Here is a 72,089-nt window from a genome sequence, read left to right on the forward strand (position 1 = left end):
CAAGATTAATATTTTATTAAAAATAACATTAATGATATGCAAGTTGTTATTTAATATGTAAAAATGCTAAATTTAATTTCCAGTGTTTTGCATCATACACACAGACGCTAAAGCGCCCTCTAGTGCTTTTTCCTCTGGCGTCAAACTAAATGACATTGATTAATTTTCATTCATTAAATTACTATTATTATTTGTACATTTATATTTTAACCTAAACATTAAATTTCTAAACCTTATAGCCTCTTGTTTAGCGCTCTAACATGGTCGAGTTCCCGCTTGTGGTCTCAATCCCGTCATTTTGCTTTTTACTCTGTTTTATGTGAATAAACGATCTAAATTACTGACTTTGTCTGGCTCTGTTAGGTGTTTTACATAGTTTTATATTGACAAATTGTTTGGGATTAGGAGTCACTTTATAGTCTCTATGCTGTTCAAATTGAAAATATACCAACATTTGTTATGACAAAATTATACCCGAATATGTGATTTCGTGAAGACAAAATTCTCATGCCCTTTGCCTCAGTGGAGGTCTGACATGAAATATTTCTCATTTCTCATTGAAAGCAATGCGTTACGGTCAAGTCGCTGGACATTACGCTTTACGTGGCTTAATCCTACTAAAACAACAACCAGGGAGAAACTACATTTTCTCACACATTTTCTTGTCATCACTAGCATCTGCTATAACTGCAACGTAAACAAAATGGAGGGACAATATAAAGTTATGCGTTTAACGGTTTTCTACAAGTGGAAAACGCTGAACATTGAAAGCACGTTCTGACCAGGTGCTGACCTGCTTGTCTGCACATCTTCATTGGTAATTTAATATCAGTGTCTTAATGCATTAGCATTTTCTTCATCACTGTGTTTTATTTTATAGGAAAATGCTTAACGTGTTATTAATTGTGTTCATAGTGGGCTGCTTATAAGGTGTTGTGAATTTGCTCCTCCAATATCACCATTAATCCACATTAATATTAGGTTTTCCCTCTGATGACAACTGAATGGACAGCGCAAAGAGCAGGCCTCATCAAAGTCGGTAAACACAACTACAACAACAAGGATTTCATCTCACATACTGGATAAGAACCTCAAGAACTGCTCAAAGCTGCCCAAAACGATTAAAGTGTGTAATCATCCATCCTGATTTTAAATATTTCCAACGCACGGCGGCGATCAAGCGCCACACACGGAAATGGTCGAGCACCTACAGAAAAACGAGATATTCTCCATTTGTTTTAACCAATAGAAAATTGCGAAATTCAGACACGACATTCTTCACACGTTAATAGTTCATTTAATGCGGGTTTTATGGCGTTATTATAATGAAAAATGTCGAGAGCTCATTATTGTATCACGAGAGCGCAACAAATAGGCGAGCAGGAATCTCTCCACTCACAGGCGGATTCCCTTGCACAAAACTGGACTTGCACGCGCTGTCACTCAGATATTACATCTGCGCGCTCAGACTTTGTCCTCCTGCATGCAGCCGTGAATCTATCTTCTCTCCAGGATTTAATGTTGCCATAAGCGCAACATTATAGGCACCTACCGGCAGAAATTAATCGGCGCATATGCCAAGTTTGCCAACAAATGTAAATCAATATTTACATAGCGTAATAGTTGTAAATGTATCTGTCTCATGTGTCTCGCAAAATCACATCTGTCCTGCAACAGATCAATAGACAGGTGGTCACCCTAAGTCATGTATTATCATGTTTCAGAGACATGGCTCTCGAAAGTGTGGGTCAAACAACAATTTTACAAAAGAAAACTTGTAAATTGACATTTTTTTTACTTTAATCTGTCCTTTTTTAATTTTGGTTTATAAAGATGCAAAACGTAATAAACAAAAATCTGAAAATAAGTCAATATTTATTTTGTGCACATGAAATTTGTGTATTCGGTTTTAATTTAAATTTTGGTATTCACCATAGCATTTAAAAAACAACAACCATTCGTTTTTTGTTTTTCTTGACGTGGTTAAAAAACGAAAAAGGAATGGACGCAAAAGTACACGGACCATGATCTTACGTTATATTTTTGTTTTTCCATTTTTTTTGTTTTTTGTTTTTGCCACCATCACCTTTCTTTGCAGGTCATGCTCCACCACAAAGCTCTGCAGCATAACTCTGTTTAAATTACAATAATTAAATTAAACTTAAGATTTAAATAGACTTTGTATTAATTTATGTAGTATACTCATTCAAAGCCTTTGATAGCACCAATCCTTCATCAGTCCTCTGTCTGATACAATGTCCTCTGGTATCCCGAAATACCTGAACACGTGGTTGAAGAGCATTTCTGCGGTTTCCATGGCAGTGGGAAATCCTCGTAGTGGAATGAGACAACAAGATTTGGAGAAACGGTCTATGATGACTAAGATGCAGGTATTTCCATCTGAAACAGGGAGATCAGTTATGAAGTCCACTCCTAGGTGTGACCATGGTCGGTTGGGAACGGGCAGAGGAAGGAGTTTCCCAGCTGGCAGATGACGAGGACTTTTGGAGATGGCGCACTCCCGACAGCCCTGCACGTACCTTCTGACATCAGATGCCATCCCTGGCCACCAGAAGCATTCTTTTAGCAACGAGAGGGTTTCATTGACCCCCGGGTGACCAGTGCCTAGTGACGTGTGAGCTGAGTGGATGGTTGGAGTGCGTCGTGTCCGGGTGATGTAGAGCAAGCCAGGTGGACAGCCCGGCGGAGGGTTCGTGGAGGCATTGGAGGAGGGAATGTCTCCTCTGACCAAGTGATGGGGCTTACGATGAGTGAGCTCAGGATGATAGGCTTGGGTTCCTCTATCTTTTCTTCTGGAGCATGGAGACGGGAGAGAGCGTCAGCTTTGGTGTTCTTCGAGCCTGGACGGTAGGAGATGGTGTAGTTGAATCGGGAGAAGAACATGGCCCAACGGGCTTGTCTTGGGTTTAACCTTTTGGCAGAATGAAGATATTCCAGGTTTTTGTGGTCTGCTAGCACCAGGAACGCTTGTTTGGCTCCCTCCAGCCAATGCCTCCACTCTTCCAAGGCAAGCTTTACAGCAAGGAGTTCCCTGTCACCGATGGAGTAGTTGACTTCCGCCAGGCTGAGCTTGCGGGAGAAGAAGGCGCATGGATGGAGTTTACTTGGCGTCCCCTGCTGCTGCGACAACACCTTTCCCACTCCGGTGGTAGAGGCGTCCACCTCCATGATGAAGGGCTGTTCTGGATCGGGGTGAACGAGTAAAGGAGTGGTGATGAAGACTTTCTTGAGGCAGTTAAAGGCGTTGGTGGCTGCTGGGTTCCAGGACAGAGACTTGGGCTTGTTTCGGAGAAGGCTGGTGAGTGGATGGGTGAGCTGTAGTCTTTGATGAATTGGCGGTAGAAGATTGAGAATCCAAGGAAGCATTGCAACTCTTTGATGGTAGTGGGTTCTGGCCAGTTGGTGATGGACTCCACCTTCCTCTCGTCCATCCGGTTGCCACTGTGGTCTATGATGTATCCGAGGAATGAGACGGTGGGTTGATGGAATGAACATTTTTCTGCTTTGAGGAATAGATGGAACTGGCGTAGATGGGTGAGGACCTCCGCAACGTGTCGGCGATGTTTGGCCTGGCTCCGGGAGTAGATGAGTATATTGTCGATGTAGACTAGGACGAAGCGGTTGAGAAACTCCCGGAGCACCTCGTGTATGAAGTCCTGGAATACGGAGGGGGCGTTGACCAGGCCATACGGCATGACAAGGTACTCATAGTGGCCAGTAGGGGTGATGAAGGCGGTCTTCCACTCGTCCCCCTCACGTATCCGGATGTACACGCAGCGGAGGTCCAGCTTCATGAACACAGTGGCACCACGGAGATGTTCCAGGGTCGCTGGGACGAGAGGAAGGGGATACCTGAATTTGACTCTTGATGGACATAGCACAGAGGGAGAGATCAGGTGAAGATGGAGAAGATGCAGGTAAGATGGAGAAGGTGGCACAGGAAGTTCAGTTAGACAGCGAGAGAAACAGGTGTCGCCCTACTTCAGGATTTCGCCCGTCTTCCAGGAGATGGTCAGGTTGTGCTGCTCCAACCAGGGGTGCCCTAGAACCACGTCAGCGGTGGAATCCTCCAGAACCAGCAGATGTAATTCCTCTTGATGGAGTAGACCGACTTGAAGATTGAGGGGTCCTGCCACTCTGCGGACATGCTTACGGCTGAGAGGCTTGCCAGTTATGGAGTTGATCTGGTAGACCGTTGGAGACAGAGAGGTCTTGAAACGTAGCTGCTGGCAGAGGGTGCCAGAGAAGAAGTTGCCGGCTGACCCTGAGTCGAGGAGCGCAACCACTGTAAGGGAGATATCAGCAGCAGTAAGATTGACGACAGTGGTGAGTGGTTTCATCTTTTGAGTAGAAGGAATGATGGCACTCACCATGGGTTGTGGAGGTCATGTGGGGCACGCTGCAATAGCATGCCCAAGAGCGCCACAGTATAAACATAAGTTCAGGGCCAGCCGACGGCGGTGCTCAGCAGGTGATAGATGGGAATTCTCAACATCCATGGATTTGTTGGCTGGTTCTGGAGAGCTGATGGGTTTGGACCGGCAGAGGAGCATGTTGGAAAGTGACTGGTCCTGGTGCGCTGGGTGCATGTGAGGTGGCACAGCGGATGGAGAGCTGGATGAACTTCTCGAGGCCGATGGAGTCCTCGCATGCAGCGAGATGCAGCCGTACCAGAGGTTCCAATCCTTGGCGATATGTGGTAATCAGAGCTTGTTCGTTCCATCCGCTAACTGCAGCAAGCGTTCTGAATTGCAAAGCATAGTCGTAAATAGACAGTGATGCTTGTTTTAAATTATAGAGTTTCTCACCAGCAGACAAATCCGTAATTAGTTTTCCGAACACCTCCCGAAAGTGGGAAATAAACGCTGGATAGGACTGTGTCACTGCACCACGTTGTGACCAGATGGAATCAGCCCACTTAAATGCTTTGCCGCTTAACTGAGAGATGATAAAGGTGATCTTGGATGTTTCGCTTGAGTACAGGTGCGGCTGCATCTCCAGGACCAGTTCGCATTGCAGCAGGAATCCGCTGCAATCCTCCGCCGATCCTGAGTAGGGTGCCAGTCTGGCCATGGGACTGGCGTACGGGGGCGAAGAAGAAGATCCTGAGGTGCTGGCTGTGGTGTTCGCTGGTGCAGGTGAGGGAGAAGTGACTGGAGATGGTGGCGGTGGATTGGCGGTGAGGGTTCGCCGAAGCGCATCCACCAGGGCCTGAAATGGATCCGGTTGGCTCATACTGTGTGGAAACAGGTAAATTGCGTTTATTGACACCAGTAGAGCATAGAGCATGAAACAGGTAAGCAGAGTAGAGTCAATTGATGATTAGATGATAATGATGGAGATAGTTACTGTCCTTTTCCTTTCAGATATGTACACGCTGGAGCTTGGAGATCGCTGGAGGTGACTGGGGCTGACTGGAGCACACCCACACAGAAGACGAGGCACACAGAGGGAAGGAGTCACGCTGGAGACAGGTAGGTATGGAATGAGGAGTCCTTCAGGTAAGCATTAACAGAAGTATATGCGAACAAGACCGGACATGGAGTGCTGTGTGAGTGTGCTCTTTATAGTGCTGCTGATGAGTGTGGTGATGAGGTGCAGGTGGCGGTGATCAGTACTCTGGGGATGGTGTGCGCTGTGATTGGTGAATGTTGGAACCTGACGTGTCTGTGACATTGAGGTAGTTGATGTGTTAATTCACTTTTTATTTAATACAAATGTTCTTTATTTTATTAACATTACTAAAATACAAATAAAATAGATAACTTATGTCTAGTTAATTGTACATTTATTTATTTACAATTATTTACAATTATTATTATTATTTTTTTGTGCATGCGAGCCTGTTTCTTTAATGATTATAGTACATACTGAACATTGAAGCATTGCTGTCCACATCTTCTGCTTCTTTTTTTATTACCATCATCTCTGCCAAGTTTTTGCTGTTGTTCATTGTATTCAATAACTGTTATTAAAACATTATCCTTATCAAACCTGCTCTTTGGTATTCTTGTTATTCCTGACAGAAATTTTAACATCAAAACAAACACATACACTTCACACACTTGAAATCAGATGGATTAATTCATAAATAAATAAACATTTCACTGCTATTAACCAACACATACATCTAATTTGTCCACTCTACATCTAGCACACTGAATTTATTTTCTGTTTGTACACTTTTATTTTCCAATTAATGGATCTAAAAATATCCATAAAATACACATTGTTGTAATTTTAGATTTTAACATAGATATTAACATTTAATTCACAGTGATTGAAGATCACATAGACGATCATTACAGTCATTTTGAAACATTCGCTCTAATTGGTGCAGATCTGTTTTTAAACATTTTTCGGATTAAGTCTTTGATTTTAGCTGTGGTTAAAACATAAATGATGGGATTTAGCATTGGTGGAAGAGTTAATGAAAGAGTTCCGCTAATGATCTTGGCATTAGCAGTAGATGCAACAACAATATTAGATATTATGGGAAGATAAAATGATAGAACTACCAAAAGGTGAGATACACAGGTCTTCAGTGCTTTAAAACGTCCTTCCCAAGTTGTAATTTTACATAAAGCAAGAAAAATGCCCACGTATGACAGAAGTATAATAAATGGTGGTGCTACAAGGAAAAAAGCTTCAATGATGAATACCATAATCTGATGAATGCTACTGTCATTGCATGGCATCCTCATCAATCTGTCATAGTCACAATACCAACTGTCTATCACATTGGTTTTACAGAATGAAAGAGTGGTTATCATAGATGTAGTCATTGTTACCATACAGGTGTTAAATACCCATATTACTGAAAACACTATAGCCATGAACTTATTATTCACTATGGCATTATATCTTAGTGGCAAACAGATTGCAATGAAACGATCAAATGCCAGAACAACAAGAGTGTAAGTCTGCACAGTAACAAAGAAGCTCACAAAAAACATGTTTGCCAAACAAGCATTGTATGAGATGTACTGTGAGTCAAAAACAAAATGCTTCATCATGTTAGGGATCAGTGCATTAGTTTCACCAATATCAGCCAAGGCCAAGTTAAACACACAAATGTACATTGGACTGTGCAGGCTCCGGTGAAGAGCTATAATGAGAAGGACTATTAAGTTCCCAATTACAGAAATAAAATATATGATAAATAAGAATATATAGAAATAAGTGCTGTACGGTGCATCTGTAAGCCCAGTAACGAAAAAGTATTCTGGATGAACAATTGAGATATTCTGGGAAAAACTCATGGCAGCTTAGCGTTTGTTGTTTTGCACAGGCTGAAAATATAAATTACTATGAAGAAATAACCAAAATATTGACCTTACTCCACTGACATCTCACACATTTAATATCTATTTTCAAATGTTGAAAATATATTGTTATTTAAACTTTCTGCATAATATTTGAATCACAAACTTGTCTAAATAATCTAAAAGTTTTAGAGCCAGAGCAAACAATGACAGTGTCTGAACGCTTGTGAGCTGCTTTGAATTAAAGTCCATATTTAATTTATATTCATATTTATAAATGCTTAAGTCCTTATTCTCTCATGTCGCAAAGATCATTAGACATCTCTGTCATTGAGTCTAAATATATCTACTGATTCGTCTCTTGAGAGCTTTTAGACAATACAATGATGTAATACTTGTACTTGTTGAAGTAAATGTTCTGGCCACAGCTTTAGTTTTGATAGATTTTTTTGTTCACTGGCCACCCAATTCCTCTTTGTGTTTTTATTAGTGCACATTATTTTACAGTAACTCAAGGATATATTTAATGTTAAGTCTATGGGACAGCAACTGCAGCTGTCACATACAACCTATGTCCATGCCTTAACATCAAGTGTAAATTGTTGAGATCCTCTGGGAGGAGTTCTATTAAATTATATCTTTATAATATACAACAACTATAATAGATAACAACCTCTATAATATGTAATATTTATAATTATTGTATCCAAAAAATCAGGGGTTTTCAAACTGAGGTTCAGTGTAGAGGTCTTCACGGGTCCAAAAGTTCATACCCGAACCCGAAGAGACCCGTAAATGTGCTACACGGAACCGACCCGGCCCGACTATTATTCTGAAAGTTGGACCCGAACCCGTGCAGAACCGAGAAATGCCATAAATGTACTACCCAGACCCGTCTAAGCTGGACCCGAACCCGACCGGACCCGTCTGGACCCGATCGGCACATATGTCTATTCCTCAGCAAATTGCTATTAATAGGTCAATAAACAAGTTGCGAAAATAAAACGTGTTGTCTTACCTAATAGGCTATAGCTTTCTCTCTTGTTACCTGACTGTGATGCACTTGCCAAGAAAGTTCATCCGTTATTCCTCTCTTGCCGATTGAAATGCTTAATCCACTCATTATTCCAGCTTTAAAAGTGACCAATGCGACTTTGCAGTTTTGCATTATTTCGTTGTATCTCGAGACTCGATTCAACTCACATAATAAAATAACTTTGACTGTTTGCCCTTTTGAACTATAATAACGATTGCTTGTTCAGTGACATGGCCGCTGACGTTAGCATTACTTATTTGCGGTCATTTCTGTGCTTTCTGAGCCGAGTCTGACCAAAACTTTAGATATAACAAGACGGCATAATGTTATTATAAAAATAGGAGAAAGAAAGTGTGCTCGCATGAGACATGCGCGTTAGCTGGAGCAACCTGAAACATACGCTTTAAGCGTCACAGATTCGACATTCGTGTGATAGTTCATATTTTGTTAATGATTTGAAATAGGCTATGTTATTTAAATGTTATTTTTTTTGCGAATGTGCAAGGCTACAAGCAGTTCTTGAGATTTGAAGTTTGTTTGCATTACTGTTGCACACGATAGGAATAGGAAAACTCAATGATCACCGTTCGCTTGCATTAACTCCGCCCGCTCTGCTTCTGATGGCTGGGGTCACTCGTGTTTTTTCACCTTATTTCCCGGCTCATACTTTGCAAGTTACAAAACACGCACAGCGCTGACTGACTCCCAATACGGCCGGGTGATCTCTGAATCAAATCGGCTCGGGTATACACACAATGTTAATCAGACCCGGGAACCGAAGTAATAGATTAGGACCCGACCCGGACCCGGCTGACCATTTAAAATATAGTCCCGAACCCGTACGGGTCCCGGGTCGGGTCCCGGGTCCTCGGGTCTCGGGTCTTCTTTGTAGACCTCTAGTTCAGTGTTTACCACTTGTGGACATTATTTATTGTGAAACACTCTAAATAGTATGACAACATAAAATGCAAATCATTGAGGTAAACTTTATTATCCCCAGGGGGCATTTTGTTACACAGCCAGCAGTAAAAATATACAGTCAATAAAACAAACACACACAGTTGGTACAAATTACAGTATGGCAGCTGGTACAAAATAATTTTTAAATCTATTCGTCCGACAAAAAGGCAGATAATATATATGAGTAGAAGGAAGCAACCTAAAAACCTTCTGCAAGGGATGGCTTGAATCTCTCATAATTAACTCGGCATTCCTCAGACTCCTAGCTTTATACAAATTATTCAAATCATTCAAAGTGGTGCTAACAGCACACAAATGAAAACGAATTCAATAAAACACAAATAAATTTTTTCATAAAAGTACTTTCCATGTTAAAACCACAAAGCTTCTGTAGAAAATATAAGTGCTGGTTGGCTTTTCTTACACACAGCATCCACCTGGGACACTTTTCATCAATTACAAAGAATCGGGTATTCAATACGATGTGCGCATTTCAATTGTGTTTATCAATTCCTGACTTAAACTAAACAAAAAAAAAAAAAAAACAATAAAATAACAGCACAATTTGCTTGCCTCAAACAACTCAGTAGGTATTATTAGTATTATATTTTTATTTTTATATTTAATTTATTGCCACACTTTAATATGTGAATTATATTATAAGAAAATTAAACACATTTAGGCTTTTGTTTGTGCTAAATGGATAAAACAACGGAGCTGTGCACTGAGGTTTATGGCTGCTGTAAATTTTACTTGCCACAAGATGGCACCGTTTTCGACACTCTTGATGCTTTGGAACTTTTCCCGAAACATTTAGAGAAAAGCTTTAAAGATTTAAGAGGCTTCATTACTCCATCCCTACTCAATAGTTTTTGGCCTTTATGCACATGTTTCAATTGAATTTAGCTGTTTTAGAGACCATTTACTCATTTTGAGCCTGTTTTTAAATGCTAACTATCTGTAATGTCATTTGTCATGTGAAAAAAGCGACAAAACTAAACAAGCCAATCAGTTCCCTTTCGTGCACTATCGACGCTGCGTGGAAACGCATTGGGAACCTTCTGTGTGATGTCGTCATTGAAGCACTCATGTATCTAACCAATCGCGTAGCGAGACGTCAGAGGCGGGTGACGTCGCGGACCAGGTTGGCGTTCCCCGTGGATCGGGTCCCGCTGTTGCCGAGGCACAGCGCCGACTTCATTCGTGGGGTTCGCAAATGCAGCTGGCAGAGGGGGTTGAGATGGGCCCAGCCTTATCTCGCCCTTTACCTGCCAGCCCCAGTGTCTCTTCTCAGGCGGCGGAAGTACGGTTTCTTCCCCCCAGAGAGAGGCACCGACGCTTCACCTCTCTTCCTCCGAGGAGGGTTGATATGGTGAGTGTCGAGACTGGGGAAGAGGACCCGCCATCCTCTTCCCCAGCATACGAGGAGCTCCTGGAGGTAGTGATCAGGGCTGTTGCCAAATTAAAAATCGATTGGCCAGCAGAGCAGGCAGAGACAAAACCAAAGAGTAACCTGGATTAGCGCTTTCTGCCCACTCGGTCACTACCCCAGCGTTCATGGAGAAGGCAAGTGCAATATAGCGTGTTCAGCCTCCAGACTTCTGTCTATAGCAACATTGTGGGGATGAAGCAGCACGGATATGCGGCGATGCCCCGGGTTGAAGAGATGCTTGCGGGCTATCTCTCACCCAAGGCAGCATTGTCGCTGAAGACCCCAACGTTGCCCACCAAGCCCCTGAAAACCACATCTAGCTTGGTGGGCAAAGCTTATGCGGCAGCAGGTCAGGCAGCGGCATGCTTACACACCATGCCGCTGCTCCAAGCATACCAGGCTGACCTGCTGGGGGAAATTGATGAAAGCGGGGAGGCCACTTTTGAGTGCATCCAGGAGATCAGGATGGCAACTGATCTGGCTCTCTGTGCCACCAAAGAGACGGCCAAAGAAATAGGCCGGTCTATGGCAGCCTTGGTGGCCACAGAGAGGCACTTGTGGCTGAACCTCTCAGACATAATGAAGCGAGATAAAGCTGCCCTTATGGACGCGCTGCTGTCTCCTGCGGGCCTCTTCGGCGGCGCTTTTACATCAGTCGTCGAGAGGTTCTAGGAGGCTAAAAAGCAATCTGCGGCATTTCAGAGGTTCCTCCCCTGCCGGTCAAAAATTCCCCCCGAGGTTTATGAGCGGGAGCAGCCTCAGCCGTCTACGAGCTCCTCGGCGCACCACAAAAAGTGAGCGTGGCCGCCCGTGCTCCCCCGCAGAGAGCCTGGGGATCTGGTCAGTCCGCTCAAAAGAAGCCTTCCAAGGGTAAGACGGACCTGCGGGCCATCATTATCGCGAGGAAGGCTTCGAAGTGGTCCTGACATCTGTGGGTCAGGAACCGATGAGGGTGGCCCCCAGCGAAGGGAGTCAGGAAAAATATATCTGTCCCCCGCTACCCTTCGGCGCCCTCATGGGACCGGTCTGTCAACCCTGCCACCCAGTGTGCGTCAGGGCACAGCGGTCTCCGCCGACCCTCCGAGGACGGCCGGTCACTTGATTCGATTGTCTTCTGCCAGCACGCCGCTTCAGAGCATCGAATCAAGTGCTCAAAAAACACCAGAGGCCAGTCTCGAGAGACTGGTTCCCTTAGTTGATTTTATGGCAGAATGGAAACTTCTACTGGGTATATCGAAATGGGTGCTGCTCATCATAGAAAAGGGTTACAGAATTCAGTTCGGGTCTCGCCCGCCCAGATTCAATGGGGTTCTTCCCACAGTGGTGACCCCCGAGCAGGTTAAGGAACAGAAGGTTATGACACTCTTGCAAAAAGGAGCTATAGAAAGGGTTCCTCCTCCCAGCAAGCTGTCAGGTTTTTACAGCCGCTACTTCATTGTTCCAAAGAAGGATGGGGAACTACGTCCTATCATAGATTTACGTGTGTTAAATCGTTCAATACAAAAGCTCAAGTTCAAGATGCTTACACTCAAACAGATTATCCCACAGATCAGGTCCGAGGACTGGTTTGTGGCAATAGACCTGAAAGATGCGTACTTTCATCTGTCCATCCATCCTTCTGTCAGGAAGTTCCTCAGGTTTGCTTTTGGGGGCAAAGCTTACCAGTACAAGGTTCTTCCGTTTGGCCTATCATTATAACCCCGCACATTCACGAAGTGCGTGGATGTAGCTCTGGCTCTGTTGAGACTCCAGGGCATCCGCGTACTGAATTACATCGACGATTGGTTGATTCTAACTCAATCAGAGCAAATAGCAGTTCAACATCGAGATGTTGTTCTGTCTCACATGAAGAGGCTTGGGCTGAGGCTCAATGCCAAAAAGAATGTGCTAGTTCCGGCTCAGACTACCAATTATCTAGGTGTAGTCTGGGACTCCACCGTGATGCAGGCACATCTGTCTCCTGCTCGTGTGAGTTCCATACTCACGGCCGTGAAAGGGGTGAAGTTAGGCCAGTCACTCACTGTAAAGCAGTTCCAGAAACTGCTGGGTCTGATGGCAGCTGAGTCCAACATCATACCTTTTGGCCTTCTGCACATGAGACCCTTACAGTGGTGGCTCAGGACCAGGGGGTTTTCTCAGAGGGGAAATCCCTTTTGCATGATCAAAGTCACGCGGCGATGCCTTCGTGCTCTGGTCATGTGGAAAGATCCCTAGTTCCTGTCCCAGGGACCCCTGCTGGGGACTTCTGGTCGTTGTGTAATGCTTACGACAGATGCTTCCCTCACGGGCTGGGGGGCGATCATGAGTGGTAATTCAGCTCAGGGTTTATGGGAGGACCATCAGCACATAAATCGGCTGGAGATGATGGCGGTGTTTCTAGCATTAAAACACTTTCTCTGCCTTAGGGAAGTGACTTTCCTCGGGGGTGTCGCAACGGCCTATTTTGCACGCCGTGTACCACCGTTTGTGGACACTCCGCACTGCCCCCTAGCGCTCGCAATCCGTACAGGAACATACTATCTGTCCCCTTTCGGCCTATTTTGCTCTCCGTGTACGGCTGTTCGTGGACACTCAACGTAGCCCCCTAGCGTCGGTGCCCCGTACAGGAACGTCCTTTCTGTCCCCTTTCTGGCGCGTAAAAAATCATTCAGGGGGGCGGCACGCAGCGTCCTGGAACGGCCGTCCGCCGAGTGCAAAATAGGCCATTCCTGGATGCAAGGGTAAGGGAATGCCCTAAATAAGGTTAGAGACATTAGTCAGTTGGTGTAAATTTCACCATAGGTTTAAGTGACCACTGTACCAGGAGGATGTGTGAGAACAGGGTGACTGTCTTTGTACACCCACTTGCCACTTATTTTGATGTCTATTGTCAGTTTTTCCCTTTCTCCCAGGGTAAGGGAATTTTTGGGGTGATAGTCAGTGTGTGTACACCAGCAGGGGCATTGTTGAGTCGGGGTGTCCAGGGAAGGCCTATTCATCCCCTTCTGACCTAAATGGTGGGAAACGGCCCGAAACGGCCTGGTGGGTCCCGCATGGCATGCATCCCCAAACATCCTACGGATCCTGGTCGGATAGGCCGAACGTGTATGCACAGGCCAATTCCGAGTAATTTTGTGGCCCTACTGGAAAGTGCAGGCGGGGGGAAGAAGGAGGGGGTCCATTTCGGAGTAAGTCTGTGCACCGGGCAGGCGAAGAAAGCAGGCTTACTGGGAAATGCACCAGCGCCGCCCCCGGTGCATTTCCCAGTAAGAACGCATGCGCTTCCAGCACGGTTCCTCGAAATTGCAGCCGGAGGGTCCTGGTCCATTTGCGAGTAATTTTGCCTGCGACTTACTGGAAAGTGTAAGTCAGAAGGTCTCAGGGACTGGTCAAAACCTGACGGGTGAGACAGTTAGGTTTAGGGTGCAGTGGGAGATGGATGAGAGTGGGGTGGCAGACCCAGCTCTAGCTTTGCTCTGTTCCGTCCCATATGTGTATTGTCCACGGTCAAACTCCCTACGGTGAGCCCGTGTTTTTTTCCTTAGCAGAGCCAGCTCTGCTGTCACCTGTCAGATGAGTCTCCCTCTTCCCAGGTGGAGCCATCCCAAGGGACTCCATATGTGTACTGCCCAGCTGGCCAGTCCATATGTGTATTCTCCACGTAAACTCCTCCCCCACAGGGTAGGCAGTGGCCTCCGCAGCATCCCCTACGGGTTCGCTTCCCCAGTGTAGTCTGGTTTACTTAGTGGGTATGTCGGTAACAGCAGTAGACTCTCTCGGCATAAAGCTCGCCTCCTTCACCATCCCAATTGGTGCGACTGGTGGCTGAGCTTTATGCAAATATCGCATGCCAATTCCATTGGCCTGTTTTAGTTCACTCGAAGCTGATAAGGCTCTCTAGCGATATCCCAATTCGTCGGTCACTACTGATGTACGTCTCCATTCCATCCTTCAGGGAACGAGGGTTACATACTGAGACGTTTTGTTTTGCTTTTTGGTATTCTTGTTATTTCTGACAGAAATTTTAACAAAATAATTCAAATTGCCTGCTTAAATATTTTGCCATTTCAGTTTGTTTTGTCTTGGGGTCAGTAACTAAGAACAAACACACACACTTCACACACCTGAAATCAGATGGATTCATTCATAAATAAATAAATAAACATTTCACTGCTGTTAACCAACACATACTTCTAATGTGTCCACTCTACATCTAGCACACTGAATTTATTTTCTGTTTGTACACTTTTATTTTCCACTTAATGGATCTAAAAATAACCATAAAGTACATATTGTTGTAATTTTAGATCATTTAATTCACAGTGATTGAAGATCACATAGACAATCATTACAGCCATTTTGAAACATTTGCTCTAATTGGTGCAGATCTGTTGTTAAGCATTTTTCGGATTAAGTCTTTGATTTTAGCTGTGGTTAAAACATAAATGATGGGATTTAGCATTGGTGGAAGAGTTAATGAAAGAGTTCCGTTAATGACCCTGGAATTAGCAGAAGTTTCAGTAGTAATATTGGATATTATGGGAAGAAAGAATGATCCAACTACCAAAAGGTGAGAAACACAGGTCTTCAGTGCTTTAAAACGTCCTTCCCAAGTTGTAATTTTACATAAAGCAATAAAAATGCCCAGATATGACAGGACTATAATGAAGGGTGGTGCTACAAGGAAAAAAGCTTCAACGACAAATGCTATATACATATTAATGCTACTGTCATTGCATGGCAACCTCATCATTCTGTCATAGTCACAAAACCAACTGTCTATCACATTGGATTTACAGAATGAAAGTCTGGTCATCATAGATGTAGACATTGTTACCATACAGATGTTAAATACCCATATTACTGAAAACACTATAGCCATGAACTTATTATTCACTATGGCATTATATCTTAGTGGCAAACAGATTGCAATGAAACGATCAAATGCCAGAACAACAAGAGTGTAAGTCTGCACAGTAATAAAGAAGTTCACAAAAAACATGTTTGCCATGCAATCATTGTATGAGATGTAATGTGAGTCAAAAACAAAAAGCTTGATCATGTTAGGGATCAGTGCATTAGTTTCACCAATATCAGCCAAGGCCAAGTTAAACACACCAATGTACATTGGACTGTGCAGGCTCCGGTGAAGAGCTATAATGAGAAGGACTATCGAGTTCCCAATTACAGAAATAAAATATATGATAAATAAGAATATATAGAAATAAGTGCTGTTCGGTGCATCTGTAAGCCCAGTAACGAAAAAGTGTTCTGGATGAACAATTGAGATATTCTGGGATAAACTCATGGCAGCTTAGCATTTGTTGTTTTGCACAGGCTGAAAATATAAATTACTATTAAGAAATAACCAAAATTGGACCTTACTATACTGTAATCTCACACATTTAATATCTATTTTCAAATGTTGAAAATATATTATTATTTAAACTTTCTGCATAATATTTGAATCACAAACTTGTCTAAATAATTAAAAAATTTTAGAGCCAGAGCAAACAATGACAGTGTCTGAACGCTTGTGAGCTGTTTTGAATTAAACTAGTCTGTAATAAATGCTTAAGTCCTTATTCTCTCATGACGCAAAGATCATTAGACATCTGCATCTTTAAGTCTAAATATATCTATTGATTCGTCTCTTGAGAGCTTTCAGACAAAACAATGTAATACTTGTACTTGTTGAAGTAAATGTTCTGGCCACAGCTTTAGTTTTGATAGATTTTTTTGTTCACTGGCCACCCAATTCCTCTTTGTGTTCTCATTAGTGCACATTAATTTACAGTAACTCAAGGATATATTTAATGTTAAGTCTATGGGACAGCAACTGCAGCTGTCACATACAACCTATGTCCATGCCTTAACATCAAGTGTAAATTGTTGAGATCCTTCTATTAAATTATATCTTTATAATATACAACAACTATAATAGATAACAACCTTTATATTATGTAATATATTACATAATTTTTACATATTTTTACATATATTAAATATGTAATATTTATAATTATTGTATCCAAAAAATCAGGGGTTTTCAAACTGAGGTTCAGTGTTCACCACTTGTGGACATTATTTATTGTGAAACACTCTAAATAGTATGACAACATAAAATGCAAATCATTGAGGTAAACTTTATTATCCCCAGGGGGCATTTTGTTACACAGCCAGCAGTAAAAACATACAGTCAATAAAACAAACACGCACACAGTTGGTACAAATTACAGTATGGCAGCTGGTACAAAAGAATTTTTAAATCTATTCGTCCGACAAAAAGGCAGATAATATATATGAGTAGAAGGAAGCAACCTAAAAACCTTCTGCAAGGGATGGCTAGATCCTCTCATAATTAACTCTGCATTCCTCAGACTCCTAGCTTTATACAAATTATTCAAATCATTCAAAGTGGTGCTAACAGCACACAAATAAAAACAAATTCAATAAAACACAAATAAATTTTTTCATAAAAGTACTTTCCATGTTAAAACCACAAAGCTTCTGTAGAAAATATAAGTGCTGGTTGGCTTTTCTTACACACAGCATCCACCTGGGCCACTTTTCATCAATTACAAAGAATCGGGTATTCAATACGACGTGCGCATTTCAATTGTGTTTATCAATTCCTGACTTAAACTAAAAAAAATAAAAAAAATAAAATAAAATAAAATAACAGCACAATTTGCTTGCCTCAAACAGGTATTATTATTATTATATTTTTATTTTTATATTTAATTTATTGCCACACTTTAATATGTGAATTATATTATAAGAAAATGATGCACATCATGCCTTTATGCACATGTTTCAATTGAATTAAGCTGTTTTAGAGACCATTTACTCATTTTGAGCCTGTTTTTAAATGCTAACTATCTGTAATGTCATTTGTCATGCGAAAAAAGCGACAAAACTAAACAAGCCAATCAGTTCGCTGCGTGGAAACGCATTGGGAACCTTCTGCGTGATGTCGTCACTGAAGCACTCATGTATCTAAAAGCATATAAAGCATACCCGGATACAGAGAACGCCAGCTTCTGTGTCTTCAGCAAGCACTCTATGTTATCTTGTGTGTCTTATTTGGTGTTGTTTGCCTCGCTATATTGCTTCACAAAGACAAGATCTCTTCGTCTGAGGACAAGAGTTTAAGTGCACCACACAAACATATATATATATTTTGTGAAATAAGACACGTTAAAAATGGCGGAAGGCAGATGATTTAAGCAGTGTGTTCATCCCTGTATTAGATACATTCCAGACGGGGATACACACGAAATGTGTGTCGTTTGCCTGGGGTTTGAGCATGCACAGGCAGCTCTCGAGGGAGCTGTCTGTGTTCAATGTGAAAAGCTCACCCTCAGAGTTTTGAGATCACGCCGGGCACTCTTTAATAATAAAGAGGGTGCTCCGGTTGGCGTTCCCCGTGGATCGGGTCCCGCTGTAGCCGAGGCACAGCGCCGACTTCATTCGTGGAGTTCGCAAATGCAGCTGGCAGAGGGGGTTGAGATGGGCCCAGCCTTATCTCGCCCTTTACCTGCCAGCCCCAGTGTCTCTTCTCAGGCGGCGGAAGCACGGTTTCTTCCCCCCAGAGAGAGGCACCGACGCTTCACCTCTCTTCCTCCGAGGAGGTTGATATGGTGAGTGTCGAGACTGGGGAAGAGGACCCGCCATCCTCTTCCCCAGCATACGAGGAGCTCCTGGAGGTAGTGACCAGGGCTGTTGCCAAATTAAAAATCGATTGGCCAGCAGAGCAGGCAGAGACAAAACCAAAGAGTAAGCTGGATGAGCGCTTTCTGCCCACTCAGTCACTACCCCAGCGTCGGCGTCTGCCTTTCTTCCCCGATCTCCACACCGAGGTGTTGAGATCGTGGAGAAGGCAAGTGCAATATCGCGTGTTCAGCCCCCAGACTTCTGTCTATAGCAACATTGTGGGGATGAAGCAGCACGGAAATGCGGCGATGCCCCGGGTTGAAGAGATGCTTGCGGGCTATCTCTCACCCGAGGCAGCATTGTCGCTGAAGACCCCAACGTTGCCCACCAAGCCCCTGAAAACCACATCTAGCTTGGTGGGCAAAGCTTATGCGGCAGCAGGTTAGGCAGCGGCATGCTTACACACCATGTCGCTGCTCCAAGCATACCAGGCTGACCTGCAGGGGGAAATTGATGAAAGCGGGGAGGCCACTTTTGAGTGCCTCCAGGAGATCAGGATGGCAACTGATCTGGCTCTCCGTGCCACCAAAGAGACGGCCAAAGAAATAGGCCGGTCTATGGCAGCCTTGGTGGCCACGGAGAGGCACTTGTGGCTGAACCTCTCAGACATAATGGAGCGAGATAAAGCTGCCCTTATGGACGCGCCGCTATCTCCTGCGGGCCTCTTCGGCGACGCTTTTACATCAGTCGTCAAGAGGTTCTAGGAGGCTAAAAAGCAATCTGCGGCATTTCAGAGGTTCCTCCCCTGCCAGTCAAAAATCCCCCCCGAGGTTTATGAGCGGGAGCAGCCTCAGCCGTCTACGAGCTCCTCGGCACACCACAAAAACAAAAGTGAGCGTGGCCGCCCATGCTCCCCCGCAGAGAGCCTGGGGATCTGGTCAGTCCGCTCAAAAGAAGCCTTCAAAGGGTAAGACGGACTTGCGGGCCATCATTATCGCGAGGAAGGCTTCGAAGTGGTCCTGACATCTGTAGGTCAGGAACCGATGAGGGTGGCCCCCTCCGAAGGGAGTCGGGAAAAAATATCTGTCCTATAAATAATATCTGTCCCCTGCTCCCCTTCGGCGCCCTCAGGGGACCGGTCTGTCAACCCTGCCACCCAGTGTGCGTCAGGGCACAGTGGTCTCCGCCGACCCTCCCCTTCAATGGGGTTCTTCCCACAGTGGTGACCCCCGAGCAGGTTATGGAACAGGAGGTTATGACACTCTTGCAAAAAGGAGCTATAGAAAGGGTTCCTCCTCCCAGCAAGCTGTCAGGTTTTTACAGCCGCTACTTCATTGTTCCAAAGAAGGATGGGGAACTATGTCCTATCATAGATTTACGTGTGTTAAATCATTCAATACAAAAGCTCAAGTTCAAGATGCTTACACTCAAACAGATTATCCCACAGATCAGGTCCGAGGACTGGTTTGTGGCAATAGACCTGAAAGATGCGTACTTTCATCTGTCCATCCATCCTTCTGACAGGAAGTTCCTCAGGTTTGCTTTTGGGGGCGAAGCTTACCAGTACAGGGTTCTTCCGTTTGGCCTATCATTATAACCCCGCACATTCACAAAGTGCGTGGATGTAGCTCTGGCTCTGTTGAGACTCCAGGGCATCCGCGTACTGAATTACATCGACGATTGGTTGATTCTAAGAGCAAATCAGAGCAAATAGCAGTTCAACATTGAGATGTTGTTCTGTCTCACATGAAGAGGCTTGGGCTGAGGCTCAATGCCAAAAAGAGTGTGCTAGTTCCGGCTCAGACTACCAATTATCTAGGTGTAGTCTGGGACTCCACCATGATGCAGGCACATCTGTCTCCTGCTCGTGTGAGTTCCATACTCACGGCCGTGAAAGGGGTGAAGTTAGGCCAGTCACTCACTGTAAAGCAGTTCCAGAAACTGCTGGGTCTGATGGCAGCTGCGTCCAACATCATACCTTTTGGCCTTCTTCACATGAGACCCTTACAGTGGTGGCTCAGGACCAGGGGGTTTTCTCAGAGGGGAAATCCCTTTTGCATGATCAAAGTCACGCGGCGATGCCTTCGTGCTCTGGTCATGTGGAAAGATCCCTGGTTCCTGTCCCAGGGACCCCTGCTGAGGACTTCTGGTCGTCGTGTAATGCTTACGACAGATGCTTCCCTCACGGGCTGGGGGGCGATCATGAGTGGTAATTCAGCTCAGGGTTTATGGGAGGACCATCTGCTCTCCTGGCACATAAATCGGCTGGAGATGATGGCGGTGTTTCTAGCATTAAAACACTTTCTCTGCCTTAGGGAAGTGACCTTCCTCGAGGGTGTCGCAACGGCCTATTTTGCACGCCGTGTACCGCCGTTTTTGGACACTCCGCACTGCCCCCTAGCGCTCGCAATCCGTACAGGAACATACTATCTGTCCCCATCCTGGAACGGCCGTCCGCCGAGTGCAAAATAGGCCATTCCTGGATGCAAGGGTAAGGGAATGCCCTAAATAAGGTTAGGGACATTAGTCAGTTGGTGTAAATTTCACCATAGGTTTAAGTGGCCACTGTACCAGGAGGATGTGTGAGAACAGGGTGATTGTCTTTGTACACCCACTTGCCACTTATTTTGATGTCTATTGTCAGTTTTTCCCTTACTCCCGGGGTAAGGGAATTTTTGGGGTGATAGTCAGTGTGTGTACACCAGCAGGGGTATTGTTGAGTCGGGGTGTCCAGGGAAGGCCTATTCATCCCCTTCCGACCTAAATGGTGGGAAATGGTGGGAAACGGCCCGCAACGGCCTGCGGCGCCCCGCGGAGGCCCCGGTCGGGCGGACTGGGATGCGGGCGGGGCGCGGGTCCTGCCTGGCGTGCATCCCCAAACATCCTACGGATGGGCCGAACGTGTATGCACAGGCCAATTCCGAGTAATTTTGTGGCCTTACTGGAAAGTGCAGGCGGGGGGAAGAAGGAGGGGGTCCATTTCGGAGTAAGTCTGTGCACCGGGCAGGCGAAGAAAGCAGGCTTACTGGGAAATGCACCAGCGCCGCCCCCGGTGCATTTCCGAGTAAGAACGCATGCGCTTCCAGCACGGTTCCTCGAAATTGCAGCCGGAGGGTCCTGGTCCATTTGCGAGTAATTTTACCTGCGACTTACTGGAAAGTGTAAGTCAGAAGGTCTCAGGGACGCGCTCTGCGTGTGTTCGTAGACAGAACGCAAAGCTTCAGGACCTCAGATCAGCTCTTTGTCTGTTACAGAGGCCAGGAGAAGGGAAAGGCTGTCTCCAAGCAGAGGATGGCCCACTGGATAGTACCAGAGGAGTGGCCTCTTCCTGGGCGCTGGCTCATGGCGCCTCACTTACAGATATCTGTAGAGCTGCGGGCTGGGCGACACCCAACACGTTCGCTAGATTCTATATCCCACGTGTAGAGCCGGTATCTTCCCGTGTACTCACTTCCACCAGCTGGTAGACGCGTTGAACCCACTCTAAGTGTCGGCTTGCAATGCCACTCCCGCCCCCTGGGCCAGATACGTGCATCTTTGACTCCAGTCGCATTCCCCGCTTGGCGAACCCTGTCGAGATCCTCCGCCTCCCCCTTCGGCTCGGACATTGCAGAGTGTCTGATGCCAGGCCAACATCCGTCACTAACGTTGTCTGTTGGCTGGGTTCCATATGTTGCGATCCCTCTACATGAGCGGTCACATATGTGTATTGTCCACGGTCAAACTCCCTACGGTGAGCCCATGTTTTTCCCTTAGCAGAGCCAGCTCTGCTGTCACCTGTCAGATGAGTCTCCCTCTTCCCAGGTGGAGCCATCCCAAGGGACTCCATATGTGTACTGCCCAGCTGGCCAGTCCATATGTGTATTCTCCACGTAAACTCCTCCCCCACAGGGTAGGCAGTGGCCTCCGCAGCATCCCCTACGGGTTCGCTTCCCCAGTGTAGTCTGGTTTACTTAGTGGGTATGTCGGTAACAGCAGTAGACTCTCTCGGCGTAAAGCTTGCCTCCTTCACCATCCCAATTGGTGCGAGGGGTGGCTGAGCTTTATGCAAATATCGCATGCCAATTCCATTGGCCTGTTTTAGTTCACTCGAAGCTGATAGGGCTCTCTAGCGATATCACAATTCGTCGGTCACTACTGACGTACGTCTCCATGCCATCCTTCAGGGAACGAGGGTTACATACTGAGACGTTTTGTTTTGCTTTTTGGTATTCTTGTTATTTCTGACAGAAATTTTAACAAAATAATTCAAATTGCCTGCTTAAATATTTTGCCATTTCAGTTTGTTTTGTCTTGGGGTCAGTAACTAAGAACAAACACACACACTTCACACACCTGAAATCAGATGGATTCATTCATAAATAAATAAATAAACATTTCACTGCTGTTAACCAACACATACTTCTAATGTGTCCACTCTACATCTAGCACACTGAATTTATTTTCTGTTTGTACACTTTTATTTTCCACTTAATGGATCTAAAAATAACCATAAAGTACATATTGTTGTAATTTTAGATCATTTAATTCACAGTGATTGAAGATCACATAGACAATCATTACAGCCATTTTGAAACATTTGCTCTAATTGGTGCAGATCTGTTGTTAAGCATTTTTCGGATTAAGTCTTTGATTTTAGCTGTGGTTAAAACATAAATGATGGGATTTAGCATTGGTGGAAGAGTTAATGAAAGAGTTCCGTTAATGACCCTGGAATTAGCAGAAGTTTCAGTAGTAATATTGGATATTATGGGAAGAAAGAATGATCCAACTACCAAAAGGTGAGAAACACAGGTCTTCAGTGCTTTAAAACGTCCTTCCCAAGTTGCAATTTTACATAAAGCAATAAAAATGCCCAGATATGACAGGAGTATAATGAATGGTGGTGCTACAAGGAAAAAAGCTTCAAGGATGAATACCATAATCTTATGAATGGTACTGTCATTGCATGGCATATTCATCAATCTCTCATAGTCACAATACCAACTCTCTATCACATTGGATTTACAGAATGAAAGTCTGGTCATCATAGATGTAGTCATTGTTACCATACAGATGTTAAATACCCATATTACTGAAAACACTATAGCCATGAACTTATTATTCACTATGGCATTATATCTTAGTGGCAAACAGATTGCAATGAAACGATCAAATGCCAGAAAAACAAGAGTGTAAGTCTGCACAGTAATAAAGACGTTCACAAAAAACATGTTTGCCATACAATCATTGTATGAGATGTAATGTGAGTCAAAAACAAAAAGCTTGATCATGTTAGGGATCAGTGCATTAGTTTCACCAATATCAGCTAAGGCCAAGTTAAACACACCAATGTACATTGGACTGTGCAGGCTCCGGTGAAGAGCTATAATGAGAAGGACTATCGAGTTCCCAATTACAGAAATAAAATATATGATAAATAAGAATATATAGAAATAAGTGCTGTTCTGTGCATCTGTAAGCCCAGTAACGAAAAAGTATTCTGGATGAACAATTGAGATATTCTGGGATAAACTCATGGCAGCTTAGCATTTGTTGTTTTGCACAGGCTGAAAATATAAATTACTATTAAGAAATAACCAAAATTGGACCTTACTATACTGTCATCTCACACATTTAATATCTATTTTCAAATGTTGAAAATATATTATTATTTAAACTTTCTGCATAATATTTGAATCACAAACTTGTCTAAATAATCTAAAAATTTTAGAGCCAGAGCAAACAATGACAGTGTCTGAACGCTTGTGAGCTGCTTTGAATTAAACTAGTCTGTAATAAATGCTTAAGTCCTTATTCTCTCATGACGCAAAGATCATTAGACATCTGCATCTTTAAGTCTAAATATATCTATTGATTCGTCTCTTGAGAGCTTTCAGACAAAACAATGTAATACTTGTACTTGTTGAAGTAAATGTTATGGCCACAGCTTTGATAGACATTTTTGTTTACTGGCCACACAATTCCTCTTTGTGTTCTCATTAGTGCACATTATTTTACAGTAACTCAAGGATAAAGTGCTGGTCATATAATTAGAATATCATCAAAAAGTTGATTTATTTCACTAATTCCATTCAAAAAGTGAAACTTGTATATTATATTCATTCATTACACACAGACTGATATATTTCAAATGTTTATTTCTTTTAATTTTGAGGATTATAACTGACAACTAAGGAAAATCCCCCTTTCGATCGTGAGTTTAAAAATATTCTAACTGTCCCCCCAGAGTGAGTTTTTTTTTAAGGCGACCGTTACTTTAGAACGTTCGCCTTTAATGTTTCCATAGCGACACGTCTTGCTTGTCATGAGCGCTGAATGCAGCAACAATAACACTGTATGACAGATGGATCGCTATTATTTAGTTTTTCCTTTTTTATTTAAAATATTCGCAAAATTGCTTACCATGTCATCAACTATCTGATATTCCGATTCTCAAATATGTGTAAGTGTGTGTGCTTTGTCGTTTTAAAACCTTTATAAATGAACTTTATCTTGATCTATAATGCGAGATGGGCGCCGCCATCTTAGTTTGCGCTGCAGTTCACAAGAGTCCTGTCAGTCGGATTTACAGCAGGTTAATTCATCATTTTCTTCCGAAATATATGCAAGTAAGTGGCTGGTGAACTGGAAGAATAATAGAGTAAACTTTGTAGTTACTTAGGCCCATTATGTGTGTCTGATATGAATAAATGTCGCCAAATTATATTTGTTATTGCTGCTTCCACTGATGTCGGACATCAATGTGTAAATTATAAACGCTTAATGTATTGTTGTAATGGTGCTTATGCATATTTAAATGTCTGAAACCTTAAAATAAACATTATGTGCCTGAAAACACTGCATAGCTGTGATATATGACAAGAGCTGCGCGTGTCGGTCTTGTAGCCAGAGCGCGAAAGCACAGTTTGAATCTGGCAGTTATGTGACGTCGCTGAACGTTCAAAATCCCATATGTGGTACCGTACGCCCAGGGGCACTGAAATAAAAATCCCATATGTGGGACCGTACCGCTCAAAGGGTTAAGACCAATACAAAGAAAGGATTTTTAGAAATCTTTGCCAACTGAAAAGTATGAACATGAAAAGTATGAGCATGTACAGCACTCAATACTTAGTGGGGGCTCCTTTTGACTGAATTACTGCAGCAATGCAGCGTGGCCTCTTTTGCAGTGACCTTTTGTGTCTTGCCCTCCTTGTGCAAGGTGTCAGTGGTCGTCTTTTGGACAACTGTCAAGTCAGCAGTCTTCCCCATGATTGTGTAGCCTACAGAACTAGACTGAGAGACCATTTAAAGACCTTTGCAGGTGTTTTGAGTTAATTAGCTGATTAGAGTGTGGCACCAGGTGTCTTCAATATTGAACCTTTTCACAATATTGTAATGAACAGGTAAGCAGTGATGGAATAGTAGATGGATATATGAGATGAATGGAGATAGTTACTGTCCTTTTCTTTTCAGATATGGAAATCCGTGAACACGCTGGAGCTGGAGATCGCTGGAAAAGGGTAGAGCACTCACACACAGGAGACGAGGCACACAGAGGGAAGGAGGCACGCTGGAGACAGGTAAGTATGGAGCGGGGAGTGGATGCCGTTTCTTGGAACCCAGGAGCGTTCCTCAGGGCATAGCCTTCCCAATCGACCAAGTACTCCAGCTGATCACCACGGCGCCGAGAGTCCAAGATCTCGTGGACCTCATATGCTGCACCGTCTTCCAAGATGAGTGGAAGGGGGGGTTCAGCGGGAGTCACGTCAGGCCCTGTGGAGAGAACAGAAGGGTGATAAGGCTTGAGGAGTGAGACGTGGAAAGTTGGGTGAATAGGATACCCTTGTGGGAGTTGAAGTTGGTATGTGACTTGGTTGATCTGCTTGACGATGGTAAATGGGCCAATGAACCTGGGACTCAGCTTCTTGCAGGGCAGACACAGTCTGATGTCCCGTGTCGACAGCCATACCTTCTGTCCGGGCTGGAAGACAGGGGTGTTGGAGCGCCGCAAGTCCGCTGCCATCCTGCCTCTGCGCAGGGCTCATTGCAACTGGTGGTGGGCTGAGTCCCAGACCCTCTCTCTTGGAACCAGTAATCCACCGCCGGAACATTAGATGGTTCCCCGGTCCAGGGGAACAGTGGGGGTTGGTAGCCCAGTACGCACTGGAATGGAGTGAGTCCTGCAGTCGACTGCCAGAGAGAGTTCTGGGCGTACTCGGCCCAAACCAAATACTGGTTCCTGGTGATCATGACAGAAGTCCTGGTGGTCATGACAGAAGGTACGGAGGAAGCGGCCGATCTCCTGGACCTCCGATGTTAGACTGACAGCCACACCTAGAAATGAGTGGAAGGCCTTCCATACTCTAGAGATGAATTGGGGTAATCCTCATAGTGGAATGAGATGACAAGATTTGGTCAAACGATCTATGATGACTAGGATACAGGTATTTCCATCGGAAGCGGGAAGGTCCGTTATGAAATCCACCCCTAGGTGTGACCAAGGTCGGTTGGGAACAGGCAGAGGAAGGAGTTTCCCAGCTGGCAGATGACCAGTGCCTAGTGACGTGTGAACTTAGTGGATGGTTGGAGTGCGATGTGTCCGGGTGATGTAAAGCAAGCCAGGTGGACAGCCCAGCGGAGGGTTCGTGGAGGCATTGGAGGAGGGAATGGTCTCTTCTGACCAAGTGATAGGGCTTACAATGAGTGAGCTCGGGATGATTGGCTCAGGTTCTTCCGATTTCTCTTCAAGAGCATGGAGACGGGAGAGAGCATCCGCTTTTGTATTCTTTGAGCCAGGTCGATAGGAAATGGTGTAGTTGAACCGAGAGAAAAACATGATCCAACGAGCTTGTCTTGGATTCAACCTTTTGGCAGCACAGAGATATTCTAGGTTTTTATGATCTGTAAAGACCAGGAACGCATGTTTGGCTCCCTCCAGCCAATGCCTCCACTCTTCCAGAGCAAGCTTCACAGCGAGGAGTTCCCTGTCACCGATGTCGTAGTTGACTTCCGCCAGGCTGAGCTTGCGGGAGAAGGCGGCGCATGGACGGAGTCTACTTGGCGTCCCGTGCTGCTGTGACAACACCGCTCCCACTCCGGTGGTAGAGGCGTCCACCTCTACGATGAAGGGCAGCTCTGGATCGGGTTGGACGAGTAAGGGAGCGGTGGTGAAGCCTTCCTTGAGGCAGTTGAAGGCGTTGGTGGCTGCTGGAGTCCAGGACAGAGACTTGGGCTTGTTTCGGAGGAGACTGGTAAGAGGATGGGTGATGGAGCTGTAGTTCTTGATAAACCGGCGGTAGAAGTTAGCGAATCCAAGGGAAGCGTTGTAGTTCTTTGATGGTTGAGGGATCTGGCCAGGTTGTTATGGATTCAACCTTCCTCTTGTCCATCCGGATGCCACTGTGGTCGATGATGTATCCCAGGAATGATACTGTAGGCTGATGGAAGGAGAACTTTTCTGCTTTGAGGAACAGGTGGAATTGACGAAGGCGGATGAGGACCTCCGCAACGTGTCGGCGATGTTCGGCCTGGCTCCGGGAGTAGATGAGTATATAGCCACAGAGCATAGCCTCAAACTCATTCAGAATCAAATGTAAACATCCAAATAAATACAATACTCACATAATCCGATGCATGCATGCAGCGTGCATGACAAACATTTTGTAAAGATCCATTTTGAGGGTTATATTAGCTGTGTGTAATTTGTTTATGCAATGATAGAGTCGAGAACTCAGGAGGGGTAGGAGAGCGCGAGCAATTAAAGGGGCCGCAGCCTGAATAGGCGCATTTCTAATTATGCCCCAAAATAGACAGTTAAAAAAATTAATAAAAACAAATCTATGGGGTATTTTGAGCTGAAACTTCACAGACACATGCAGGGGACACTTAAATAAAACAAGAATACAAGATTTTCATAAAAGTACTTTCCATGTTTAAACCACAAAGCTTTCATAGAAAATATAAGCACTGGTTGGCTTTTCTTACGCACAGCATCCACCTGGGCCTAAAAAGTCAACTTTTCATCAATTACAGTACCCAGGTATTTAAACTGATGCACAACCTCAACAGCATGATCATTTATAACTACAGAAGAGATGACTGTAGGATACTTCCTAAAATCTATAATCCTTTCTTTAGTTTTAAATACATTTATGTCCAAAAAGGACGAATTACATCAATCAGTAATGTCTGCCAATCAGTAAAGCCAATTACACCAATCAGTAAAGTCTGATTACAGTACAGTAAGGCACAACTAGCATGACCTGCTCCTCGTCCTCCCTGACATGGAACAGAGTCTGTGCAAGAAGGCTCATTGGGAGAAACACATATTTGCGTAGGCCTCCGGGCCAGCTGTGTGCCAGCGCATCCGTGCCGAGGGTCCCTTTGGTCAGGGAATAAAACAACTGGCAGAACTGGCAGTGAGAGGGTTCCTGGTAGGCAAATAGGTCTACCTGTGTGTCTCCGAATTGGCTCCAATTCAGCTGGACAGCCTGGAGATGGAGTCTCCACTCTTCCGGGAGCATGAGCTGTCGTGAGTTTGATTGACAAGCGATCTAACCAATAAGAACGCTGAATACGCCATTTTGTCCGACAAAGCAGTCAGGAGTTAGAAGATTAACCTCGGTGGACTTAAACTTGAAAAATGGTGTGTACTGATGTCTTTCCGCGTTTGAAACAACATTCCTTCTCATGTTCATTCATGTTTATTTGATGCTATAAATGAACTAGTAGGAAGAGATGATCGGTTTCCGAGCGTCCTGAGCTGAGGCACTACAACAATCTGTCACGACCATGGTCACGACACATTAAAGAGCCACTAAAGGTTTTTTGGTATTGTTTGAATTTCTTAAAAAACTAGACAGTTTGTTTAAGGCTGATTTAGGGCTTGGAGAAGTTTTGACATGCCCTGACATTTGTGCTTTTTTCAGTTGTTCATAAACATATAAATGACAAAAGTTTCATTACACTGTATTCAGCACAAACTAGGCTACCACAATATGTGAGGAACATGTATGTACATGTTTGCATTTTTGAAGGAATAATGTTTATGCGTGGTTATTGAAAAAACAAAAAACTTAAGTCACTGAAATAAGTATATTAAATCTGTGTTCACAAGACTTCTGGGTATTGGAGGTTGTAGACTAGAGTTTTTACTTCAGAATTATGTAAAACTTATGCTGCCTACTCATTCATATAAAACAATATATTTAGTTTTTGTAAGACACTTTTTTTCAAGAAACACAGTATTCATGTAGGCGTGAATCATCATAAATAATGGGTCATTTACACCTGAGAAGACAAAAGAATCACATAATAATGACCTGAAATGACTTGCATATTAATGAGGCCTTTCAGTCAGGTAGGCTGTGAAAAAAACCCTCTGTGATAATGTCTCAGCTCATCATAAACAGCAATACTGTGAAATATTATTACAATTTAAAATAATGGTATTCTATTATATTCTTTAAAATATAATGTATTTCTGTGATGCAAAGTGTCTGAACAATTATGTTACCTCTATGGCATTTCATATAGGCTTTTAGCTTAAAAGCATGCACATTTGGAGAAATATTGATGGATTCTTATATATTTATGCCAATTTTCTATACAGAGGAGTAATATTTATTCAATATTTATTGTCATCACTATGAGTGGTGGATACTGTGTTTTCAGTTCATACTTGCAGCTGGAGGGCGCTCTGTACACCTTTAGGCCACAAATTCATATAAAAAAGAAAAGGAACCAGGAACTAACGGCATGTCTAACGCTAACCATGGCTTTAACATCCAAATAAACACTTTTCAAGACAATAAATACACGATTGAGACAATGCATACAAGTATTGCCTCCGAATTTGCCTCTGAATAGTGCTGGCTCCGTGGACGTGGCCGCATTAGCGGATAATGAGCTGAATCATGGACTTCTGACATGGCTCTCTTTTCATACAGATAACATAAACACAGAATGTTTGTTTTCGATTTGACTTGCAAAATTTAAAACCTGACATTTCAACGTTTCTTTAGACATAAGTGTCATTTTTTTGTTATTAGTATTCATAAGATACAGTACTATCAGATTGGACTTCGTTCAGAGGGAGACGAGAGATCACGCATCATGTTAGTTTTCTTTATTTTACAAAAAGCACAACATTGTGTTTTTACTCTGAGAGTACACAAATAAAAGAAGACATTCTATAGTTTCAATTGATATATTACTTATGTCTCTATGACAAGACATGATGGAGTATTTTAAGTCTGTATTGCTGCAATGTGAAAAAAATCCTGTTTGTGAAGGGTCAATTGAGCTCGTCTGGTATGCTAATGGCGCATAGTGACCTGAGTCGCTGCTGACTCCAGAGGAGAAGACGGGCAAGTTGCGACATGCGACGAGAGCATAGACCACTCTGATTGTTGATGTATGCCATGTGCGATGTGCTGTCCATTCAAACCAATACATGTTTGCCATGTAGCAGTGGTCGAAACCAACGCAGGGCAAGGAGGACTGCTAGCAACTTGAGGCAATTGATATGCCACTGCAACCAGAGATATGCCACTGCAACACATGCCAACCAGAGATGACATTCCTGGACCACCAGGGTGGACATCGTTTGGCTGAGGGCCCCACCATGACTTTTGAAGTCAGTCACACTGCTCAGCTTCTGCAACAACCCCAGCTCAGAACTACCCTCATGCAGCTCTTTCAGAGCTTTTACATGCAGGATGGCCATGGCATGCAAGGTGGAGGCGGCCTTTCCAGCGGCAGAGTGAGCCTTAGCAGCCAGAGCTGCTGTCGTCTTTCTCACGTCATTCTTACTTACTCATCTTGCATGCCATGGAGGCACAGACGATTTAGCCAGGTGGCGGAAGACTTCGGGCACAAGTGCACCTCAATTGCACGCATCCACCTGTGAAACAGTGCCTTTCACGTTTTCTGAACTTCCTCATACACTTTCGGGAAGAAAGGCACTAGAGCAGCTGTGAACCATCGAGGAATCAATCATCCACAGTGGAGGGTTCCATTCAAGCCCAATGCCCTTAGCGGCCCATGAAAGCATGGCCGTTAACTCGGATCCGATTCGGCCTGTGGCTGTCAGATGAGGTCAGGAAACGACCGCATCCAAAAACACAGACGAAAAAGACGCTGAATGCACATGCATGCTCTTTTAGGGATTGCTTTTATAGCTGAAACGCTCAGGAATAAGATGTTGTGCTGCCTGAAAGGTGCACAAATGCACACACAGCTGAACTGCGCCTTCACACCAGCTGAGAATCACATGAGGTTCAAGGCAGAAAGCAATGAAAATTGCTTTTGAAAAGAAACTCCAGTAGCAATTAAAATTGCTGTTTTTGCTCTCTTAATTTCAGGAATTTGCATTCTTTGAAAAGGTGACTTGATTAAGAGTGTTAGTTTGCAACCTAACATGGTTAACATTAACTATAACTATACTGTAATTCAGTTTTTCAGAGTTAATGTTATTTTAAATCAAATAAATAGATATTTATTTTATTATTATATGAAATGTTTATTCATAATTAATATATTGTACCATGTTAATATATTAATAGGCTATTACCGTTAAGGGTAGCACTTTATTTTACAGTACGTGTGCTTTCCTGGTACATATATAGTAATTATATTGTACATACAGGTAACAGAGTGGTAACACAAGGTTCTTTCATGACATGAATGTACATGGAAACTAATAAGAAACACTGCTGTACTTTTTAATGGTACATACATGGTAACTACTTTGTACCTATAGACAATTGTTGGGTAATAACAGGCACCTACTTATAGTGTCCGCATATGGTAACTAACAGACACATTACTGTACTTACTAATGGTATATACACAGTAACTATGTAGTACTCACAGGCAAGTGTGGGTAATAACAGGCACTTATGTATGGTAACTTGTAAGACACATTACTGTACTTACTAGTGTACATGGTAACTATGTTGTACTCATGGACAAGTGTGGACACACATAACGGACAGTTAATTACAGTGTGTGCATGTTAACAACAGTACTGTAGTGAACAGCACATTCTAGGGCCCAGTTTATGGCAGGGCCCCTGTCTCAGTCTGTAACAGCGGACAAAGGTTTGCTACATTTTGATTGGATCTTGGTGGACTAACACAAACAAACTGTCCAACGCCATCAGATAAAGTTGTAAGGACAACATCCAGACCTCTATTTGAGAGAAAGAAGAAGACCTCTTGTACCAAGCCTGTGAAGGACAGGACTTCTCATTGGTCCACAGGCAGTTTCTACCCTTCACCCATCTAGAGACTACTTTTCTAAGGTTGGCCAGAGACTGTCAGGTTTTTGGAAGGGAAGGAGCGAGGACTCAATTGCAGGTAGAAGGGCTTTTTATTAACAATAAAAAATAAAACAAAACAAGACAACAAAAACTACCCCGTGGGGGAAAACCGGCTTGACTCGACTTGACTTGACTAGACCAAAGGAAACACACACGGGAACATACGACAAGAAATTACGACAACGAACCAGCACAGGACTGCAAACACAAGGAGAATAAATAGGAGAGCAAACAAGGCAGGTAATGAGGGAGGACAAGTGGGGCAAATCAACCAAAAATGAGGTAACAAGGTGGGCGGGGTCAAGACAATAGACATGAGAGCACATGGCACAAAGAAACACATGACAAGCCATGTGCTCACACCAAACAAAACAAAGACACAAGCACATGGCCAATGAAGACAAATCACAAGCCATGTGCTTACACAAGACGAGACATGAACACGTGACTATGAAAACTCATAAGCCACGTGTTCACACAAAACAAGACAACATGGAAGCACGCAGCCCGTGAAACACAGACTGCGTGCTAACACAACACAAGACAAAAACACAACATGAAAGCACGCGGCAGGTGGAAATCACCGCGTGCTACACAAAACATGAGACAAGAGCGCACGGCAAGTGAAGGTACACACAAACCGTGCGCTCACAATAAAGACAGGACTGGGAGCGTGAGTGTCCGAATCCCGACACAAAACCGAAACCAAACTAGACACGAGTGCCGGGATCCGAACGCCACGCTCCCAACATGAAACAAGGCACGCAGACAAGAGAGCGCACAGCCCCGAGAACACTCGAGACCGTACGCTCACACAAAAACACGACAAGAACGGGAGTGTCAGAGCTCTGTCACAAAACCAAGAAATAAACGAGACTGAAGTGACAGAACCCTGACAGAGACTGCCATAAAAATTCCTCAGGACCTTAGCAGCAATGGGTGAAACAAAGAGAGATCACAAAGACTGATCCAAATCCATTCAAAACTATGTTTGAAAACCTTAGAACCGATGCAAAGTACACATCCATTTCATACTATTCTCAGTGACAGCTATTTGTAGTGCAACATCTAATACAAATTCAGCTGTTAATGTACAGTTGAATGACAGTTCAATATTTTTCCATCATGTTTAGTCTCTATTTGTTTAGAATATTGCCAAAGGTATTCTGGTGGTGGTTTGGAAAGTGAGAAATGCATTGGTAAACTTTAAAGACACATCTGGCTCCTCTCCCCACTGCATTGTCACCCAGCACTAGTGGAGGACGTCACCGTCATCGGACTCAACCACGTGGAATGTAAATATCACTTAGGGGTGTGACGAGACAGGTATCTCACAAGACGAGACGAGACGAGACGAGACTCGAGATTGAGTTCACGAGACGAGACGAGACAAGATTTTTACATACTATTTTTAAGCAATCCTCAATGGCGAAAAATACATGACTACAAAAAATATTTTGCAGGTGTATTTGAAATGTTTTAACTAATCATCTTATAATGAATGTCATTCAGTTCTACTTTCTGAGTATGAATTATCATATGCAGTAAAAGACAACAATACTCAAGTACTGTAAAAGGTTTTGCCACTAACTCAACTGACTGACTTCTCTTCTGTATGATTTCAGTCTCTTCAGGCTTTACTGTACATGATTTATGAGCTTCTACAACTTTTGACTTCCTAACTGAACTCCTTTCCACAAACTGATCATAGAAATAAAACAGTATAAATAAAAATGGTAACACTTGACAATAAGGTCTCATTTAGTAACATTAACATATTAACCAACATCAACTAACAATGAGCAATATATTTGCCACAGTATTTATTAATCTTTGTTTACCAGTATGTTAGTTAATAAAAATAGTCATTCATTATTAGTTCATGATAGTTCACAGTGCATTAACTAATGTTAACAAATGAAACCTTACTGTTTGTGCTTAATAAGATTAAGAGAAAACTGTTATTCATTTTTACAATAAGTGCAACCATAATCGCACCATCTCAATATTCAAAGTGCAAATAAGACCAACTTTTTCTTTGATACAGAGCTAAGAGATGGTTAACTACACTGCCCAGCCTAAAATAGCTTTCATATTGAGAGATATTTACATGCATCAGGGAGCCGCTTTCAAAATGCGGGGTATTGAAATCGCGTTTGAATGCGCGCGTGTTTACTTTCACTTTCAGCGATCGCGTGTACTCTATATGAAGCGGCGGCGACCGTTATCCAGCTGAATTAAATGTTTTTTATTTAAACACAAAGCAAAAGGACAGTGGAGGCGTAATGTAAACGTAGCGGTGGCATATTCTTTCCTAATCATCCTAACACTCTATAATGGCAACATCACGAGACTACTTTTCGCCTCAACGAGAAATCTCGTCACACTTTAGTCTCGCGATATCTCGTGACCCGAGATCTCGTCCCACCCCTAATAGCTGATGTTAGTTAATAACAAATAATCTTTTTTTTATTTGTTTGGTGCATAATAAGGTTCTCCACCTTATTATTTTCATAGAAACAGTTTATCTTTCCATGAGATAACGTAACTCTTCCTTAGCCACACCCAACTTAATCACTTGTATTCTATGTATCTTATGCACTTTATTCCTTTATCATTCATGGTATTCATTTAGTAGTTGTGTTAGTTATTCTTTGTTTATCTTTTTGTTAAGAAAATTTATTTTATTACACTTGTGTCTTCCTTGTGCTGATAATACAGAAGAGGTTCTACAAGTTAGCAATATCACCAATCTTTCAAATAAATCAGCTGACCACTTTACGTTAACTCTAAATGAATGAAAAGCCCCTGTTGAGAGTGTTCTCATACCACCAAGGTAAAAGACCTTGACTGGTGCCCTGAACTAGGGGGGGAGTGGTCATCTGATGTACTCATAACCACACCTTAAGAGACGCGTGATCCAAAAATCACAACGTCAGCGGTGACGTGAGTACCAATACCTATTTTACTTTGCGTCCTTGGATGGACAAAGTAAAAATCACTACAGTACAAAACAGAGGCTTACACCAAATAGTGTTGTTTTCTCACTGTTGCCATTTAAAAAACAAATTTCTCAAGAAATAAAGTAATTGTTTTGCTGCACTATGTATGTACTTTATGTAGTGTTTTATGAACTGTTAAATTGCTCTCCACAACAGTGCATCTTATTTTACAGTCCTTACTAGTTAATATGCTTAAGCATATTATTGCAAAGGTTAAAGAGCTGGTAATTCCTATGTAATGTTTATGTACAAGGGTTCACTTTATTTTACAGTCCTAATTCCATGTACTTACAATGAACATACTAGTGAATATACCAGTTAGTTAATGCGTAAATTACACCTGGTAAGAGTTGGTAATTCATAATCACATCATAATCACAAACCGCCACCCTGCCATAAATATGGTAGAACCAACACTTCTACCACTAAAGATTGCTTTATCAATAATCTTCCTGATCAGTTTCATCGCCTTAGCATACCAGATAGCTTAGAAGACCTATTGACTATGTCTTTCCCAGCACATTAGACTCAGTTGCTCCTCTGCTCTTAAAGAAGATTAAGGAACTAATCCAATGCCGTGGTACAATAAGCACACTTGGGCTCTTAAGTGAGCTGCCAGAAAAATGGAGTGCAGCTGGAAGAAAATAAAACTAGTTTTTCTTGGAGAGAGAGAATGATTGAGTATAGAAAGGCCTTAAAACTGCTAGATCTGCTTATTTCTCCAATCTTTTAGAAGAAAATAATCTCAACCCTAGGTATTTATTTGATATAGTGGCTAAATTAACGAGAAATAGAGTTTCAACTTCTGATGTTTCCAAACATCACAGCAGCAATGACTTTATGAACTTCTTTACTTGCAAGATTGACAATATTAGAGAGAAAATTATAACCATGCAACCGTCTACTACAGTATCGCGTCAGACAGTGCACTGTAGTGTCCCTGAGGAAAAATTCCATTCATTCGTTGCTTTAGGACAGCAAGAATTGTCTAAACTTGTTAAATCATCAACAACACGTATGTTAGAACTATACTGACTAAGCTATTGAAAGAGATGATTCCAGAGGTCATAGATCCTCTTCTTAACCCTCTGGAGCCTGAGGCTGATTTGGGGCCTGGAGAAGTTTTGACATGCTCTGACATTTGTGCTTTTTTCAGTTCTTCATAAACATATTAATGGAAAAAGTGTCATTACACTGTATTCAGCACAAACTAGGTTACAATAATATGTGAGGAACATGTATGTACATGTTTGTGTTTTTGAAGGAATAACATTTATGCGTGGTTATTGAAAAAACAAAAAACTTAAGTCACTGAAATAAGGCCAAAAAAAGTATAGTAAATCTGTGTTCACAAGACTTTTGGGTATTGGAGGTTGTAGACTAGAATTTTTGCTTCAGAATTATGTAAAAATTGTGCTGCCTACTCCTTCATATAAAACAATATATTGATTTAGTTTTTGTAAGACACTTTTTGCCAAGAAACACAGTATGCGAGGAGGCGTGAATCACCACTGAAAATGGGCCATTCTCACCTGAGAAGACAAAAGAATTGGATAGTAATGAGCTGAAATGACTTGCATATTGATGAGGCATTTCAGTCAGGTAGGCTGTGAAAAAAAAACCTTCTGTGATGTCTCAAGCTCATTATGATATATGAAACATACAGAAAAATATTATTACAATATAAAGTAATGGTTTTATATTATACTTTAAAATATAATGTATTTATGTGATGCAAAGAGTCTGAATATAGGCTTTTAGTTTAAAAGCATGCACATTTGGAGAAATATTGGATTCTCATATGCTTGTCAATTTTCTATACAGAGGAGTTATTTTTATTTAATATTCACTGTCATTACTATGAGCGCTGGTGTTTTCAATTCATCCTTGAAGTCGGAGGGCGCTCTGTGCATTTTTAGTCCACAAATTCATCTAAAAGAAGAAGAGGCTATTCCATGAATGGAGTTTCCAATTCATACAGCAGCAGGAGGGCGCTAAAGAAACAAAAACTCATCTAAAATTCATCCATAGAAGAAAAGTAAACAGGAAGTAACTGCATGTCTTCTAGAGATCGCTAACCATCCCTGCGTTCCAATGTCCATACTATCCATCCTAAATAGTATGTGAGATTAAAATAAGTGTGTCCCAAAGCATAGTATGTTGAAAAGAGTATGCCAAAAGTCCCCGGATGGTCTACTATTTCCGGTAGATTTTCGAAGTGTGGATCCGTGCACACTATAAAGGCTAATATTGCCCACAACCCATTGCGCATTGGACGAGGATTCAGTTCAGAACTACAAACACGAGTAAAAAGTGTTAAAAAAAAATACAAAACATGGCGGATACGCGCGATCGACGCTGAGAGATTTGAGTGACTAATAATCATTTTAACCTGATAGAAAATATATATTTAATGTTACCCGTGTTATTTTTCATCTGCAAATACCAATGTGGACTTTTATAAAGATCCGAATGGCCATTAACTTTTAAATGCATCATTATGCATAAATATGAGGACAGTTCTCCACATGAAAGACCCGCGACTGCAGATCAACGTGCTGTATTTCTCTCCGATACGGTAGGAAATTAACTAAATGAAATGTGGAGGATGTAAGATGATTGACAGGCCAGTTTACGGTGACAGGATGCGACAGAGAGAATTGACGCGATTGTATGACGTGTTAGTATGTCCCAAAGCTTGTCTACTCTTTTGCTACACACTCAAAAGTAAGTACTTTTTGTTCACAGAAAGAGTACATACTTTTAGGGCGTAGTATAAGTAGGCGAATTGGAACGCAGCACATGGCTGCGTCCGAAACCGCCTACTCAATGAGTAGGTACTCAATTTCATTAAGTACTTACTTAACGAGCGCTAAAAGAGTAGGTACTTAACAGCCAAATCTCGTTGAGTATGCGAGATCCGGATATAATCCGCCATGTTGACGTTATCATGTGACCTACGACGTTATCACAAGCGCAACAATTTAAAAGATATGACCGACAGGTGCACTAACACCTGATTGATTTCATCAGTAGCTGGAAAACAATAAAAAAACTTGTACGTTTTCTGCAACATCTGCCAAAATGTTTGCACTTAAAATGTTTGAAACAAGGAGACGTCGGGCAGCCGCTCGAAGATCTCACCTTTGGAGAAAACTAACTGATTTTGTACTCTAAAAGTGTAAGTACGAATTGCTAAAATTAACATTAGCCCTGAATGATTGCACTATAATATTGATAAATGCTAACCAATACTTAATTATATTACATATTTTCTTAATGAAATTATATATTTGTGTAAAATAACAAAATGTAAATTTAATTGTCATGACATTTTATGCATGAATAGTACACACATGCAGCCAATGTGAATATATCAATTTTCAGTTAAAAAAATGAATTAAATATAATTATTTTAATTCATGCATTAACTGACAACAAGATGAACATAAACAAAAATGAGTAAACGAATGAATAAAACAAATAAATACAAATCAACAACACATGAAACAAATCTTAATTCAAATTTATTATTCTAACAAGCTATATCATATTTACAGGTGGACAACCCCACGTCCTACTGCCATCTCAACAGAGCTGTGCCAATAGTGCAGCTTTATTTCAATGAAGCAGCTGACCACCGTGCCCACCTTCGCCTGTCTTTGCCATCCATCATGTCCCTCATTGGTGCACTCAGGCTGGAATCTGACCATGGATGGGAGAGGGACATCGAGGTGCTTGTCTTCCTCTTCTGGCTTGCCCATGCAGCATCCTACAGGGTGGTCTCACAGACCTTCGATATCCCCAAGTCCTCTGTGCATGACATTGTGCACAGAGTGAGCCAGGCAATCATGGGAATTTTGAGGAGGGTGATTTGCTTTCCGACCGGAGATGACCTGGAGGCAGTGGGAGCAGGATTTGCACAGCTGGCTGGGTCACCAGCTTTCAGCAGAGTCGTTGGTGCTATAGACGGCTGTCAGGTCCGGATTAAACCTCCAGCAAATAACTCCCACTGCTACTACAACAGGAAGCTGTTTCATTCCATCCAGCTCCAGGCCATCACTGATCACCAGGGGAAATTCCTTGATGTCTTCGTGGGATATCCTGGGTCTGTGCACGATGCCAGGGTCCTGAGGAACAGCCCTGTCTACACTGGCAGCCTTTATCCACCACCAGGCAAGTGCATCCTTGGGGATGGTGGCTATCCTTGCCTGAGTGCACCCATCTGCCTCATCACGCCTTACAGAGAGCCTGTACAGAACCCTGTGCAGGCTCGTTTCAACAACAAGCACTCCCGTGCCCGGAACATCGTCGAGAGAGCTTTTGGGATGCTGAAGACACGGTGGCGCAGTATTTTCTTCAAGGCCTTAGAGGTAAACCCTGCCTTCGTGCCTGAGGTGGTTGCGTGCTGTGCTTCACAATCTCGATCTTCTCAATGGCGACATCGTTGAGGCAGAAAATGAGGAAGACCATGATGACAGGCCCCCGGAACACAACTTAGAAGCAAGAGTGGGAGAAGATGTGCGGGACAATCTGGCTGCTGCAGTGTCTGCGGCAAACATCCGTGTGCCTGCTCTCAATGAGCACGATTACCTGTAAAACAATAAAGATTTACAATTCATGTCAGCATTCTGTTTGTTTACAGCTTCATTTCTTGTTAACAGTTACATGCTAATTTTTGTTGTAGCTTTATTACTTTAGTGTTGTAGTGGTAGTTAACTACTGAACTGGTAAGCAGAAGGTTGCTGGTCTCTCTGCAGCCATCACCACCAGTGTGTCTTTATGCAAGCCACTTTACTCCAGGGGCATTTTACTCCCTGTAATAAATGCACTGTAAGTTGTTTTGGATAAAAGCATCTGCCAAATGCATAAAAGTAAATGCATTTACTTGAATTTTGTAAAGTCTTATTTAAATTGTGTCTTGCATAAATGCTTAAAGCCGCTTAGTAAAATGCATACATTTACTATTTGTATTAGCTGGGTTAAAAAAAAAACAGAGGGATCAACAACATAAAGGCGAGTAAATACTGACTGAATTTGTATGTTTGGGTGCAATAACACTTGAGCCACTATTTTACTGTGTGTAGTTAATGCAAAACTCTTAGGTCATTCAGGGCCATTGTCCTTCAGAGTTTTTCCTATCCTAATTCTACACACCTGAACAATCTAGTTAAACCAATTAATGACTAATTGAAAATAACTGACAGGTGTGTTGGAACTGAACCCAGCAGGGCAGTAGCCCTCCATGACCTGCCCTGAATATCCCTGCACGTGCTCTGTATGTCACATTATATACACAACAATAAAACTATTGTTTGAAAGTGTTTTTGTACATTACACCACACATATTCACAAAATATTCAGCACTTCATAATGCTAACATTCATAAATTAAATATTTATTTCAAAGTTATAACTTATCTAGAAGTCTATAATATAGTGATTGCCTAGAAATTATTGTTTTATATACCTAGTATTGTGCAAAAGTCTTAAGTCACCATTTGGTATTGTTGTAGCAAAGCTATAATGAACATGTGGCAAAAATGTTTTTTACAAGTGTAAAATTCACAATTACCTTTACACTTGAGCAACAGAAGAACCCTGGCTTTCTTAAACGGAAAAGGACTGGAAGCCCAAGAAAGACCAAGAAAACTTCTGATTAGAAGTAATATGATAAGCTTCACAGAGTTTCTTGTTTGACATGTTTGTTACTGATGTTTGCCTAAACAAGCCATTTTGTACAGATTTTTTTTTAATTCACATTTTATATATTTTTAATTGTAATGTTCATATTTTCTGTTTTTATCTTAATAAAGAGAAGAAAATATGGATGGTCCTTAAAGCATTGATAAAAAAACAAAGCTGGTTGTGCCTTATGATTTTTGCACAGTACTGTATGCTTTTATTTAATTCTATTTAAAAAATGTGTTTGTTCATATTGCACAAACCCAAATATGTAAATGATCAGAAGATGCTTTTGTGTCATAATTTATTTTTTAGCCAGTATTTCAAGGAGGGAAAGGAACCTTCCGTCCCTTTCCTTAGTCTCCCTATCTCTCCTTTCCTCTCTCTCTCACTTCTCGGTGCCATCTCTCTTCTCTATCCCTTGCATCTCTTTCTTGCCTTTCCTCTCTCGCTTGTCACTCTCGTTCTCTTCTGTCCTCCTTCTCCTCCATTTCTCTCCACCGTCTCTCCTCCCTCTCAGCAGCTTCCCGCTCTCTCTCCGCTTCCCTCTCCTCCATCTGTTTGAGTAGGTCTTGGAGGTCGTCTGGCCTTTTTCTTTTAGCCCTCGTTGGCTCTGGGCTCACTGAGGATGAAGAACTCACAGCAACAACTGGGCCAGATGAGGCAATAAGGGCAGGTGGAGTGATGGAGGGTCTCCCCTCAATTGCCTCATCCATGGCACTGAACCATTTCCAGGATGCTGCTGTGGGTTCTCCATCCTCAGTGCTCACACCGGTCTGTGGACATTTCAGATCCTACAAAAATAATACAAAAGCTGTCATTTTAATAGCACAATATAATTTGATTTCTGTATTAGAAGTAACAAAATGATCTTACTTTATATTTTTGTTTGAGGTTTTCCCATTTTTTTTTTTTTACAAATGGTGCTGTCACTCTGCCTTGCAGGTCCTGCTCGGCCACAAAAGATCTGCAGCAAATAACAGAAATCAAGAATCAGAAATGTGCTGTAAGGACTGTTTGAAATTACAATAATTGAAAAAAAAAAGAAAAAAAAAAATACAAGTTACAATTTAAATAGATTTTTTATTGTCTTTTGTAGTATACTCACTCAAAGCCTTTGATGGAAGCATTACGCTTCTTGGTGAAGAGGGCTTCATTAGCCGCTCTCCATCGGATAAGCACATGTGTGTGCTCATCTGTCCCTGTAACATCCATACAAGATTCATGTTATCTCTGAGATTTGTGTGCTCAATACTAAATTTAAATGTTGAGGTAGTTGTTGATGTGTTAAGTAACTTTTTATCCAACACAAATGTTCCTAAATTTTTCAAAAGAACTAATGGACAAATAAAATAGATTACTTATATTTAGTTACTTTATGGAAATTTATTTACATTACTTTCATCTATTGCAAACTGTGCTGACAACAGTGAACAGTTACACAACAGCATGTACACCACTCAGATGTCTACTTCATATCTAGGACCTAATAGACATACTCATATGAAATTCATATGGACGATTTTCCTACAAGATATTAAATAGTTATTTAGTAATCGTATTTAAGATGTACATTACTGGAGCTCCCCTGTTAGCTATACATAATAAAACATGTTCAACAGCAAAATCATAATAATACTATACTATTTAGCGCCTTTAGTTTTAACAATTTGCTCTACTGTAATTCAGCAAATGTGAATTTAAAACAAGCAACAGTGTTTTTGGTTTGTAATACTCACATTTGAAAACACCCGCGTCTCCCTTTTCAGCCATCCTTCTTTTTCTTCTTACTTTACGGCGGATCGCAGACATTTATGTGCATTACCGCCACCTATCGCACAAAACGTATCCTCTTCTTCTTCTTTATGATCCTCTCCTGTTGCCTCCTGGGATAGAAAAGTATCTATCGGATGAGCACTCAAAAATCTAGGCGGAAGCAGTAGGCCATCCGGGAACTTCTCGACTATTTATTTATGATTACTTTGGTTTCTGGCATACTTATTCGCTCGCCTACTGCTTTTCCCCTATTATAGCGTTGGTAAGTAGGCGGTTTCGGACGCACTTTAAGTAGGCGCACGGCCGAATCTCGCGAGAATTATTGCGTCACCCAGGTCATTTTCGCCTACTCTTTTTGCTTCTGGCATACTTATTCGCTCGCCTACTGCTTTTCCCCTACTAAATAGTAGAGAAGTAGGCGGTTTCGGACGCAGCCCATGACTTTTACATCCAGATAAACACTTTTCAAGACAATAAAAACACGATTGAGATGATGAATGCATGTATTGCCTCTGAATTTGCGTCTGAATAGCGCTGGCTCCGTGGGCGTGGCCGCATTAGCGGATAATGAGCTGAATCACAGTCTTCTGACATGGCTCTCTTTTCATACAGATTACATAAACACAGAAGGTTTGTTTTCGATTTGACTTACATGATTTAAAACCTGACATCTTAACGTTTTTTTAGACATAAGTTTAATTTTTCTGTGATTAGTATTCACTAAGTTACAGTTCATTTTCTGAGAATTATCAGATTGGATTTCGTTCAGAGGGAGAGGAGAGATCACGCATCATGTTAGTTTTCTTTATTTTACAAAAAGCACAACATTTTGTTTTTACTTTGAGTGTATATAAATAAAAGAAGACATTCTATAGTTTCAATTGATATATTACTTATGTCTCTATGACAAAAAATGACGGAGTATTTGAAGTCTGTTTTGCTGCAATGTGAAAAAAAAAACTGCAAAATGCGCCGGCGCGTTTTTAGACCTCACAAGGATTTAGGCAAAAGGATTTAGAAAAAATACCCTTAGAAAGAGCTACTGAACATAAATAAAATGTGCAAAGGGGTATTGAAATTTTTTTTTTACAAAATGTACATCAAATAAATTATAAAACATAACATAACCATATAACAGTAGAACATGTCTTGAACTCTTGAAGATGGTTCATTTCTTTACCCCTGAAAAATAAACAAAAGCAGATTCAGCAAAATACAATCACAGTACATCAAATGAAAAATAAGAAGTATTGTACAAATAATTTTACCTAGAAAAGGCTCCAGCATGTTTTGGGCTCCACTTTCCTTGCACTTTGGGCTTCACAGTTTGTGGATGCTGCACTTCTCCCTAGTGCCAGCCATGTCTGCACATATGTTTGTGCATTAAACTGATCCAAGGGTGGTCCGTTGCATTTCAGGAAGATCAGATTTGACAGCCTTTTGATGTCGAGAGAGTTTCTTTTATCTGTCAAAGTATCATTCACTTGTTGATACTGCAATGGTGTGGACAGCTTTAAGAAGAGGCTTCAGGGCTTCTGGTGTCTTGGAAGCTTTTAGGTCTTTATACTCCCTAAATCCTAGGACACTTTCCCTCTCCCCAACTTTGAATCTCTGACATAAACGTCTGACCGCTGCATCCCCATATTGAATATCTAGAGATGCAGGCCATGAGTCAGATTGGAGGACCTTGATGTCTGAGAGGAGGTGACTATCTGTCTTTTCAGATGAGGATCTACTGACATGTGAGGAAGTTGTTGGAGTCATCCTGCACTTAACATTTTCAGCCAGGCTACGGAAAAATTGCCCATGGTTGATTTTTATAACCCTCTCATTTTCATGCAGGCATACATTTCTGAAGATTTTCTTCTTTTCAGCTTCAATGGCAGTTTGTGTGTAGGGACCAGGTGTGGATACCATTGACTCAAACACCCGGATTTGTCGGTCCAGCTGCCTGTCGGCTTGATCCAAAGTCATGTCCTGTCTCTGGAGCATTCTTGAGAGGTCACTGAGTTCTGTGAGAGCATCATACATGATGCCAAGATTGACCACAAAAGAAACAGTAGTGAGAACATCATTGAGTCCTTTGTATTTTGCTCTCTCTCTTGAATCCCTGCTGTTATCAGCAGCAGCACTTGTAAAGTGTACCTGCAGAGCTTGGTAGTTCTCCCATACTGCTTTCATTGTTCTTTCACTTGAAGCAACCCAACGCACTGATAAAACACGGCCTATCACAAGGAGACGCTGTCCAACATTGTGAGCACTCTCGGTTAACTCCCTTTGGTTTTTTGGGGATGCGTGGTAGAGGGAGTACAGTTGATCTAAAAATATTTTAAAGTGGTTGATTCCTCCTACCTCCTTCAAAACATCACAAACTGCCAGTTCCAGTCTGTGATTGGAACAATGCCAGACAAACAGGTAAGGGAATTTGGAACAAAGCTGCGCAGCAACTCCTGCTTTCCTCCCAAGCATCACTGAGGCTCCATCACAAGCAAATGCCAACAAATATTCCTGTAGGTAGAGCGGGTCAAAGCCATTGTTATGAAGACATCCTAACAGTGCTTCAGTGATGTCCTTTGCTGTGGTCCCCTGCAGCTCAATCAGTTCAAAAAATATTGTGTCTGGCTGTTCACTAGAAATAGCTGACCGCAGGCACACGACAAGCACAGACTTTCCACTTATTGTAGTGGATTCATCAATGAGCACACACAATTTTCTTTCATTCATCACTATGTCATTGACTACTTTCTTTTTCATTTCAGCTGCAATGTGATCCAGTATATTTGCACATGAGTTATAAGAGTGCAAAACTCTGCCCATCTTGACCCCATTTAAGGCTTGCAACTGGACATCTATTGGCATGTCTGTAAAGGGACACCCATGCTTGCCAATCTTATAAGCTGTTCTAAACACATTGCAAGTTGAAGCGTATTCAGCCTTTCTCATATCTTCAATGTGTTTTTGCATTGTATTTTGTGTTGCCTTCTCTTTTATTTCAACTGCTTTCTTGTGATAAATTGAGTCTCTGTGCTCTTTTATTTTCTTTCTTAGTGAGTTTTGTTGTGCAGCCTTGTCCCTTCCAAAAGACGAGATTAAGCACCCACTCCACTCCTGCGACACTCTCTGCCCTTGCTGCATGTCCACGCGAGCACAAACTTGACTACACACACTACAACCCAACTATTGATTTCTGCTCATCAGCCACTTGTAATTTGTGGAGAAATACTGGACTTGTGCTTGGGACCAACATTCTGGCCACTCATGATTGCTAACGGGGCTGTTGTCATCGGTAGAAGTGATGTCATTCTCATCCTCGTTCTCGACCGCGGCACAAGTGCTGCTTTCATTAGCTTGCGTATGACCTGCAGCGATATCATTCTGGCTTGGTGGGGTGTCAGCCAGCGAGTCATCTGATTCTGACCGTGTTCTTTTAGTACTCAGAGTCTGAAGCCAGGAGAGCATATTAAGTGTGTTGTTCACTGTATTTGTATTTTTAACGAGCCGAGTGTGCGCGTTTCACACACCCTCTCCGGCCACGTTGAGTTGTTGACACTGACAGCAGCAAAAGCGACGCATGCGCTTTTCACTTGTAAAACTCAAGGGTCTATGGGTAATGTAGTCTCTGCTCTCGGTGGTAAGAATTAGGAAGCGTGCATTGTGAAGGGCACTCTGAAAAGCGGCAGCGCAGGCAAAGGATTAAAACCTCTATTAAAACAGATGTCCGAATGAGCGTACCGGTACGCTAAAAGCGCGTTCTGGGCGCACGGAGAGGTGGCGGTACGCTCAAGAGCTATATTTGGAAGTGGCAGTACTGAGTACCGGTGCGTACCGGCCCACTTAAAGCACTGGTTGTACTAATGTTGATTTAATTGCTTCTGCTATTCTCATTTGTAAGTCACTTTGGAGAAAAGCATCTGCTAAATGATTAAATGTGATATAAAAAATTGGATGACCAGTAATTTCTTACTACTAAATTCAGAAAAAAACAGATTCTAATTTTTGAACCAAAAACTTCTTCACGTAATAACCTAGAATACTGTCTAACACTTGATGGCTGCTCTGTTAAGTCTTTGTCGTCAGTTAGGAACCTGGGTGTGCTCTTTGATACCAATCTTTCATTTGAAAGCCATGATTCTAGCATCTGTAAAACCATGTTCTTCCATCTTAAAAATATATCTAAACTACGACATATGCACTCAATGACAAATGCAGAACAGATAGTTCATGCATTCATGACCTCAAGGCTAAATTACTGTCACGCTCTAGTTGTTCCTCTGGTCCGAAACACAGCAGCTAGAGTTCTTACTAGAACCAGGAAGTATTACCATATTACCATATACCATATTATTATATAATACGTAGAATAAATCCACTGCAGGCAGCAGATCGTTTTCCTATTTAGCACCTAAACTTTGGAACAGTCTTCCTATCACTGTTCGGGAAGCAGACACACTCTGTCAGTTTAAATCTAGACTAAAACACATCTGTTTAAACTTGCATGCCCATAACACATTATCTGCTTCTATAATTCAAATCATGTAAATTGTTAGGCTGCATAGATTAGGTCAGCCGGAACCAGGAGCACTTCCCATAACACCTAATGTATTGCCCCGCATTTCAGAAGCTAGTTACTGTTAGGCCCTAGCTTGACTCCCCTAATCCTGCTGAACTAACATTCAAGCATCAAGCATTGGGTTGATTATGAGTGGTCGAAATAGGCCCCCATTCCCCTAGGGCTGAGAGCAGATACTGTTTCTGTCATGTTTGAGTCGCTTTTTAGCAGGTAATCAGGCCTTGGTAGGTCTTCCTGTTAGCTAGCCCTCAGTTTCCCTCAGAGTTTTAGCAGCTTGCTAGACTTGCTGTTAGACAATTAGTCCTTAGCAGGCCTCTTGCAAGCATGTCCCCAATAGTGCGCTAGCAGCAAGACTTGCCGCTGGTTGTGACCTTAGGAGGCCTCTCTGGAGACATGCCCCATCAGGTTGTGGTTGCTGTATTTAGCCATGTTGAACTGACTACCATGTAGCTGTATACAGAATACAGAATACAACTAAAGTACAATTAGATTCTCCAGAATCTACTTTAATACTTCCCGGTGCCCCAGCGATCTCCTCTGATCTTCCACAATCTCCTATTCAAGTAACCTGCACTCAAACACTCACCTGACACTGCTAAACCTGGTGTCATATCCATGTAGTTATTCTTATCATCATTATCATTATATTCATCATACAATACCTCCACTGTGCTGTTATTACTCACCTTGTAACCTTCAGTCTCCCAATGAATGCAAGGCTCAGGGAAACCCCAAACATTGGTCTTAAAGAAATGTACATCCAATTACAACCTGTTCAAAATGACATGCTTTCTCTTTTGAATTTTTTCTTATATGCATTTACATTATTCCACAATGTAACTACTATCTTACAAGATAGTAGAGGGAAGAAAAAAAAAAAGAAAAAAAAAAACTTTACTTGCCAAGTGTACTCACTTAACCTCTTCCACTCTGAGGCATTTTTTAGATTTCCGCCTGAATTTGACATACCAAAGTTTAAATGTTCACCCTTCACACATACAGTGAGAGAAATGTAAAATATTGGTGTCATTGTAAAGAAAACACCTCAAAATAACAAAATCAGACTAATACTTCAGAAATTACATTGTATGCATTTAAAATACTGTAAGCACTTAAAAAATAGGCGATTTTTTTTTTTTTTTTTTTAAATCCTATTTTTGAAAATCTGTAAATCAGGTTCTGTTTGCTCTAGGGACCTGCTGATTGTTTTCTTTGATTCCACTAGGTGACAGCTTGTACTAGAAAAAAATATTTTGAATCATCTTCTAAACAGAAGTTATTGAAATGTAACTGAAGGGAGGCAAAATGATATTTTAGCGTATACAAGTGTTCTTTGGATTGTCCTTTGCAAAAACAGGTTTTACAGACTGCATTACCCCAAAAATCCTATTTTTATTATATGGTATAGCACTTTATTTTATTATTTATTGATTTTCTTCATTTTCATCTTTGTCTCTGAGATGCAAAACAAGTACTATGCTAAAAAGCATAAAAGAATGAGATTTTGTTTAGCGTTTTACACTTTTTATTCTCCTTTCAGGTGACACAAGACAGTATAACATATAAAATAAAATGTATGTGGTCTTTAACAATGTAAAACATGATCTACATCCTCCACATTTTTATCATTCTGTGCATCACTATAATATTTTGTCCCTTGTGTTGAGAGCATCACCTTCCTCTGGCCTGTCTTGAAGATGTGAAGCTGAGGACCATCTGTTCCGGTAGTCCAGGATCTCATGCAGCATCTGAAACAAAAAATAAAAGTTGTTAGTTAGTTGTTTACAATATAATAATATGCATTTTACGATTTCAAAATGTAGATTTACTCAAATGACGATTTTATTGAAGTCTGCATGCTTGTATACTAATATGTATGAGTATGCATACTTATACGCAGTTTCGTCAAATGTTTTGTCAAATGTAACAGTTTATTGGCTTAGTTGCTGTGCTTTCCCATTTCAAATTAATAATTTTATCATTAAATAAGCATTAGCAAGCATTGTAAATGCAGGAATATATGAGCTTACCAGTCAAGCGCCCCAGATAGCACACGTACGTCTGCAAGACGTCTGTTAAAGATCACTTCATCTGGAAAGCATCTGCTGTTTACAAACATCTAATAGACGTCTTTAAGATGTCAGTTTTACATACCTTCTAAATCATAAACATCTTAAAGACGTCTTCTAAACGTCTATTTGACATCTGACAGGATACGTCCTATAGACGTATTCCAGATGAGCAAACACCCTAAATAATACGTCTTCCAGACGTAAACACGCACATCAAATAGACGTCTCCGAGATGTACTTGTGCTATCAGGGGCAGGGTCCTCTCGTCTCCCTCGAGAAAAGCGAGCTGTCATTTTCGCCGAATCATAACACGGCGTCACTGGTCCACGCCTCATCACTTTCAAGTACTTTCAAGTACGTTTATATCGGTGCCATTGGTGCTTTTCCCTCTACATATGCCATTTTAGAAGTCAAAACAATACACAAACTATGAAAACACATGCAAATCTTCCATCAAACAGCTCCTCTCATCACTCGCGAAGCGATCACACGACCACCACCACGTGAAACTGAAGCGTGTGTGTGTGTGTGTGTAAAGCTGCGGTGTGATCCCGCCTGTCTGCCTCAATGATTTGTTGAATATCTCGCGATCTGATTGGACTAGAAGCTTGATTGACATGTCCCTGGACAAATAGGATCCTCAGCTTTATACACATGCCTGATATGTATATCATCGTCATCACTGAAGGAAGCCAGACCGTTTGGATGATGGTGTGAAGATCGCGTGTTTCTTCATTCGTCTCCATTTTGTGTTTCGGACAACCGCGACATAACAGTGGATTATTTACCAATATAAGCTCACAGAAAAGTGAAAGTAGGCTCATTTGAAAGAAAACTTCATAAGGTAAAAGATGATATAGAGTTGATTTTATCTTAGAGAAGCATTGAAAGGGGTAGAAATGTGACGTCTGTGTTTGTTTTTTCCACATTTATCAAATTTATTGATCGTTCAAATGATGTTGTGAAAACAATAAAATAAACTATATAGCCGAATTCCCGATAATGAGAGCTTTCTTCTGATATATGACATGTCTGTTTTATGAAATATGCGAAAAATTCATATTCATATATTTCCTCATCGTAGTCAAGGGGAGGGGCGTTTTTGGCATGATTGTATATTTAAGCTTTATCTTACTAATTTGTGTAACAAACACAGAAGTCATTATATTCTTTGTAAAGATTAGATTCTAACCCAGCTAACCAAAATACGTGACTGTTACGTAACTGCAACGTAATTTGGTGACCAAACTTTCGTCGTGGCGACGTAACTAGTTACGTCGTGGCAACCGGAAAAGTGAAAGGTGCCTATACGTCGCCAAAACGTAACTTTGTGACGTTGCCAGTTAGTAACTGCGACGTCGTGGCAACGTTGTGTATCAATAGTTGTGTGTTGGTCATCAGTTGGTAATTCTTATTTTTATTTATTTTTCTATGGGCGGACATGCAGTAGTTTAACCTAATTTATGTCCTCATTTGCCCAAACTAATGTAAAGGCTATTCCAACAGCTGTGAACGATGAATGCAGACTCGAAATGAATTCAATTCATTTATTTTGAAAAACACACAGAACATGAATAAAACTCCAAATAAAAATAATGAAATACACTCAAACTATAAATAAAAACATATAGCCTACAGCGAAACATAAAATAAAAGCATTCAAGACGTTTTGCTCTCAGTATCATTAAAAACATATGCTATGCTAACGTAACATTTTGCATAACATATATTTCAGACGATCAAGGAAATCACAAAGGTAAAAATATTAACAAAAGTACTTAAAGTAGACTGTGGGTAATGTTACTTAACCAATCTGACGCAGTTGTTGAACTTTATTGCTATAAAACTGACGAGAAACACGGAGAAACGTCGACGCTGTCCTCTCCAGCAGCTTGAATGTTTTCCCGGTTGCCATGGCAACTCTAACGGCCACCTGCACTAACGTAAACATAACAATAAAAAAAGGTTTTGCGTCTTTCCAAAGTTAACTTTATACATTTTTATAAAAGCCATTTATTCGTTGTCACCTCGGAAAAATAAATTCTTCTCTCAGAAAAATTAACTTTACACTCTTATCAACATACTGTGGGCACGCGCGCACTACATTTGTGGAGGCGCGCGCTGTATGTCACGTCACTATATATAAAAAACAGTCATCCATACTCTGATTTGGTGAAAAGAAACCTTTTTTTTCTTAAGGGGACATTTCAGTCTTGTGTCTGACATTTAATTACACGTTTTATATTGCAAATTCTGGTAATAATAACATATAAAGAATTTGTAAATGATGGTAATGAAATTACGAGCACATGACGTTGCTGCTACGTTGCCAGTAAGTCATGGAATGACCATTATATTACGAATAGAGGACGTATCTGGAACGTCCTTGGTAATCTTGTAACGTTTGGAGAACGTACTGACGACGTTGTGATATGGTAATTTGATGGTAATATTATTACGGGCATACAACGTTGTAGTTACGTTACTAGTAAGTCATGGAATTACCAATATATTACGAATAGAGGACGTATCTGGAACGTTCTGGGTAATCTTATAACGTTAGGAGAACGTACTGACGACGTTGTGAGATGGTAATCTGAAGGTAATGAAATTACTGGCATGCGACGTCGTAGTTACGTTGTCAGTTAGTAAGTCATGACATTACCAAAAAGTACGAATACATTACGTAACTGTTACGTCGTGTGTTAGCTGGGAAACTTTCAAATGGTACCATATATGGGTTGGTAGTATCTGCAGAAATCTTAAAACAAAATAAGTGAAAATATTATGACGTCGTTTCGGCCCGTCCACGGGCCGGCAGAGTGGAAGAGGTTTTAAGGAGTTATGGTTCTGAGCACTGGAATGCATACAGAACAAAATCAAGATGCGTACGTTCAAAGGTTCCACAAGGATCCATAAAATCACCAAATCTCAAGCCATTTAGATTAAGACAATTTTTTTTCTAGCATATGGGTTAATGTTGCATGGTAGTGGTTCACAGCTTTTACTTGCTGTTTCATTAGTACTTGTCAGGACACAGATGGAGGCAGACAGGTAAGTGTAAAACAAGATGTTTATTATTAACTCCCTGAGGTCTGAAAATGTGCCGGCGCGTTTTGCAGGATTTTTTTTCACATTGCAGCAAAACAGACTTAAAATACTCCGTCATTACTTGTCATAGAGACATAAGTAATATATCAATTGAAACTATAGAATGTCTTCTTTTATTTGTGTACAGTCAGAGTAAAAACACAATGTTGTGCTTTTTGTAAAATAAAGAAAACTAACATGATGCGTGATCTCTCCTCTCCCTCTGAACAAAGTCCAATCTGATAGTTCTCAGAAAATGAACTGTAACGTATGAATACTAATGACAAAAAAATGACTCTTATGTCTAAAGAAACGTTGAAATGTCAGGTTTTAAATCATGCAAGTCAAATCGAAAACAAACATTCTGTGTTTATGTAATCTGTATGAAAAGAGAGCCATGTCAGAAGTTTGTGATTCAGCTCATTACCCGCTAATGCGGCCACACCCACGGAGCCAGCGATATTCAGATGCAAATTCTGAGGCAATACATGCATATATCGTCTCAGTCGTGTATTTACTGTCTTGAAACGTGTTTATTTGGATGTTAAAGCCATGGTTAGCGATCTCTAGAAGACATGCCATTAGTTCCTAGTTCCTTTTCTTCTTTATATGAATTTGTGGCCTGAAGGTGTACAGAGAGTGCCCTCCAGCTGCAAGTATGAATTGAAAACACCACTCCTGAAATGTCCTCTTCTTTTTTAGAATAATTTGTGGACTAAAGGTGTACAGAGCGCCCTCCGGCTGCAAGTATGAATTGAAAACACAGTATCCACCACTCATAGTGATGACAATAAATATTACTTCTCAGCATAGATAATGTACATAAATATATAAGAATCCATCAATATTTCTCCAAATGTGCATTTAAGCTAAAAGCCTATATGAAATGCCATAGAGGTAACATAATTGTTCAGACACTTTGCATCACAGAAATACATTATATTTGAAAGAATATAATAGAATACCATTATTTTAAATTGTAATAATATTTCACAGTATTGCTGTTTATGATGAGCTGAGACATTATTACAGAGGGTTTTTTTCACAGCCTACCTGACTGAAAGGCCTCATTAATATGCAAGTCATTTCAGGTCATTATTATGTGATTCTTTTGTCTTCTCAGGTGTAAATGGCCCATTATTCATGAAAACCATTATCCACGCATACTGTGTTTCTTGACAAAAAGTGTCTTACAAAAACTAAATCAATATATTGTTTTATATGAAGGAGTAGGCAGCATAATTTTTACATAATTCTGAAGCAAAACCTCTAGTCCAGTGGTTCTCAACTCCAGTCCTCGGGACCCACTGCTCTGCACATTTTGTATGTCTCTCTTATCTGACACACTCAATTCAGTTCATGCAGACTCTCCTAATGAGCTGATGATCTAAATCAGGTGTGTTAAATAAGGGATACATACAAAATGTGCAGAGCAGTGGGTCCTGTGGACTGGAGTTGAGAAACACTGCTCTAGTCTACATCCTCCAATACCCAGAAGTCTTGTGAGATTTAATATACTTTTTTTGGCCTTATTTCAGTGACTTAAGTTTTTTGTTTTTTTCAATAACCATGCACCACCAACATTATTCCTTCAAAAATACAAACATGTACATACATGTTCCTCACATATTATTGTAGCCTAGTTTGTGTTGAATACAGTGTAATGACACTTTTGTCATTTATATGTTTATGAAAAACTGAAAAAAGCACAAATGTCAGGGCATGTCAAAACTTCTCCAAGCCCCAAATCAGCCTCAGACTACAGAGGAATGGACACTGGCAGACAGAGAATGCAGGTGAGTAATGGCACAAGCACTTAAGAGCAGTCACTTAGCTGAATCAGTAATGGAGGAATGTCTCTTTGCAGGAATAGGATGACCGATGGAATGGAGAACTTACGAGGGAGACGGGAGGACGAAGAACAGGATGGCTCAGGTAAGTAGCAGGTAAGGAGTCCAAGTACGTGTGACAAGACCAGAAACTGAAGTGCAGGGAATGTAAGTCTTTATAGTGTCTCTGATGACAAGGTGCAGGTGCAGGTGATTAGAACTTGGGAGATTGTGAACGAGTAGGTGGAACACATAGATCTTGCGACGATGTGTTGGTGTTGGTGGATGCTGGCTGTGACTCTGTGACAGTACTGTAACCACAGCTGCAGTAATGTAGTAAGAGTGGTAGGTTTATACAGGCATTTCAGTATCACTGAACTGCAGCTGTACTGTATTTATACTTCATTATATTAAATGTTCAGTTGTTCTTTTTTACTTCAGCTGTACTTATAGGTACTGCAGTTTTACTGCTGTTTAACTTCAATGTACTGCAGTTGTACTGTGATTATACTTCATTATACTGCAAATCTATGGTTGTGCTTAATTATACTACAGTTATACTACTTTGTACTGCAGTTGTATTTCAGTATACTGCAGTTCTTTTTTGTAAGGGTGAACCCCAGTGTTGCAGGCCTTAGGACAGCTAGCTAGCCTCTCATGAGGTTCCCCCTTTTTTTAGAGTGCTCAGCCTCCTTAGTGCCTTCATAGGTTCTTTGTAGATCCTAGGATTGAGCAGACATACTCTCTTGCAAGGGTCAATAGCACTTTTGCTGAGTCCTGCTCTCCAGGATGCCCATCTCTACGATCTGGTCTGAGTTGGTCAGGGCCCTTTCGTAGTCCCTCTTTCTGGATGTCTCTTCGTGAGACTTTCTGTATTGGAGACTGTAGAAACACACAGGTTGTAGGCAGACTAGGTTACTAGTACAGCTAGGAACCTAGTCAGCCTCCCTGGTGGCATTCAGGGTTGACAAGTGTTCCCCTGAGAAGTGACTGGCTGGGGGTCCTTTGGGCCCCTAGCTACGCTCTCTTAAAAGTACCCCTTCTGTATAAAGTAAAATATTTATAGAAAAAGTGCTTCATGCCCTTTCTAAAATCCATGTGTATGCTAAGAGCAACCACTGAATGCTTCTGTTGGTTCCAGGCCTTTGTGCGGCCTTGGCAGGCCTTCATATGTAGAATATGGAGGCGCTTTTGAGGCCTATAGAGGTGGCTTTGACCACTGAGAGCACTGTCACTGACAGTCCAGTTGTGACCCAAAGGCTGAGTGGGTCGGGCGTTTCATTTGAGTTTGCATTTTTCTGACAGTTGTCACTACCATAAGTTGGCATGCACTCCCCATGGCGGCATTGGTATATCTTTCCCCTAGTGCTCTGACGCAGCGGGAGTTCCCTTTTCGAAAGGAAACGTCTCAGGTTACGAATGTAACCGTGGTTCCCTGAGAACAGGGAATGAGACTCTGTGTCTCGGCTGTGCCATGCCTCAGGGTCTGCCTGCATACAGTCCCTTCATATGCAAAGCGGATGACATGTTATCTGGGGGATTTGGGTCGCATCCTTATGATGTCATGGGCTGTCGCCGGTCAACATGCATTTCACCCATCCAAGTGCACACACACGGCAGTATTGAACACACACACAGTGAACACACACCCAGAACAGTGGGTAACCATTTTTGCTGCCGCGCCTGAGCAGCAATTGGTGGTTAGGTGCTATGCTCATGGGCACTTCAGTTCTGGGTAAAGAGAGTGGAAGACAGCACTGTTCATTCACTCCCCCTGCTAAATTTCTTGCCGGTACTGAAGTTTAGCTGGGGGAATGAATTTCAGTACCGGCATACAAGTCTGACTGTCTAACCATTAGGCCATTAGGCCACAACTGCCCCATTTTGACAACCAATGTGAAATCCAGAATACGTAAGTGTATCCACTAGGTTTGATTCTCCTTCTGTTTTATTTTGTTTTAATGTGTGGCTGTTTGTGTTTCCCAGTCAGCGTGTTCGCTTGTGTGTGTAACGCTGTTTGTGTTTTGCAATGCCCCTCGCCTGACTACCTTGCTTGTCTGACACCGATTCCCATCTCATGATTTGGATTTGTTTGCTCTGGACTCTGACCCCTGCCTGCCTGACCATTCTCTTTGGTCCCATTCTGGCCTGGAGCTTTATTGCGTGAACTGTCTTTAATTTCAATAAATCAAAATTCAGCATTCTACTGCTTTTGTGTCCTTCTTCCTCAAACTGACACATTACACAATGGCCAAAATATGGACCCAGCAGAAGAATCTCAGATCGATTAGCCGTGAAACTTCAAGGAGCCATGCCGAGCCGTCATGAGGAGGGGTTGGTGAATACCCGTTATTCCATGGAATCTCTGGCAGCACAAGTTGCTGAGCTTTCAGATCAAATTGAAAGAACTCGACATGTGAATCCAGATCCTGCACCACCAATGTCAGCCGGCACTAATAACATTCATGAACCACGAGTCAACAATCCTCCTGTTTATGCTGGTGAGGCTACTAACTGTCGTTCTTTATTATTCAATGTGAGGTGGTGTTTTCGCTTCAACCACGGACCTATGCATTGGAGAGATCAAAAGTGGCATATGTTATCTCGCTGCTGTCTGGACGGGCTCGTACTCTTTTTCCAGTGATGGACATCATGAACGATTCTTCCTTCAAGGGTTCAGCACTCATTGACTCTGGGGCGGAGGGGAATTTTATTGATGAGGATTGGGCCCGTGAGAGGGACTTTCCTATTCATAGTTTAAATCCTCCCATCAACACTCACTCACTGGACAGCCGCAAGCTAATGACCATTTCTTCCATAACCAGTCCGGCAAGTGTAGTTACCTCCGGTAAGCACTGGGAGGAGCTAGAACTTTAACTAATTCTCCAGCAGCTCCCTTAGTTTTTGGCCATCCTTGGCTTTCTTTACATGGTCCCCTCATTAACCGGGCAGATAATTTTATTTCTGATTGGAGCCCTTATTGTCATGCACATTGTCTTGTTTCTGCACCATCTTTTGTGTCTCCTTTGTTTCAGGAGGAGGAGATTGATTTGTCCTGGGTTCCTGTCATGTATCATGATCTGTGGGCAGTCTTTAGTGTGTCTCGAGCTGCATCTCTTCCTCCACATCGACCGAATGACTGTGTCATCAATCTCCTCCCAGGCACGTCTCTGCCTCATGTCTTTTCTCCTGGTCTGCTCCTGAGTGGGTGGTCATGGAGAAATCTGAGTCTCTGGCCACTGGAATCATCCATCCTTCCTCTTCCCCGGCAGGTGCAGGATTCTTCTTTGTGAAGAAGAAGGATGGCTCTCTGCGTCCCTGTATAGATTTTCGGGGGCTGAATGACATAACGGTTAAAAACAGGTACCCCCTGCCTCTTATGTCTTCAGCCTTCGAACTCCTGCAGGGGGCGAGATTCTTCACAAAGTTGGATCTGTGCAAGGCTTACCATCTTGTTCGGCTTTTAACACTGAATATTTGGTTTTACCGTTTTGCCTGTCCAATGCCCCAGCAGCGAAAGTGAGAGCTGTATCTAACTGGCTCGTTGTCTTATTTTATAGGCCAGGCTCTAAGAATGGTAAACTTGATGCTTTGTCACAGTGCTTCACTCCCTCGGTTGACTCGCCTCCTCCTGACATAATTTTTCCTCAGGGTTGTGTGGTGGGGGTGGTCACTTGGGGGATCGAAGCTCATGTCAAGCAAGCTCCGGCTGGAGTCAAGGTGCCCCGGGGGTGTCCGGTGTGTCTGCTTTTTGTTCCTGACTCAGTCCGTGCCGCCGTTCTCCAGTGGGGTCATTCTTCCAGACTCATGTGCCATCCTGCGGTGAGGAGGTCACTGCCTCAATCCAGTGGCAATACAGTGATTCTCACCGTAGTGGATTGCTCTTCTAAGGCGGTCCACTTCATTGCCCTTCCCAAACTTCCCTCAGCTGCAGAGAAAGCCAGGGTGATCATTGTCTTTCAGATCCATGGTCTTCCGGAGGACATGGTCTCTGACAGGCCCCAGTTCTTTTCCCATTTTTGGAGGGAGTTCTGTCGGCAGATTAGATCCTCCTCCAGTCCCCAGGTGAAAAAAAAGTACACTCAGTCTGACAACGGCAGTGATGTCTCGCACTCATTGAAGTACAAGCGTGAGACATCACTTCAGTTGTCAGAGCACGATCAGACCTCACTAACCGAATGCTGAACCCAGTTTGACATAGTGGTGTTTTAGAGGTAAAAAATTATATAAATACTGTTCGGTTTCTCGCACAAACTGATCGTTTCATGTCTTAGGACATCAGTGTGTCGTCACAAACCACAGAGTTTAATTTGGATATGTCTGTGCGTGTTTATTTGACTCTTATTGGCAGAGTTCCCATTGACGCATTATTTGACTGACAGATGGCAACGGTTGGAGCTTAAAATCCTCATTTGTGTTCTACTGAAGAAACAAAGTCACCTACATCTTGGATGAGCTGGGGGTAAGCAGATAAACATCAAATTTTCATTTTTGGGTGAACTATCCCTTTAACATCATCTTCACACCAGTCGTGTGCATTCTGTCTTTCATGTTTCTAAGATTAAACCTGTCTTGAGTTCCCCTCATGTTCCTATTGTGTCTTCCTCTAGGGTTTTGTTGGATTAGTGTGTTAACCCCTGTTGGGTTTTGTTGGATCAGTGTGTTAACCCCTGTTGGGTTTTGTTGGATCAGTGTGTTAACCCTGTCTGCATCCGTTGGCCTGGTCTGGGTTTGTATTCACCCAAGTGAAAATGTTCAATCAGTGTTTGTTGGTGTCTGTTGGGGCAGTGTGAACATGACAATTATTTTTTCATACTATTCTAAATCCAACAGCCAACTTGTTGCTGTTTGTTGGCTTTTGCCTGTGCAGTGTGAATAGGCCTTTACATTGCTGTCTTTGCACTTGATAACTATCTACTTACATTATGTATTTCCTTTAACACATACCAAGTGTTCAAGCGGGGCATGAAGATCGCAAATGTGTGAAGAACTTTTGATTAATTTGGATTAATCTGATGATTTGAGGTGGTTTCAGATAATCACCTATAACTTTACAGCAGGTAGCTTTAATGCTGTTATTTCAACTTTTTGAAATCAATTGTTTTAAAATAATGTTACAAAAGTACATAACACTTGCTATTAATATCAGATAATGGTGGAAGCTTTAATTTGACAAGGATTTTTATACCCAGGATTTTTATGCCCGGGCTGCGATTGCAACCATAGGGAAAACACAACCCAACCCCCTACTCTGGACCGCTTTGTGGGTCCTGGCGCCATCTCTGTGTGAAGTTACACTTTAAGCCTATTGGCTCCATCATGAAATGGAAATACACAATTACCAAAAATAGTAACTGGATCAGAGACTAGAATTGTTATCAACACAAACATTGTTTTGTTAACTTCCTGTATGTCAATAAACAGCAAATGTAATGCTACGCAAACTATGTTGACGTGACTTTTTTCGGTTTGATGTTCAGTTGTTGTGGCTTTGAATTACTTCCACTGCATATAGTATTAGCGTGACGTGTTGGACTTGAACACATCCTGAGAAATCCATCCAGACAACTCTAAAATAAAAATAATTATTTTAGGCCAAAGAAAAGGCTATTTCCCTTTAAGAAAAGTATTTTCACTCTGCAGCCATCTTTGAAATGCCTCTCGAGCATGCATGTGCAGCTTTTATCTCTTTGAATGGGGAAACATCAAATTCTCTTTTCAATTAGTGAAGTTCCTAAACGTAATTTAGGGAGGAGCGAGCCCATCTAATCTTCCAATCAACAGCCAGAGTATATAAGCAGCTGCTTACCTCTCTTCATTCTCAGCTGTTTCAGCATCCCTCCACCTCCCAAAAACTCCACATTCATTTCAGGTACTTTGCCCTATGTAATCACATCCTATATTTATTCACTGGGGGGTGTATCAGAGCTTGAGTTGAAGATGCTTCATCGAGCCCCTCCTCAGTGGACAGCAAGCCAAATTAGCTAAACTAATACCCTAAAGATTATATGGGCAAACAAACTCGTTAAAATTTCATAATTGAAATCACCAATGAAATCTGACAACTGTCTCGAATCTAAATTGTTCTGAATCATGACAAAAAAAAACAGTATTTTTCAGGCTGGATCAAGCTAATGTGCATGCGCAGTCCTAAGGTGCGCGTCTCGTCTCATTTCGGAGGCATGCGTCTGACTGTTTCTATAAGAACCGGAGATTCTAACAGCCGCTACAGTGACTCAATGACTTTACCAATCGGCGATTGGCTCTTATTTATAAGGTGGGACTTATTCCGCCATATTGCACGTTGCACTTTCTCTCATTCAAAATAATATGAGTGAGGGGTCTTGTGTTATTCAATAGACTTTGTTTAGGCTTACCATAGTGATTTAGGGTAAGGCAAGAATATGGTTTTGAGGTTGTTTTTGATGCACTTGCTCATTATTCAAATTTTAATTTTGAACAAAAGGTTACTGTTACAATGCAGACAGGTCGGAGACTGGAGAATATAGTTAATAGTTGTTTATTGAACACACAGCAGAGTAAACAGAAGTGCAGGTGCGTTGAATGATGATCTTTACGTGAATGGTGAGTGATAGGAGAATGATACTGTCCTTTGTGTTTGTAGAGATCCTGGGCGATGGTTGAGAGATGGAACACAGAAGACGTTGGACCACACACACCCACACCCACACCCCCACACCCCCACACACACACACACCCCCACACACACACACACACCCCCACACACACACACACACCCCCACACACACACACACACACCCCCACACCCACACACACACACACACACACACATGTTTGTTTTTGTGAATTGTGGGGACTTTCCATAGACTTCAATGCATTTTACACTGAACAAACTGTACATTCTATCCCCCTACCCTGCCCCTACCCCTAAACCTAACCCTCACAGGAAACTGTGCAAACTTTTACTTTTTCACAAAAACTCATTCTATATGATTTATAAACCCATTTACATTGTGGGGACCGCTGGCTGGTCCCCACGATGTAGGTGAACTCAGGTTTATATTACATCATGGGGACATTTGGTCCCCACAATGTAATATAAACAAAAGCGCACACACACACACACACACACACACACACACACACACACACACACACACACACACACACACACACACACACACACACACACACACACACACACACACACACACAGGAGAAGACTTGGAGATGCTGGAGACAGGTAAGTAGATCAACTGGAGTCCTTGAGGTAAGCATGGAAGTAAATCCTTAATGCGGACAAGACCAGACGATGAATGAGTGTGTGTGAGCGTCTTTTATGTGGTGACTGATTGGCGTGCTGATTGAGTGCAGGTGCGTGTGATCAGTATTTGGGTGAGGGAGTGCGCTATGATTGGACAGTGGTGGAGCCTGGCGTGTCTGTGACAGTTACATAGTGTAGCTTTAAAATAAACTTCTAAATGTCTGTTTAGTAGTCCCTATGGAACAGGCGACACAAGTCAGTAATTATCATTGTCAATAGTGTTGATTTAGTGTGAATTAAAAGCACTTTTTTCAGACCTGGGACAGTCTTGCGCACTTACTTCCTGTCGCATACACACTCTCAAGTGGCCAAGACTGCAAGTGTGATTATTGGGACAGGACCCATTAGAAAAAGTCAGATGCACACCTCCGAAATGAGACGAGATGCACACTTTAGGACTGCGCATGTGCATTAGCTTGATCCAGCCTGAAAAATATTTTTTTTTTGTCATGATTTGAGCATTTAGAAACAATGTGGCAGTTGTCACATTTCATTTGTGATTTCAATTATGAAATTTAATCAAAAACTTGGCAAACAGCTTTGAAGAATTTGATGTTTCCCCATTCAAAGAGATAAAAGCTGCACTTGCATGCCCGAGAGGCATTTCAATGATGCCCGCCAAGTGAAATAACTGGTCACTCAATGTTGTGATTGACCAGTCAGAATAATTTTTTGCCAGACAGACATTTAACAAATGATGGTATGATTGCTATGCTAAACTATGCATGCTCTCTGTATTGAGTTCAACTGATTGCAGCAAGTTGCATAGTTTTACTGGCACCCTTATAGTTACCTTTTATTGATCCTGGTGTAAGAATATCTTGATAGGGTAATTAAAAATGCATTATACTGAAAAAGAAAAGCTTTTGAATGGCTGAGTATCTTATCGTATGCAAATATTGTGATAATAATACTTATTTGCCTATTTAGCACAAATAAATAAAAAGTAAATCACACACAATTTAAGTTTCTTTCCTAATAATGATTTCTAATTTAGTTGTGCTCTTTTGTGCAAGAGTTGCATCATATTTGATTAAAAGGTTTTTTTTTATCCAGGGTTACTTCTGTTTTTCAAACTTTTAATGAGCTATGTAAAGGCACAGAGACATGTAGAAATAAAATAATGTCTGATAAACAAAATGTCACTCAGTGATCATGAAGGAGGCATGTTTGCTTGCTCTGAACTCCTCAGGGACAAAGAACAAGTAACAAATTAAGCCCCTGGGGAAAAGACACTTTTTATGGCAACTGTTTGCATGTTGCTGAATGTTTATTAGCAACAAAACAGATGCTATTGTGATAGTTACCATTCATTTCTTTGAATATCACCTAGCAATTATACAGTAAAGGTCCAGAGAGACACTGTATACTCAATAATGATCAACAAAGAGAAGCGAGAAAAAAAAGAAAAGAAAAAAAAAACAGACAGAAAGAAAGAAGACAGAGGCCTATTATTGTAAGGAGGATTTAGGCTGAGTGGATTCCATAAGCAGGTCTTTATTAAAGGATCTGAGCATAAAATCCAAACAATAGCTACAATTCATAGTCGTGTCACAGGCTTTGGTCGAAACACAGGCAAAACAATCCAATGGCAGACAAATCCAAAACAGTAATCCAAAAACATGACTCAAAAGAGCAAAAGCAATGGTCATAACAATAATCAATAACGAAGGCAGAAAAAGAACACTTAGTAGGGCAGTGAACTGGCAATACTTTGCAATGTGGCAGTGCAAACACATGGCTGAAATACAGGGTGACAGGAAATAACAAGACAGTAACTGATGTGGCAGGAACGGGAAGTGGCAGAATTCAATATTAAGGTGAAGGCTCCCTCTGGTGGACTGGAGCCTGATCAAAAGTTACAGTTATGCTGATAGCCACTGAAAGCCTGCTTTATCTGAAGCAGGGGAAGCCATGCAAAAAGAAAAAAAGAAAAAAGTAATTCCTGCTTTGTTAACTGTCACAAAAGATAAATAATTATTATAGGTTATTAATTAATGTGCCTTAGAGGTACAGACCTAGGCAGTGGGGACTTCCCCCAAATGTGCTAAATTAGTAACTAATTAATCAATTTGGGGCCTAGAGACGTTTAAATAATCCCAGTGGAAAGATCATCAAAGTATTATTTAAGTGATAGAATTGTGACTCACAATCATATGGCCTGCTGTCTGTTGAGTATAGAGGGATACACCATTTTAACACTAATTCCTCTAACAGTACAGACTGTCTTAAATAAAGCACTATAAAATGCACAGATTGACTTAGCACAAATTCTATGTAAAGTATATACAAGTTAATTTGTTTCCTTCATTATCCAGTTTTTTTTTAAATAACTTCTCTAAGCATGACCTAATGTCAAATGTGTAACCAGGCAAAATAAGCTAACTTTAAAAAAGGGAAGACACTTTTAAACACACAGAATGCCAAGTGTCTACCTATTGTCCATTATAGTTATAGCATAGATACCATAGTTAATTTCTGACTTTTTCTCACAATTTTGACTGATGGAATTGTGAGAAAAAAAGATCAGAATTGTGAGAGATAAACTCAGAATTGTTGTTAACTTAATTTTGAGAAGAAACGTCTGAATTTTGAGAAATAACCTCATAACTGTAAGAGAAATAAAATAATTTTTAGATTTAACAGAATTCTGAGGAAAAAAAGTTAATTAACTTCCAATTAACATATCATAATTGCAAATTTATAACTTGCAGTTTTGAGGAAAGATGTCAGAATTGCCATATATAAACTTACAATGACCTTTTTTATTTCTTTATTCTGTGGTGAAAGTTTTCAGACATATTGTGAGTCTGTGGGTATTTTTTATTGACTAAAATTACATCCTAACACCAGTAGGTGGCTCTAGGGACTGACTTTATGAATGAGCCATTGGATCGCACATTCAATTTCCTTCAAATCTCTTATTCAGGAATGAAACGTAGAAACGTTTTCATTAATTTAATCAAATACTGTGTGTTGCATTGATTCTGTTGTTTTTGTTGCTTAAAGTCCCTGTAAAGTCATTTTAAAGTATGTGTTTTGAGCTTGTCACACCACAGAAAAATGTGTTACCCAGCCAAATTTGAATTATTAAAAGAATCTTCAAGTAAATGAAATAAGTTATCAAAATCTTTGAAAAAATAGGCAGCGCTCTCTGCTCTCAAACGCTGGGGGCGTGTCCGCTGTCGGCGCTGAAACCACACCCACTCGCCAGAGCTGCCGTCTCAATTTACTTGTCTAATGAGTCAAACATACTGATGCATAAACAAAAGAATCACGTTAGAGGGTTGCACATTTTAGTAGAGTTACTGTGGACTAACGTTACCTACTTATTATAACATAAGAACACACGACAACTTACACTCATTGGGCACGTACTGCCGGACTGTTGTCGAGTCGACAAATGACGGTGCCGCGAGACGGGAGGATGAAGGCCGGGAGGGGAGAGACTCTGTCCGGCCCCATATATCATTGGTTATCGTCGGGACGGTAAGAAGGCCGAGGTCTGTTCAGTCACATTCACCAAAAACAGCGGATTATCTGTGAATGAATGAATGAATGAATGAATGAATGAATGAGGCATTTATATAGCGCTTTCATATGTACTACTGTACACCCAAAGCGCTTTACAATCATATCAGGGGTCTCTCCTCATCCACCACCAGTGTGCAGCATCCACTTGGATGATGCGACGGCAGCCACAGTACAACGGTGCCAGTGCGCTCACCACACACCAGCTGTAGGTGGAGAGGAGAGAGAGTGAAAGAGTCAATTCAATGGATGGGGGTTATTAGGAGGCCATGATTGGTATGGGCCTATGGAGGGAATTTGGCCAGGACACCGGGGTTACACCCCTACTCTTTACGAGAAGTGCCATGGGATTTTTAATGACCACAGAGAGTCAGGACCTCGGTTTAACGTCTCATCCGAAGGACGGTGCTTGTTTCAGTACAGTGTCCCCATCACTATACTGGGGCGTTAGGACCAGTGGTGTAGTCCTAAAAAAATAAGTGGTGTACTATACTAAAATTTAAACCACTCTCTGTCAGTAGGTGGCGCTTATGGAGCAGCAGAAATAGAGCTGTTTCCCCGGTAACCTCTGTAAACTCAGTTTTATATTATTTATGACTATGTAAGCTTATCAGTTTGACAGAATTTTCTACTTCATTGTGTTATAAGAAGTCAAACTATCATTTTCCATTATAAAAGCATTTGTTATGAAAAATAGCCTATACACATAGCCTATAGAAACAAGATGTCACAGATGTAATATAAATCTAGTGAATTCCCTTAATAGGTTATAAATTCTACAAGTTAGCCAAATTTACCATAATTACTATAAAACTATATAAATTCTAGTAAGGGAGGGTCATGAATAGTTTAAAAAGCTCCCTAATAATTGTTGGGGCAAGATTTGTTGTCCTCTTTTCAGTCTTTTGTTCATTTTGTCCATCAGTCTAGATCACGTTTGACTTTCTCTATAGCGTTATAAAGTGTTTAACTCTCAATAGAATTCAAATGGATCACACATTTTATCATCAGTGTCGGGATGGCTCGTGGAAATCTTTTCACACTTTTGGAGCTTAATAAGATTCATAGTAGCAGCCTAGTATGTTTCGCTTTTGATTCGCGCACTAATGCATTAAATAAACAAGGCTTCATTTGCGCTGATGGTCTTTTCAGTTTGTACAGGAACTTAGCGCTTATAAAAGCTCTGAACGCATGATGTAGGCTATATAATTAATGAATAGTCTTATTTCCTCACCACCATATTTCTCACGCCGAGACCGCTGCAGTGAGAGAACTGCGCTCAATGCGCCGCTCAAAACACCGAGCGGCTTTGATCGGAGTCTCTCACTGCAGCGCGAACACGCACTGTGAAGCCTGGTTTTTAGCCGATGATGAGCGGGAAAAGGTAGAATGACAGAAGTGCTCATGCACCAATTACAACAAAGAATCGCGAGTTTACACAACTGCATTGGACACACAGTTAAAGGAGAAGACAACAGGACATTATTTTATGGACTTTCGAAGCAAAAACAAGTGGGTATATGCAAATACTGATCCTTAGAAGTCGTAATACGCAAACAGCCCTGAGCAAAAAGTAAGCATATGGCGTATGCGTGCGTATCGCCCCGACTACACCACTGGTTAGGACCCACACAGACCACAGTGTGAGCACCCCCTGCTGGCCTCACTAACACCTCTTCCAGCAGCTACCTGGTTTTCCCAGGAGGTCTCCTATCCAGGTACTAACCAGGCTCAGCCCTGCTTAGCTTCAGTGGGCAACCAGTCTTGGGCTACAGGGTGATATGGCTGCTGAATCCCAGCTGTCTGATGAAAGTTTGTAAAACTATCCGGTGTAGAACGATCACTTTAGAACAGTGGCGTAGCCAGAATTTTATTTTTGGGGGGGCCCATCTAAAAATGAGGGGGCCGCTATAACTATACAGCTATGGAAAAAATTAAGAGACCACTTAACATTGATTTCTGAACTTGGAGTGGTCTCTTAATTTTTTCCATAGCTGTATATATATATGACACTAATAATGACTACAATGACACTAATTCTTAATTTCTAAAAGAAATTCAAAATCAGTCGGTATTTATTAATAGAATAACGAGACACAAACCTTTACATTAAATCGCGCTTGGTCCCATTTTTTTTAAAGTGCATACTACATACAAACTTTACTGTCAAAGTGCGCACACTTGTAGAAATACACGTTTACCTCAGATTTCATTAGATAGAAATTATAGAACATGTACGCAGAGTTTCATAATTACAGAGGTCATAAAATGTAGTTTGTTAGGGGGGTTCGGAGGCATGCACCCCCCGAGAAAATTTAGATTTCCTTGATGTACATATATGCATTTTTAAGACATTTAGACCAACAAATTGGATAAAAATAGCTTTAAAACCATGTCAACAAATACACAAGGCAGCTTTGATCGCATGTTTGGCAATTTTATTTTCAAACGACGGTCATTGCTCGTAGTATTGCGCTTTATTTAAGCTATAATAAAGTAATTACGCAGCGCGCGCCGGTGCATTTGCGCATGCAATTCTTAAGTGCACGCCACGAGCACAGTATAATGACTGATTTGGCAGTCAGTTAATTTTTCTGAGTTTTACCGACATAGCCTGACAACACCTCATCTGACCGCAGTTCACTGTTGTTCAACTGAAGCTCCCTCGTCATCACCTGCACCTTTTCCGCGCTCGTTTGACTTGCGCCAGGCGCTGAGGCGAAGTCGGAATGCGTGTCTAAAAAGTGTCCCGTTTGTTGTGTCGTAAAGAGACAGTTCTATAAACACAGCATTTTACTTGGCGATGTTTTAAAAAAACGATTTTTATTTTTGGTATTTTATATGCTCTGTTGGTGGTTTGTGGAGTAGCATCACCCGGGAGGGATATTTTTTTATCCCCACCAGGGATAAAAATAATTCAGCAGAGGCAGAGATACATAGACCAGACCATAAACCATTTATAAATTAATTTTAAACAATAAAACGTTTTGTCATAAACTAAAGTAAATTATCCCTACATATTGTTTTGTTTGATTGTGTAATTTGATTTTTGAATCGTGGAAAAAACGTTATTTCTATTCTAAAAACTACAGATTATCTACTCATGCTGATATTGTACTATTTGATGATCAGTAGCGGTTCGCTAAATATAATAATTCAATAAGCATTCAGGCTACAATAAGCACTTAACTTTAAATAGGCCTATATAACTTTAAAAATATATATTAAATAGATAATAAAAATATCTAGATAGCTGGCTGACTAAAGTAGGCTAAGTTTGAAAATGATATAATTTGTACATGGAGTTATTATATAAAAAGATACTTAATTTCTTTACAATTTATTGGTGTTATTTTAACAGTTATGTAAGTTATGTAAGTTTGATGATTAATAGCTTCTAGCAACATTAAATTCAGGAGAGAAGACAATTCTAGAGAAAAAGCATGTTTGATTTACATATAACAAAGTTTGAGCGCACACAGCCACACACACGCAATATCTGAGCGAGAGCAAATAACGCCACGAAAACTGCCTCAAATTAAGTATAATGATGAGAAGAAAGCTGTGTGCGCTACAGTCAGAGGTTCTTGATTCTCTAACGACTTTTTATTGGTTAAAATGAATGGAGAGTTATTTCACTGCATTGACATGCGCGTCTTGGAAACGGGAAGCCTCGGTTGCCGCTTTACATTGCCACTCACTGCATAATAACGAACTCTCACGCACAAAGATATAACAGCAGAGGCTACGTGCAACACGTGAAATAATCAAACCAATAAGTCTAAAAACAGCTGTTGCATTTTACCGCGCAGCATTTATAAAGTGTTTAGAAAGAATTCTCAGGATTGACTTTACAGGGACTTTAAGTTACTCAATATTAACGTCTTTTATTGTTTATAAAAACAATATCACATAACCGTGCTACTTTGTTATTCCAATAACATCAAAAACTGCCAAGGTCATCACTGCTTTTTCTAATGTTTTTTTAGTTAGTAAGGAGGTTTGGACACATCTACAGGTATGAGGTTTGTAACATATGATGAATTGCAAAGTACACCTGCAAAAGGCCACTGTGGCGAGGGGGGCGTGGTTCAGCGAGGTCTGCAACTGGAGAGAGTGTCGGGAGACGCGTGGTAAGCGAGCGGGTTAAATGTAAATTACGAACACCTGTTTCTCATTCCAGTAATTGGATAAAACGCCAGGAGAAGCAGGAGTGTGCGAGAGAGAGAGGGACTGCTGACTGAGACACAGAGCACAACAACAATACTGGAGAGAAGCCCTGTTGTGGATTGTCTATACCGTACTGGAGTGAAGCCCTGTTGTGGATTGTTTATTTTCGTTGTTGTGCGGTGCACAGACTTTTGTTGGACATTTTTCATTTTACTAAATAAAGCTCAGTCAGCATTCAAACCGCCGATCCTTGTCCTCTTCCTTCCCCACGAACTTTGAACATTACTACACTGGTGCCGAAACACGGGAAGGAAGAAGGGAGCCGCCGCCATGCAAACGCCCTCCGCCGTGCCGTTTGCGGACATCATTACATCCCTCGCGGTCTTACACCAAGACCAACATCAAGCCCTGCTGGACCTCCGCTCGGATCAGGAGAGGCGTTTCCAAACCATCCTTCAGGTCCAGCAGGAAGACCGCAAGAGGTTCCGGAGCTGGATCGACCGGGAGGTTCGTACGGAGACCACCGGACAGCTGGCTGCACCCACCCATCTTCCCCTCAACAAAATGGGCCCGCTGGATGACCCGGAGGCCTTCCTGGACCTTTTCGAGAAGTCCGCGGAGGTTTCAGGTCGGCCCCGGGATCAGTGGCCCATGCGATTCATCCCCCTTCTCTCGGGTGAGTCGCAGGTGGCAGCGCAGCAGCTGCCTGTACAGAACCTCCTGGTCTTCGACGACCTGAAGAGGGCCATACTTCAGCGGGTCGGCCGGACACCAGAACAGCGTCGCCAACGGTTACGCTCACTGGAGTTAGGCGAGTCCGGTCGGCCCTTCATGATGGCCCAACAGCTCCGGGACTCCTGCCGCAAATGGCTCCTGGCCGAGGGAGGCGATGTGGAGCAAGTCATCGATCTGGTGGTACTGGAGCAGTTCATAACTCGGCTGCCCAAAAGAACAGCCGAGTGGGTCCAGTGCCACCGTCCCACATCGCTGGACTCGGCCATACACCTCGCGGAGGACCACATGGTGGCGTGCCCAGGGGTCGGCGAACCCCTTCCATCTGCCTCTCTCTCTCCTTCTCTTCCATCCTCCTCTCTCTCTAAGCCTGTCCCTCTCCCCAGGTCTCGTCCGCCCGGCCCTCCTCGTGTGCCGCCCCGGGGGCGGGGCGGGACTGAACAGGGATTCTTTTCCGGACCTCGGGTCCCGCCCAGGGGGGCGGGACCATCTGCTGCCGGGCTGGACCCCACTCCTGCTTCTCCCCTCTCTCCGCGCCAACCATTTAACCCCCTCCCTGCCACGAGAGCGGCGGGCAGGTCTGGGCCGGCCTGTTGGCGTTGCGGGGACCCGGAGCATTTTGTGGACAGGTGTCCGATTATGGAGGTTGGGACATTGATCCGGGTCCCGGACGTTAGACAGGCCGCCCCTGGTCAAGCTGGCGGGTACCAAATTCCTGTGAGTATCAAGGGGGGTACCTATCAGGCTTTGGTGGACTCAGGATGTAACCAAACCTCGGTGCATCAAAGCCTGATTTCATCCGGGGCATTGGATACAAGCCGCATGGTTAGAGTTCGGTGTGTGCACGGGGATGTGGTGAAATATCCTATAGTGCCAGTCATTATCCAATTTAGGGGACAAAAGCATAATGTTGAGGTGGCAGTTAACCCGCACCTCCGGCATCCGATAATTTTGGGGACGAATTGGCCTGCGTTTAATAAATTATTGGGTTGTTTGTGCTCGGATGCCTCTTGGAATAAAAATTTGCTGGGTAAGGATGTGTGCGTGCAGGTGGGGGAGTCTGACCAGGGACCAATGAGTACTGCCTCGGGAACAGAGCGAAATCGGGAGACTAATTCTTTCGGATCGCGATGACTTTCCCCTGGAGCAGTCTCAGGATGAGACGTTAAAATACGCTTTTGAAAAGGTCAGCATTATCGATGGTTAGCCTCTCCAGCCTGGACGCCCACTGAATTATCCGTATTTTGCGATCATAAAGGATAGGTTGTATCGAGTGACCCAAGACACTCAGACAAAGGAGGATACAACTCAGTTATTAGTTCCAAAGAGCTGCAGGGAAATGCTTTTCCACGTGGCTCATTCTAATCCAATGGCTGGTCAATTAGGACAAACGGCAACACTAAATCACCTCATGACCCGATTCTTTTGGCCGGGCATTCACGAGAACGTGCGCAGGTGGTGTGCGTCTTGTCGTGAATGTCAGTTGGTGAATCCACCGGCCGCTCCAAAAGCGCCTTTGCGCCCCCTCCCATTAATGCAGGTCCCCTTCGAAAGAATTGGTATGGACCTCATCGGGCCATTAGAGCGATCAGCAAGGGGGCATCGCTTTGCATTACTCATTGTGGATTATGCAACGTGATACCCTGAAGCAGTGGCTCTCCGCAACATTT

The 72,089-nt window shown here is 42.0% G+C and overlaps 3 protein-coding genes and 2 pseudogenes across 3 annotated transcripts; 1 reads left to right on the forward strand and 4 right to left on the reverse strand.

Annotated features, from left to right (window-relative positions):
• Nucleotides 1-6,329: 6,329 nt before the first annotated feature.
• On the reverse strand, nucleotides 6,330-7,316 carry LOC137004978 (olfactory receptor 1E16-like). Its single transcript, XM_067365715.1, has one exon. It carries the CDS (start codon nucleotides 7,281-7,283, stop codon nucleotides 6,330-6,332), a length of 954 nt encoding a protein of 317 aa, XP_067221816.1. The 5' UTR covers nucleotides 7,284-7,316.
• Nucleotides 7,317-15,041: 7,725 nt separating this feature from the next.
• On the reverse strand, nucleotides 15,042-16,034 carry LOC137004181 (olfactory receptor 1E16-like). Its single transcript, XM_067364380.1, has one exon. The coding sequence runs from the start codon at nucleotides 15,999-16,001 to the stop codon at nucleotides 15,042-15,044; it is 960 nt and encodes a 319-aa protein (XP_067220481.1). The 5' UTR covers nucleotides 16,002-16,034.
• A 6,874-nt stretch (nucleotides 16,035-22,908) lies between these two features.
• LOC137004182 (olfactory receptor 8D1-like) lies at nucleotides 22,909-23,901 on the reverse strand. The gene has a single exon (XM_067364381.1). It carries the CDS (start codon nucleotides 23,866-23,868, stop codon nucleotides 22,909-22,911), a length of 960 nt encoding a protein of 319 aa, XP_067220482.1. The 5' UTR covers nucleotides 23,869-23,901.
• A 6,959-nt stretch (nucleotides 23,902-30,860) lies between these two features.
• On the forward strand, nucleotides 30,861-40,258 carry LOC137004183 (putative nuclease HARBI1; annotated as a pseudogene).
• A 26,935-nt stretch (nucleotides 40,259-67,193) lies between these two features.
• Nucleotides 67,194-67,310, reverse strand: LOC137005593 (5S ribosomal RNA; annotated as a pseudogene).
• Between the last annotated feature and the right edge of the window lie 4,779 nt (nucleotides 67,311-72,089).

This window comes from Chanodichthys erythropterus, chromosome 17 (assembly GCF_024489055.1).
Source record: "Chanodichthys erythropterus isolate Z2021 chromosome 17, ASM2448905v1, whole genome shotgun sequence".
Lineage (NCBI taxonomy): Eukaryota > Metazoa > Chordata > Actinopteri > Cypriniformes > Xenocyprididae > Chanodichthys > Chanodichthys erythropterus.

Coding starts and splice junctions, on each gene's coding strand:
- LOC137004978 (XM_067365715.1), bottom strand. CDS start 7,283: ATGAGTTTTTCCCAGAATATCTCAATTGTTCATCCAGAATACTTTTTC.
- LOC137004181 (XM_067364380.1), bottom strand. CDS start 16,001: ATGAGTTTATCCCAGAATATCTCAATTGTTCATCCAGAACACTTTTTC.
- LOC137004182 (XM_067364381.1), bottom strand. CDS start 23,868: ATGAGTTTATCCCAGAATATCTCAATTGTTCATCCAGAATACTTTTTC.